This window comes from Somniosus microcephalus, chromosome 17 (assembly GCF_052327205.1).
Source record: "Somniosus microcephalus isolate GS21.2 chromosome 17, FLI_Smic_1.0, whole genome shotgun sequence".
NCBI lineage: Eukaryota > Metazoa > Chordata > Chondrichthyes > Squaliformes > Somniosidae > Somniosus > Somniosus microcephalus.
This window is the reverse complement of record NC_141003.1, coordinates 8,160,727-8,221,674: the sequence shown is the minus strand read 5'-3', so window position 1 is coordinate 8,221,674 and position 60,948 is coordinate 8,160,727. Positions and strand designations below refer to the sequence as shown.

The window sequence follows — 60,948 nt, the reverse complement described above, 5'->3', positions numbered from 1 at the left end:
AGGCCCCAGTGCGGCAGCGGGTGGAGGCGGAGCAGCGCAGCAGAGCGACTACAACAGGCCCCAGAGGCTCAGGTAGGCCTCACCAATCTCCAATCTCAGGGAAGGAGAGAGGTAAAAAGTATTCAAGGTGTGACATCCCCACAAAGCGGGTAAGTGATTGGTTGGTAAGTATTTCTCCCTTTTTAAGCTTAAATCTCCTTGGTTTATAGTTTCTAAGGTGTGATATTCACCATCTAGAATCGAGGCAGAGGGTATTTAAGAATAATATTAATAAATTTAATTAATTACATAGAATGGGAGATCAGGTGATGTGTTGCTGCTGCAATATGTGGGAGCTGGTGGACACCATTGATGCTCACGGTGATCACATTTGCAGTAAGTGTTGGCTGCTCGAGGAATTCCGGCTCTGTGTTGAAGAGCTGGAGTCCGAGCTTCAAACACTGAGACACATCAGGGAGGGGGAGAGTTACCTGGACTCTGTGTATCAGGAGGTAGTCACACCAATTAGATTAATTAATTCAGATGTAGTCCGTGGCCAGGGTCAGGATGGTGTGACTCGAAGTGAGGCAGGTACGGGGATCCAGGAGGTAGTGTTGGAGGAGCCGCAGCCCTTGCACTTGTCCAACAGGTTCGAGGCTCTTACTCCCTGTGAGGATGGGAACAGGGACTGCGGGGAGGATGAGCAACCTGGCCACAGCACCGTGGAGCGGGGGGCCATTCAAGTGGGGGGAGTTAAAAGAAATGTTGTAGTGGTAGGGGATAGTATCGTTAGGGGGATAGATAGAGTTCTCTGCAGCCGAGAGCGAGAGTCCCGAAGGCTGTGTTGCCTGCCCGGTGCCAGGGTTAAGGACATCTCCTCTGGACTGGAGAGAAACTTGGAGTGGGAGGGAGAGGATCCAGTTGTTGTGGTCCATGTTGGTACCAACGACATAGATAGGACAAGGAAGGAGGTTCTGCTGAGGGAGTTTGAGCAGCTAGGGGCCAAATTAAAAAGCAGAACCACAAGGGTAATAATCGGATTATTACCTGAGCCACGAGCGAATTTGGCTAGGATAAATAAAATTAGAGAGTTAAATGCGTGGCTCAAAGACTGGTGTGGGAGAAATGGGTTTTGCTTCCTGGGACACTGGCACCAGTACTGGGGCAGGAGGGAGCTGTTCCGTTGGGACGGGCTTCACTTGGCCAGTGCTGGGACTAGAGTCCTGGCGGATCATATAGCTAGGGCTGTAGAGAGGGCTTTAAACTAACTAGTGGGGGGGAGGTTCCTAGGGAGCAAATAATACAAATGACAACAGAGAAGGTCATAGACTTAAGTAGCAGTGGGGAAATTAAAAACCAGAGCATGTCAGGAAGGGGCAGAAGGTATGGAGTAAAAGGTAAAGTAATAAAAAGGGCAAAAGCAGGAACTAAGTGTCACAAAACATATTTGAAAGTTCTCTATCTGAATGCACGTAGCATTCGTAACAAAATAGATGAGTTAATGGCACAAATAACTACATATGGGTATGATCTTGTGGCCATTACAGAAACATGGCTGCAGGGTGACAATGCCTGGGAATTAAACATACCAGGTTATTTAACGATCAGGAAGGACAGGCAGGAAGGAAGGGGAGGTGGGGTGGCTATGTTAATAAAGGAAGGGATCACTGTAATACAGAGAAATGATATTGGGTCAAAAGATCAGGATAATGAAACAGTTTGGGTGGAGGTAAGGAATAATAAGGGGAAAAAAACACTAGTGGGCGTAGTCTATAGGCCTCCGAACTGTGGCAACTCTGTTGGACGGAGTATCAATCAGGAAATAGTTGAGGCTTGTAATAAGGGAACATCTATAATTATGGGGGATTTTAACTATCATATTAATTGGACAAATCAAATTGGGCAGGGCTGCCTTGAGGATGAGTTCATTGAGTGTATTAGGGATGGGTTTCTTGAGCAGTATGTAACTGAACCGACCAGGGGGCAGGCAACCTTAGATCTGGTCCTGTGTAACGAGACAGGATTAATTAAAAATGTCCTAGTAAAGGATCCCCTTGGAATGAGTGACCATAACATGGTTGAATTCCATATTCAATTAGAGGGTGAGAAGGTTGGATCTCAAACAAGCGTGCTAAGCTTGAATAAAGGAGACTATGAAGGTATGAGAGCAGAATTGAGTAGAGTGGATTGGGAAAATAGATTAAAGGGTAAGACGATACATGATCAGTGGTGTACATTTAAGGAGTTATTTTACAACTTCCAAAAAATATATATTCCACTGAGAAGAAAAGGGTGTAAAAGAAAAGACAGCCATCCGTGGCTAAGTAAAGAAATTAAGGATAGTATTCGACTAAAAACAAGGGCATATAAGGTAGCCAAATCTAGTGGGACGATAGAGGATTGGGAAAACTTTAAAAGACAGCAAAAAATAACAAAAAGATTGATTAAGAAAGGGAAGATAGATTATGAAAGTAAATTAGCAAAAAATATAAAAACAGATAGTAAGAGTTTTTATAGTTGTATAAAAAGAAAAAGGGTGGCTAAAGTAAATGTTGGTCCCTTAGAGGATGAGACCGGGAAATTAATGGTGGGAAATATGGAGATGGCAAAAACACTGAATGAATATTTTACATCAGTCTTTACAGTAGAAGACACTAAGAATATCCCAACACTGGACAAACAGGGGGCTAAAGGGGGGGAGGAGCTAAACACGATCAAAATCACTAAAGAAGTGGTACTCGGTAAAATAATGGGACTCAAGGCGGATAAATCACCTGGACCTGATGGCTTACATCCTAGGGTCTTGAGGGAAGTGGCGGTAGGGATTGTGGATGCATTGGTAATAATTTTCCAAAACTCCCTGGACTCGGCAATGGTCCCGGCAGACTGGAAAACTGCTAATGTAACACCCTTATTTAAAAAGGGCAGTAGACAGAAGGCTGGAAACTATAGACCGGTTAGCCTAACATCTGTGGTAGGTAAAATTTTGGAGTCCATTATTAAGGAGACAGTAACAGGACATTTGGATAGTCATAATTTAATAGGACAAAGTCAGCATGGTTTTATGAAGGGGAAGTCATGTTTGACAAATTTGCTGGAGTTCTTTGAGGAAGTAACATATAGGGTGGATAAAGGGGAACCAGTGGATGTAGTGTATTTAGACTTCCAAAAGGCATTTGACAAGGTGCCACACAAAAGATTATTGCTTAAGATAAAAAATCACGGGATTGGGGGTAATATTCTGGCATGGATAGAGGATTGGCTATCTAACAGAAGGCAGAGAGTTGGGATAAATGGTTCATTCTCAGACTGGCAATCAGTAACTAGTGGTGTTCCGCAGGGGTCAGTGCTGGGTCTCCAACTCTTTACAATCTATATTAACGATTTGGAGGAGGGGACCGAGTGTAACATATCAAAGTTTGCAGATGATACTAAGATGGGAGGGAAAGTAGTGAGTGAGGAGGACATAAAAAACCTTCAAGGGGACATAGACAGGCTAAGTAAGTGGGCAGAGATTTGGCAGATGGAATACAATACTGGAAAGTGTGAGGTTATGCACTTTGGCAGGAAAAATCGTAGAGCAAGTTATTATCTTAATGGCAAGAATCTGGAAAGTACTGAAGTACAAAGGGATCTGGGGGTCCTGGTGCACGAAACTCAAAAGGTTAGTATGCAGGTGCAGCAAGTGATTAAGAAGGCCAATGGAATGTTGGCTTTCATTGCTAGGGGGATAGAATATAAAAATAGGGAGGTATTGCTTCAGTTGTACAAGGTATTGGTGAGAACGCACCTGGAATACTGCGTACAGTTTTGGTGTCCATACTTAAGAACGGACATACTTGCTCTCGAGTCAGTACAAAGAAGTTTCACTCGGTTAATCCCGGGGATGAGGGGATGGACATATGAGGAGAGGTTGAGTAGATTGGGACTCTACTCATTGGAGTTCAGAAGAATGAGAGGCGATCTTATTGAAACATATAAGATTGTGAAGGGGTTGGATCGGGTGGATGCAGGGAAGATGTTCCCGATGATGGGTGAAACTAGAACTAGGGGGCATAGTCTTAGAATAAGGGGCTGCTCTTTCAAAACTGAGATGAGGAGGAACTACTTCACTCAGAGGGTGGTAGGTCCACGGAATATGCTGCCCCAAAAAACGGGGTTACGGGGAGCGGGCAGGAATTTGGACATGAGTCTAGGTTCGGATCGGTCATGGCCCTGTGGGTAGCGGAGCGGGCCCAGGGGCCGTGTAGCCTGATCCTGCTCCTATTTCGTGTGTCTAATTCTGTTAGATTCAGGAGATGGTTCTGTGATAGTGGATTGGCGGTTAGGATCAGATCAGCCATGATCTTGTTGAATGGCGGAGCAGGCTCGAGGGGCCGATTGGCCTACTCCTGCTCCTATTTCTTATGTTCTTATGTTAAGGGGAGGCTAGAGAAGCATATGAGGGAGAAGGGAATAGAGGGTTACACTGATAGATTTAGATGAGGAAAGATGGGAGGAGACTTGAGTGGAGCATAAACGCCGGTATGGACTGGTTGGGCCGAATGGCCTGTTTCTGTCCCGTATATCCTGTGTAATCCTATGTTTCTCCTGAGTCACAAACAACAGCGCTTGGGAGATCATTCACCCATTCCGGTAAACTCCCGCCCAAAGCAGGAGGGTTGGGAACCCTACTCCTGCTCGGAGCAACCCAGGAGATAAATAATAGGGGCAGTCAAAAATATCGTGTGTTTTTTTCATTTTCTTTAAACACTTCTTTATTGCTTATAATAATATTGTAGATGGGGGAAAAAGGCTGTTTGACCGTGGGGTGGGGTCGGGTGGTGGAGGTGGAAGGTAATGTGATAAAACCTCCAGGTGTACGTCCAACCAAAATTGGCAAATCTACCTGCTGAAATCCATTAGTCTGCTGGCTTCTAGGACTTAAAGTGACCTCCACCATTGCCACTGCTTTCTACAGAGTCCGCATTCTCTGCTGGGTCAGCTCGATCCTAGTACCTGGTCTGCTCCTGCATCCTCGGTTTTCTGCTCCGCTACCGTGAATCTTTCACTCTACGCTGAGCAAACTCTGATCTGATTCTGCCGGTTCCCAGCCTGCTCTAGATTCTGGTCCACTGCTGCCCAATGACCTTTGCTGTGCCACTTTCTAGTATCTAAACTCACTTTCGCGGGCTTTTTTTCCGAGGCTTACCAATCTCGCAGACCGGCGGCGGCGTTCCAGAGCCACGTCACGATTCAGAAAGTGATGCGGGCAAGAGAAAGCAGCTGATTGGGTGAGTACGGCCAGGTGAGTATTTATTTATACTACTCTATAGCTGGACAGTTAAGGTTAATAGTTTATAAAGTTTAGAAGGTCTTCATTCTTGTGGTTATAGTTTCTAAGGTCTCTGTTGTGCAGCGGGGAGTGCTAGTAAACAAGGGCCCTTGAGTATATCATTTAATTGTAGTGTAATTAGTGGTATTAATTTGATTTAATTTAATTTAAATTAATTAAAGGGTAGAAAATGCTAGAGTCCATTATAAAAGATGTAATAGCAGAGCACTTGGATAACAGTGACAATATCGGACAAAGTCAACATGGATTTACAAAAGCTAAATCATGCTTGACTAATCTACTGGAATTTTTTGAGGATGTAACTGGTAGAATAGATAAGGGAGAACCAGTGGATGTGGTGTATTTGGACTTTCAGAAGGCTTTCGATAAGGTCCCACATAAGAGATTAACGTATTAAAGTTAAAGCACATGGGATTGGGGGTATGGTACTGACTTGGACAGAGAACTGGTTGGCAGACAGAACCAGACAGGAAGCAAAGAGTTGGACTAAACGGGTCTTTTTCCGAATGTCAGGCAGTGACTAGTGGGGTACCGCAGGGATCGGTGCTAGGACCCCAGCTATTCACAATATATATTAATGATCTAGACGAGGGAACTAGATGTAATATCTCCAAGTTTGCAGATGACACAAAGCTGGGTGGGCGTGTGTGCTGTGAGGAGGATGCCGAGAAACTCCAGTATGATTTGGACAGGTTGGGTGATTGGGCAGATGCATGGCAGATGCAGTATAATGTGGATAAATGCGAGGTTATCCACTTTGGTGGCAAAAACAGGAAGGCAGATTATTATCTGAACGGCAATAGATTGGGAGAAGGGGAAGAGCAATGAGACCTGGGTGTCCTTGTGCACCAGTCGCTGAAGGTAAGCATGCAGGTGCAGCAGGCGGTTAAGAAGGCAAATGGTATGTTAGCCTATATAGCAAGAGGATTCGAGTACAGGAGCAAGGATGTCTTGCTGCAGTTGTACAGGGCCTTGGTGAGACCACACCTTGAGTATTGTGTGCAGTTTTGGTCGCCTTATCTGAGGAAGGATGTTCTTGCCATGGAGGGAGTGCAGCGAAGATTCACCAGACTGATACCTGGGATGGCAGGAATGACATATGAAGAGAGATTGGGTCGATTAGGCTTATATTTGCTAGAGTTTAGAAGAATGAGAGGGGATCTCATTGAAACTTATAAAATTCTAACAGGACTAGACAGACTAGATGCAGGAAGGATGTTCCCGATGGCGGGGGAGTCCAGAACCAGGGGTCACCGTCTAAGGATATGGGGTAAGCCATTTAGGACTGAGATGAGGAGGAATTTCTTCACCCAGAGAGTGGTGAACCTGTGGAATTCTCTACCACAGAAGGCAGTGGAGGCCAATTCATTAAATATATTCAAGAAGGAGTTAGATATATTTCTTAAGGCTAAAGGGATCAAGGGATATGGGGAGAAAGCAGGGACAGGGTACTGAATTTGGATGATCAGCCATGATCTCATTAAATGGCGGAACAGGCTCGAGGGGCCGAATGGCCCACTCCTGCTCCTATCTTCTATGTTTCTGCCTGCCTCTCTCTGCCGCTGGCTCCATTCATCCCTCCGCTGGCGTACTGGGTCCAAGCTGGCTCCACCTCATCTACAATTCAACTTCATCCCACCACGGGACCCCTGAGTTTAACTTTGGACTCTCTTATTGTCTCCTCACTATCCTCTGTTTAAACCAGGACATATCTCTCCTAATCATTTCCCTGCCCGTGTAACCTGAGTTTCCCTGTGTCCATTCACATGCCATTTTGGCTGCCACTCCATTACTTCTGTGGCCTTCTTTTCTCTTCTATCTGTCACCCTTGGGCCCTTCTCACCTGTCTTCTCCCCTTTCTTTCACCGAGTCATGCCACCTTTCATTTCTCCCCTCTAGGGTACTTTCCCCCACCCACACCCAAATCACTCCCCTGGCATCCTCTGAGGGATCCATTGAGGCACTCGTCACTGCCTCCTTACGAGCAGCAACCCCAACTGCCCCATCCTATTCTCTCGCCGACCGCCCCGCCCAGCACGCCATCTAGGGACTAATCGTGCCAGCCTTCTTCTTGTCCCGCTCCCCCTTACCGCTCAGCGGATTAACAATCACCGCGCACCTTAGGGGGAATATTGCTCCTGTTCCTTTGTTCCTAACAAGTGCAAGGAGCTCATGGACCACTTTGTCACTAAGATTGAGACCATCCATTCAGCTGCCTCTGCCTCATCCCTCCTTTTCCCTTGCCCAACAAGCCAAACTTCCTCATTGATTTAGCCCTGAACTCGCATCTTTCTCTAGTTTTTCTCCTATCTCCCCTCATGGGCCCTCCAAACTTATCCGTGAGACCCACCTCTTGCTCTCTCGACCCTATTCCCACTAAACTGCTGACCCCCATGCTTGCTGATATTGTTAGCAGCTCCCTCTCCTCGGGTACTGTCCCCCACCTCCTCCAAATCTGCCGTCATCACCCCTCTCAAAAAAAACACCCTTGACCCCTCCGTCCTTGCAAACTACCACCCCATCTCCAACCTCCCTTTCCTCTCCAATGTCCTTGAACGTGTTGTCACCTCCCAAATCCATGCCCATCTTTCCTGCAACTCCATGTTTAATCCCTTCAATCATGTTTCCAATTAGCAATTAGGAAGGCACTTGGCATGTTGGCCTTTATTGCAAGGGGGTTGGAGTATAAGAGTAAGGAAGTCTTGCTACAATTGTACAGGGCCTTGGTGAGACCACACCTGGAGTACTGGGCACAGTTTTGGTCTCCTTATCTGAGAAAGGACATACTTGCCTTAGAGGCGGTGCAACGAAGGTTCACTAGATTGATCCCTGGGATGAGAGGGTTGTCCTATGAGGAGAGATTGAGTAGACTGGGCCGATACTCTCTGGAGTTTAGAAGAATGAGAGGCGATCTCATTGAAACATAAGATTCTGAGAGGGATTGACAGGTGTAAGAAATAGTGGTTCTATAGAATCATAAGAAATAGGCTTCTCTAGTTAAGGGATATTCTTCAGCAGTCTGCCTGAGCTGTCACAGAACAATGTTAATCATGTTAGATAAGGGTTTTCACATTGGCTCATTATGAGGCCAAGGACATAACGTAGAAACAGGCCTTTGTGTAGGCATGACTGGGCCTGATAAGAGGTTGGGGATGGAGCCTCATGATCCACGTATCTAAAACAAACTGTCTGGGAGAAGGTAACAAGATGTCCATACAAGAGATAAGTGAAGGAATGATCCCATGGGACTGGAGCTTAGGTTAGGAGGGGTCTGCCTTGGGTATCTATTCCCCTGTAATTGAACAGTGGAATGGGTAAATATAATTAAATGAATGATTGACGTGAGGTATCTACCGGCCCCTGAAATCAGGTATATAAACGGGCAGTCAAGAAGGGAAAGAAGGACAGACGGAGGAGAGCTCCCCGCGGTGGATCCGTTCTAGCTTCCGCTTAACACCTCAGCCAGCCTCAGAGACGACTGAAGAAGAAGAGATCGTTACCGGAGGCTGCAAAGATCAAGTCGTCCTGCCTCATCCGTCCGATCCGGGCCTGGTAAACCATTCTCACTTGTTACGGGTCATATGTCTAACTGTGTCTATCCTGATTATGTGTTCACAGAATCACAGAAACCCCACAGTGCAGATAGAGGCCATTCGGCCCATCGAGCCTGCACCGACACATATCCCACCCGATCCCCGTAACCCCTACACCAACACATATCCCACTCTATCCCCGTAACCCCATGTATTTAATCACCCTAACACTAAAAGTCAATTTATCATAGCCAATCAACCTAACCCGCACATCTTTGGACTGTGGGAGGAAACCGGAGCACCCGGAGGAAACCCACGCAAACACGGGGAGAATGTGCAAACTCCACACAGACAGTCACCCGAGGCCGGATTCGAACCCGGGTCCCTGGCGCTGTGAGGCAACAGTGCTAACCACTATGCCACCGTGCTGTATTTGAACCATCACTCCTCAATAAACCACTTGTGACTCCTCCACCCTTTTGGGTAATCTGTGACCCTTGACCTAATCTTACACAAGGTAGACGCTGAGAGGTTGTTTCCCCTGGCTGGAGAGTCTAGAACTATGGGGCATAGTCTCAGGATAAGGGGTCGGCCATTTAAAACCGAGATGAGGAGGAATTTCTTAACTTAGAGTGCTGTGAATCTTTGGAATTCTGTGCCCCAGAGGGCTGTGAATGCTGAGTTATTGAGTATATTCAAGGCTGAGATCGATAGATTTTTGGACCCTAGGGGAATCAAGGGATATGGAGATCGGGTGGGAAAGTGGAGTTGAGGTCATTGAATGGCGGAGCAGGTTGGAGGGGCCGTATGGCCAACTCCTGCTCCTAATTCCTATGTTCTTATGTTTTCCGCCCCCGCCACAGTGCCGAAATGGGAACTCCTGTGTGGCTAGCTTTTTCTGGCTCAACTGCTGGGTGAATTCTAGTTCTTTCTGAATTAGATGCTGCTTACACTCTGCCTCTCTTTCAGACCATTGGAATTCTGTTTGTAAGACAGTTTCCTGAGCCTGAACTGCCTGGGCCAGCTGCTGTTTAAATTCTAGCTCTCTGAACATTGTTCGCTCGGTGCTTAACGCTTGAGTATGGCAATACATTGACACAACAAGAGAAGAGGTGACGGCTAACTTTGATCGGTTAGTCTGTCCAGTTTCAGACACCTGACACGTATCATTTTTACCAGCACCGTGCAATTGTTTTAAAATTTCAGGAGGCAACATTTCCATCTGCAGCAATTCATCAGACGTGATGACTACATCTGACTAGGCTCGTGTTGAGCATGAACACCGGGATAGACCAGTTGGGCTGAATGGCCTGTTTCTGTGCTGTAAATACTGCATAACTATGTAATATGTCTGATTAATCCAAGTTGAACACTGATTGAGAACTATATTTAAGTCAATTGCTTTCAGTCAATTCAGTGGACTGCCCCTTTAAATGTAGTCATGCACAGCAAGTGTTGTTTGGAATTGCTTGTTCTCGTGTGCTGTGACAAGCTCCGCCCCCTTTTCCACAGACAACTCTCGGGCTGCTCGCAGTATTAACCCTTCACTTAGGTGTCATCATTGGCTCAGTGGGTCGCACTCTCACCTCTGAGTCAGCAGGTCGTGGGTTCAAGTCCCACTCCAGAGACTTGAGCTCGCTCATAATCCAGGCTGACGCTCCAGTGCAGTGCTGAGGGAGTGCTGCACTGTTGGAGGTGCCGTCTTTCGGATGAGACGTTAAATCGTGGCCCCGTCTACTCTCTCAGGGATGTAAAAGATCCCATGGCACTATTCGAAGACGAGCAGGGGAGTTCTCCCCAGTGTCCTGGTCAATATTTATCCCTCAACCAACATCTCTAAAACAGATTATCCGGTCATTATCACATTGCTGTTTGTGGGAGCTTGCTGTGCACTAATTGGCTGCTATGTACATTACAACAGTGACTACATTCAAAAGTACTTCATTGGCTGTAAAGCACTTTGTGACGTCCTGAGGTTGTGACTGGTGCTGTAGAAATGCAAGTCTTTCTTTTTACTCATATGCAGCTCCTGGCTTGGCTAGCTCATCAATTATTCAGTAAAGACAACCCCAAATTGTACAAGTACTTCACCCTTTGAATTTTCGGTAAGGATTCAATTTGCTCAGTTATGCATACTTGGTTTATGAACTGGTTACAATGCATTAAATTAAATTATGGTTTTAAAAGAATAACATGAATATTGTCCCCCAAAAATCTTGGGAGATTCAAATCCCGGCCTCAGTAAATGTTAGATATCCAGACAAATACATGGCGAGGAACCAGAATCCTCAACCCCCCCCCCCCCCCCACCACCTTACCTTCTCACTAAGGAATTGTCTGGGGTTTATCACTCAGCTTATGTCTAGGAGGAGACTGATGCCTAACTCGGCTGTTTCACACCACCCCGTTCAGATTGAATTGAGCTCCTTACCAGCCTTCGATTGGGACATTCACAAGCTACTGAGTGAATGGTTAACCCTTTCTTGCTGAATCATTAAGGATGAAATCAGACAACTTCATGCACGAACAACGAATTATTGATTACAAATTCACAACTTACAGTAAAACAGTGAGTGTACGAGTAATTGATAGATATTAGTAGATGTTATAAGGGTCACCTGGCAGTTTGACTAGCAAACAATTCATAGACAGAGTTACTTAACAAAATGAGTAACAGAGGTTGTAAAGGCAATTCACTGTATTTCAGAATGAACAGAATCACTGATTATTAAATTATTGTTGAGATCAGTTTTGTTGAGACTACTGCAAATTGGTGAAGGCTAAATTAGGGCTAAATCTTAGACAGCTGACATGGGAATAGCATCAGATAACCAGTCTATTGGATAGGTGGACGTTGGTGGTTATCACTGTTTCTAGAGCTTGTATGACCTCGTACTTATGAGTGGTGTGGTTGAGTCGATTCTTTCTTCCCTGGGACGCAGCCAGTAGTGTAGTGGTTATATTACTGGACTAGTAATCCAGAGGCCTCGACTAATAGTCCAGTGAACGTGAGTTCAAATCCCACCATGGCACTTTATGAATTTGAATTCAGTAAAAAAAAATCTAGAATAAAAATCTGGTATCAGTAACAGTGACCATGAAACTATCGGATTGTCGTAAAGACCCATCTGGTTCACTAATGTCCTTTAGAGAAGGAAACCTGCCGTCCTTACCCAGTCTGGCCTGTATGTGACTCCAGTCCTACACCAATGTGGTTGAATCTAAACTGCCCTCTGAAATGGCCCAGCAAGCCACTTACTTGTAGCAAACCGCTACAGAAAAGGATAATCAGAATAAAACCGGACGGACCACTTGGCTTCAACCTAGGCATCAGATTCAGACATGACAAAGGCACACCCAGCCCAGTCCACCCTGCAAAGTCTTCCTCACCAACATCTGGGGACTTGTGCCAAAGTTGGGAGAGCTGTCCCACAGACTAGTCGAGCATCAGCCTGACATAGTCATGAGGTGCTGTGGGCCATCGGCAGCAGCAGAATTTTATTCCAACACAATCTGTAACCTCATGGCCCGGCATATCCCTCACTCTACCATTACCATCAAGCCAGATGACTAACTCTGGTTCAATAAGGAGTGTAGAAGAGCATGCTAGCAGCACCAGGTTTACCTAAAAATGAGGTACCATCCTGGTGAAACTACAACACAGGAGTACGTACATGCTAAACAGTGGAAGCAGCATGCTGCAGACAGAGCTACGTAATCCCACTCCAACCGATCAGATCAAAGCTCTACAATCCTGCCACATCCAATCATGAATGGTGGTGGACAATTAAGCAACTAACAGGAGGAGGCTCCAGTAGGCCCCCTTCCTCAATGATGGCAGAGTCCAGCATGTGAAACATCTTCTGCCAGAAGTGCCGAGTGGATGATCCTTCTCGGCCTCCTCCTGAGGTCCCCACCATCACAGAAGCCAGTCTTCAGCCAATTTGATTCACTCCACATGATATCAAGGAATGGCTGAGTGCACTGGACACAGCAAAGGCTATGAGTATCGACAACATCCCGGCTGTTGTGCTGAAAACCTGCGCTCCAGAACTAACCGCGCCTCTAGCCAAGCTGTTCCAGTACAGCTACAACACTGGCATCTACCTGATAATGTGGAAAATTGTCCAGTTATGTCCTGTCCGCAAAAAACAGGACCGATGCAATCCAGCCAATTACCGCCCCATCAGTGTGCTCTCAATCATCAGCAAAGTGATGGACGGTGTCATTGACAGTGCTATCAAGTTGTACTTACTCACCAATAAGTTTCTTACTGATGCTTAATTTGGGTTCCGTTAGGACCACTTGGCTCCAGACCTCATTACAGCCTTGGTCCAAACAAGGACAGAAGAACTGAATTTCAGAGGTGAGGTGAGAGTGACTGCCCTTGACATTAAGGCAGTATTTGACCGAGTGTGACATCAAGGAGCCCTAGTAAAATTGAAGTCAATGGGGATCAGGGAGAAAACTCTCCAGAGGCTGGAGTCATACAACAACAACAACAACTTGCATTTATATAGCACCTTTAACCTAGTATAACATCCCAAGGTGCTTCACAGGTGTGATTACCAGACAAAAGTACCTAGCACAAAGGATGATAGTTGTGGTTGTTGGAAGCTGATCATCACAGCCCCAGGACATCACTGCAGGAGTTCCTCAGGGCAATGTCCTAGGCCCAACCATCTTCAGTTGCTTCATCAATGACCTTCCCTCCATCATAAGGTCAGAAGTGGGGATGTTTGCTGATGATTGCACTGTGTTCAGTTCCATTCGCAACTCCTCAGATAATGAGTGAATCCGTGCCCGTATGTTGCAAGAAGTGAACAACATCCAGGCTTGGGCTGGTAAGTGGCAGGTAACATTCGCACTACGCAAGTGCCAGGCAATGACTATCTCCAAAAAGAGAGAGTCTAACCACCTCTCCTTGACATTCAATGGCATCACCATCGTCGAATCCCCCACCATCAACATCCTAGGGGAACAGATAGTTCCACTGCCGAAGGGGATCACCGGCTGGACATTCCAGATGCTAACGACTTTTTTTTAATTATTCGTTTTTGGGATGTGGGTGTTGCCGGCAAGGCTGGTATTTATTTCCCATCCTTAGTTGCCCCTTGAGAAGATGGTGGGCCACTGACCATTGACCAGAAACTCAACTGGACCAACCACATAAATACTGTGGCTACAAGAGCAGGTCAAAGGCTGGGTATTCTGCGGCGAGTGTCTCACCTCCTGACTCCCCAAAGCCTTTCCACCATCTACAGGGCACAAGTCAGGAGTGTGATGGAATAGTCTACACTTGCCTGGATGGGTGCAGCTCTAACAACACCCAAGAAGCTCGACACCACCCAGGACAAAGCAACCCGCTTGATTGGCAGTCTATCCACCACCTCAAACATCCATTCTCTCCACCATCGGCAGACCGTGGCTGCAGTGTGTACTATCTACAGGATGCACTGCAGCAACTCGCCAAGGCTTCTTCAACAGCACCTCTCAAACCTGTGACCTCCTCTACCTAGAATGACAAGGGAAGCAGGTGCATGGGAACACCACTACCTCCAAGATCCCCTCCAAGTCACAACCATCCTGAATTGGACATATATTGCCATTCCTTCCTCTTCCTGGAACTCACCACCTAACAGTACTGTGGGAGAACCTTCATCACACAGACTGCAGTGATTCAACAAGATGGGCGACCACTTTCTCAAGGACAACTAAGGATGGGCAATAAATGCCAGCCTTGCCAGTGACGCCCACATCTCGAGAATGAATAATTAAAAAAAAGTCATTAGCTTCTGGAGTGTTGAGTTGATAATCCCCTTTGGCAGTGGGACTATCTGTTCCACTTAGATCCTGTGTTCTTCCACGAGTGACGGTATCTGCTAGGTGGCTTTCTCTGACCTTCCTTGATCTCCATCACTTTGTACAGTTAAGTGACACTTATCTTTGCCTGTATCAGGGTGGTATAGCCATTCAATTTAAATTCTTTAACCTCTTACTCTCTAACTACTCTTAGTTTGGGGGGACTAACAAGGCAAAGGAATACACAATGAATGGAAAGACCCTAGGCAAGACGGAGGGTCAGAGGGATCTGGGTGTGCAAGTACACAGATCCCTGAAGGCGGCGGAACAGGTGGATAAGGTGGTAAAAAAGGCATATGGGATACTTGCCTTCATTAGCCGAGGCATTGAATATAAGAGCAAGGAGGTTATGATGGAGCTGTATAAAACACTGGTTAGGCCACAGCTGGAATATTGTGTGCAGTTCTGGTCGCCACACTACAGGAAGGATGTGATCGCGTTAGAGAGGGTGCAGAGGAGGTTCACCAGGATGTTACCAGGGCTGGAGCGCTTCAGCTATGAAGAGAGACTGGGCAGGTTGGGTTTGTTTTCCTTGGAGCTGAGGAGGCTGAGGGGGGACATGATTGAGGTGTACAAAATTATGAGGGGCATAGATAGGATGGATGCTGAGGAGCTTTTTCCCTTAGTAGAGGGGTCGATAACTAGGGGGCATAGATTCAAGGTAAAGGGTGGGAGGTTTAGAGGGGATTTGAGAAAGAACTTTTTCACCCAGAGGGTGGTTGGAGTCTGGAACTCACTGCCTGAAAGGGTTGTGGAGGCAGAAACCCTCACAACATTTAAGAAGCATTTGGATGTGCACTTGAAATGCCATAGCATACAAGGCTACGGGCCAAATGCTGGAATATGGGATTAGATTAGACAGGGCTTGATGGCCGGCGCGGACACGATGGGCCGAAGGGCCTCTATCCGTGCTGTATTACTCTATGACTCTATGACTCTATCCTGACTATACTTGCACTGATAAAGGTACCTTCCTACATCTGCTATGTAAAGGTTACTTACAAAAGAAGATTTAAGAAACAAGACAATCTTCTTCTAACAAACAAACAGAAGCTACATCTAGTGAAGACAACGAGAGTCTGAGTGACGAAGAGAGTCCATTTCCTCTACAACTCTATTACTACTGGAGATGTTCCAACCTCTCTTTGTTATGCTTTATCTTGAAAGAGAAGTTTCATACATTCAGTTGACCAATCTGATGTGTTAGAATGGTTTACCCCTTTTAATGTCAATCACTTCTAATAAACATGGATGTCCTGGGAATGCCTTTGAGTTACTGGAGTATGGACTACCTGAGGATGCGAGACTGCCTCCATTTCCAACTCGTCAATCTTCTTCCTATGAATGTGCCCCACATCCAATATGAGGGGATGTGACTTCACTGAGAACTCTACATTCCTTCAACTCTGGCCTCTTGTGCAACCCCCACTCCCTTTGCCCCCAAATTGGCGGCTGTGCCTTCAGCCGTGTGGGCCCAACGCTGGAATTCCATCCCTAAACTCCTCTGCCTCTCCATTTCACTTCCTTCCGAAGTAAGACCCTTCCTAAATCCTACCTCTTTGACTAAGCTTTTAGTAACTCCCTTCTAATATCTTCTTTGGCTTGGTGTCAATTCCTACCTCTGTGAAGTGCTTTGAGACATCTCCCTTTGTCAAAGGCGCTACACAAAGGCAAGCGGTTGTCGTTTTTCCAAATGATTTCCCGAACAGTGTGCAGCCCTTCCCCACTTGCACACCCCAGCATTCCAGCCCCTCAGCGACTAACCGCTGACCAAAAGCCGCCATGGGACATCTGCTTGCTTCATCTTCACTGTGTCAGCTGTCTCCTTGTCAATTATACACCCCAAATAAAATGAACCAGGCGCAAAACTAACTCAAAACAAATTAAAACCAAACCAGTTCCTTCACTGATTCTTGTCAACAGTTGTTGGCAGATCAATGGGAATGAATGTTGGACGTGAATTAGTAAATCTTTTACAGCAAACTCTGGTAATTTTTAATGGACTATAATTACTAATTGACAGCAGTCCTTATAAATTCTATTTGCAGAAGGAGTATGTTTCGAGATGTTTTCTACCGACTCTGACTATCGATCCCCTTTTTAGAAATGCTTTGTTTCATTGTGCGTGTGAGGGAGGAATGGCTGGCCGTTCCCTGTCAAGACCCTTCTTACAATATCCAGTGGCTGGGACAAGAAGCTCTGAGACGGTACGCGAAAAATAAAGTGGACGGCGGTGGCCTGGGCTGTGTGGATGACATCAAGTTCTCGGCGAAACGCCGTCGGGGTCTGAGGCTGTTGCATGCTGACGATACCGTCAGGGATGTCCTGGAGGATAATGATTTTATCCAGATTGGTAGGTAACTGCATGTCACGGTAGAAGTCGATGTTCTGCCCTGTGGGTAGTGGAGCGGGCCCAGGGGCCGTGTAGCCTGGTTCTGCTCCTACTTCTTGTGTTCTAATTCTGTGTTAGATTTCAGGAGATGATTCTATTCCTGTTCCTGGCTGGGGTGGAGATTGTCTTTACAGAAGGTAAGTACTGTAGAAAATACAGGGACAGAGTGATCTCCTGGACGAGTTTCGATCGCCTAGATGGGTCGGAGAGGAATTTCCCAGATTTTTTTCTCCCAAATTGGCCATTGTTTTTTTTATCTGGTTTTTTGCCTCTCCCGGGAGATCACATGGGTTCGGGTGGGATGGAGAGTGATAGTAGATTTGAGGTTAGGATCAGATCAGCCATGATCTTATTGAATGGCGGAGCAGGCTCGAGGGGCCGATTGGCCTACTCCTGCTCTTATTTCTTATGTTCTTATGTTCTTATCAATCGCCAGCTCAGAATAATGATGAGTTTTGATACTTGCAAATGATGTTTACTCTCAGAGAAAAAGCAGCATAAAAACCAATTGCAGCTTTTCTCACAATCAAACCTGTTTAGCGTCATTAATTGTGGTGTTCCGAACCCCTCAAACCTTTCGGTTTTCTCCATCAGTTATCCAAGAACAAGAAGCTGAACTCGAGCCACTGAACCCTGGCAAGGCCGCTCTGTATCCTTTCCATTGGGGTTATCGCCAACAGTCCGGGAGCTCCAGGTGTTTAACAGATGTGTCCGCATTACTTTACTTCTCTCTTGTTTTTCAAAAGTCGCATTTCATATTGATCCGAAATTCTGCTTTGCTCAGTGTGTTTATTTTTAAGGAGTTCATTTTTCTGACGTTATTGCAATTCTCACCATTGTATAAATCACAAGATCACAAGATAATTATAATGAGGAAGGCCATTTGGCCCATATTAATTTGCCTATCCATAAAGTCCCTCCAATCCTCCCATTTTAACATCCCATTGTTTCTTTAAAATATCCAGAATGTGACTTGGAGGGGAACTTGGAGGTGGTGGTGTTCCCCGTGCGCCTGCTGCCCTTGTCCTTCTAGGTGGAAGAGGTCGCGGGTTTGGGAGGTGCTGCCGAAGAAGCCTTGGCGAGTTGCTGCAGTGCATCTTGTAGATGGTCCACACTGCAGCCACGGTGCGCCGGTGGTGGAGGGACTAGATCTCTTTAAGCTACAGTTTCCTCATTTATAGGAATGCAAACCTATGTAGCAGGAGATTACAGAGATAGGGAGGGGTGAGGCCACGGAGGGATTTGAAACAAGAACGAGAATTGCCGGACTGGGAGCCCAATGCAGGTCAGCAAGCACGGGGGTAATGGGTGAGTGGGACTTGGTGCGAGTTAGGATACGGGCAGCAGAATTTTTGATGAGCTGAAGTTTATGGAGGGTGGAAGATGGAAGGCCGGCCAGGAGAGTGTTGGGATAGTCGAGTCTGGAGCTAACGAAGGCATGGACGAAGGTTTCAGCAGCAGATGAGCTGAGGCAGGGGCGGAGATGGATGATATTATGAAGCTGGAAGCAGGCAGTCTTTGTGATGGAGTTGATATGGAGTCGGAAGCTCAGCGCAGGGTTCAATAGATTCCAAACTGTCTGGTTCAGCCTGAGACAGTGGCCTGGAGGGGAGGGGGGGTGGATGGAATCAGTGGCAGGTGTCTGTGTCTGTAGCAGGGTCTGAAGATAATGGTTTCAGTCTTCCCCATGTTTAGCTGGAGGAAATTGCAGCTCATCAAAGGACTGGATGTTGGTAAGCAGCCTGACAACACAAAGGCAGTGGAGGGGTCTGGAGAGGTGGTGGCGAGTTAGAGCTGGGTGTCGTTAGAGTACCTGTGGAAGCTGAGCCCTTGTCTGTGGATGATGTCGAAGAGGGGCATCATGTAGATGGGAAATAGGAGGGGACCCAGGATCGATCCTTGGGGACTCCAGAGGTAACGGTGCAAGAATGGGGACGGGAAGAGAAACCATTGCAGGAGATTCTCTGGCTATGACTGGATAGGTTTGAGTGGAACAGAACAGAAGCAGTCCCACCCAGCTGGACAACGGAGGAGAGGTGTTGGAGGAGGAAGGAGTGGTCAACCATGTCAAAGGCTGCAGACAGGTCGAGAAGGACGAGGAGGGATAGTTTACCACAGTCTTTTGTGACTTTGATAAAGACCGTTTCATTGCTGTGACCAGAGTGGAAACCTGATTGGAGATTCAAATATGGAGTTGCAGTAAAGATGGGCACAGATTTGGGAGGTGACAACATGTTGAAGGACTTTGGAGAGGAACGGGAGATTAGAGATGGGGCGCTAGTTTGCAAGGACAGAGGGGTCAAGGGTGGGTTTTTTTGAATGGAGTGTGATGATGGCAGGTTTGAAAATGAGGGGGACTGAAATCTACGATTGGTCTCACCTGGGATTGAGTTACCTACCTGCCCCCCACCCTGCCAGCCATTTATTTTAAATGATGTGTGATTGCTCTCTCAAAGCTCTTCACAAGTTTTGTTTAAGGTGCAGCCCTCCCTCTTGATCCAGTCCTTTTTATTCTGAAAGTGTTCCTAGTTATTTATGAAACTATCATTGTTGCTTATGCACAATGTTGCCAGTCAGTCAGTTACCTCCACATTTTTCTTGGTGAAACCCTCTCTCAAGCACAAGGAGTATACCAGAGAACATTACTTTCCATCCCCTATCTTTGAGTTTAGAGGCAAATGAATGAATATTACAGTAATTTTCATCCACATATCAGATCATAGAATGATACAGCACAGAAGGAGGCCATTTGGCCCATCGAGTCTGGGCCAGCTCTTTGAGAGAGTTATGCAATTAGTCCCACTCCCCTGCTCTTTTCTCTTGGCCCTGCAAATTTTTCCTTTTCAAGTATTTATCCAATTCCCCTTTTGAAAGTTACTTTTGAATCTGCTTCCACCACCCTTTCAGGCAATGCATTCCAGATCACAACAACTCGCTGCATAAAAGAAATTCTCCTCATCTCCCCTCTGGTTCTTTTGCCAATGACCTTAAATCTGTGTCCTCTGGTTACCGACCTTCCTGCCAGTGGAAACAGTTTCTCCTTATTTACTCAAAACCCTTCATAATTTTGAACACTATTAATCTCCCCTTAACCTTCTCTGCTCTAAGGAGAACAATCCCAGCTTCTCTAGTCTCACGTCGTAACTGAAGTCCCTCATCCCTGGAATCATTCTAGTAAATCTCCTCTGCACCCTCTCCAAGGCCTTGACATCCTTCCTAAAGTGCGGTGCCCAGAATTGAACACAATACTCCAGCTGAGGCCTAACCAGTGTTTTATAAAGGTTTAGCATAACTTCCTTGCTTTTGTACTCTAGTCCTCTATTTATAAAGCCCAGGATCCCGTAAACTTTTTTAACAGCCTTCTCAACTTGTCTTGCCACCTTCAAAGATATTTCTGTACCTATGTAACATCGGTTATCATGCTCATTGAGGTGAAAGATCACACTTTTCACCCTAGATCTTCTAGATCAGGCAGAGCAGTCTTTGCTGCAGCAATGTGCCTTAACACCAACCTCACAAGATGACCCCTGACCTCCACCAGTCTGACCTTTGAACCATTCCCATAGCAGCCATTTTTGTAATGTTCCTAAGTGTGATTATCATGTAGTTCCAAATGATACAATATATTGATTTCTGCGCTGTTTCACACATTGATCAACTTTTATCAACCTCACAATTGATGGACTGTGCTGTAAAACTATTGATTTGATCTTACAAGTTCTTAATAACTAAATACAGAAACCATCAGGAGGCTCAGCAGGTGAGTGAGGGCAGGTTTGGAATATGAATTCTCCCTTTAGATATGAGCCTGTATGAGATTGTGCACTGATATAAACAGTTACAGATATATAAAATAAATTACTCCGCTAATTTAGATGAAGTAGTTCTGAATGGATAATTCTGATGAAAACAAATCTGGGAGATAATAAATTGTCGACAACAACAGACTCTAGTTCATCCTTTGAGTTATTTTTCCCCTCTATTTAGTACATGTACTTGGATGGAAATAGCTTAACGACAGAACAACTTACCCAGCTCGGTAAAGGGGCCTACAAAATCAAGGTGAGATGTCCACTCCCACTTCAAGTGATGTTTAAATGTGCAAAAGCATACGGCTGTGTGTCATTACACAAGTGACTATTCTTTTATTAGCTTACCCCAGATGTTGAAAGGAAGGTTAACAGATCAAGGGACCTGGTGGAAAAAATCATCAATGAAGATCAAGGTCGCATTTTATTTCATCTCAAAACCTGTGTGAAATAAATCCAGAAACTTTATTTTAATTTTAATTCATAGTCAGCAATCCAGTGTGTAAAATTGTGTTGTAATTAACGGAAACTTTGTGAACCAACTTTAAAACCAAAGTGTCAGTCTCATCGATGACAATACCATGGGGTAAATGTCTTGTTTTACAGTTGTGTACGGAATAAACACAGGTTTCGGGAGATTTGCCAGGACACTTATCCCCCGTGATAAGCTTGTGTGAGTATATTCTAATACGATACTGCTTTACGTTACCTTCCATTACTCTTCATTACTCAGCCCTTTGTTTTCACAGGGAGCTGCAGGAGAACGTTATACACTCCGCCGCAGTCGGTAAGCAAAGGAATCCCTTTTGCTATTTTCATTGTTGAGTACTTTGCTAAGACACTACACTTGAGAACAGCCCTTTCTGTGAGTAGTGATTTTGCTTGCCCCTCACTGCTTGCACACACGACCTTATTATTAACAAATTATAAATGAAAGTTATCAGATGATATGGTAAACGTTTAGTTAAAATAATATCGTTGAAAGCCTAATCTGTCCACATTGTTTAAATGGAGGGTTAAAAGCAAAGAATGACCACTAAGTTCATACATAGGAAACAAAGGAATTTCTAGGTGAGAAAGACCACGGTCCATGTGGCTCACCTTCTACCATCCTGGGAGTCACATGACATAATGATGGCGTTGTTGACTAATCACAGCAACCAATCACTATCAGTGAGTCTACAACAGATCCAGACATGAGGTGAGGAAACCACCAGTGTTGGAGAGCTTTGGGAACCAGAGGTCCACAGTCACCTGTTCCTCCCGAGCCTGCTGCACTCACCACACGCCATGTCTCCAATTACTCATATACTGGATCCCCAAATGTTATTTTCTGAATGAAATCTTTCTAATTTACATTTGAATGAATCAATACTATTTGCTTCCACCTTCTCGGGGGGCACGGTGGCATAGTGGTTAGCACTGTTGCCTCACAGCGCCAGGGACCCGGGTTCAAATCTGGCCTCGGGCAACTGTCTGTGTGGAGTTTGCACATTCTCCCTGTGTCTGCGTGGGTTTCCTCCGGGTGCTCCGGTTTCCTCCCACAGTCCAAAGATGTGCAGGTTAGGTTGATTTGGCTATGATAAATTGACCCTTAGTGTTAGGGGATTAAATACGTGGGGATAGGGTGGGATATGTGGCTCGATGGGCCGAAATGGCCTCTACCTGCACTGTAGATTCTGTGATTCTCCCTAGGGAGCCCGTTCCATAGATTGACCACTCTCTCACTGAAATACTGTTTCCCCAGGTTAGATTTGAATTTACCCCCTTCAAGTGCAGGCCATGTCCTCTGGGTCTACTGTTCAGGACAAGGTGAAACAGCTCATCATGGTCGACATTATCAGGTCCCTTTAAAATCCTAAAAACAACAATCATATCCCCTCTCAACCATCTCTTCTCCAGTGAGAAGGTGCCCAGTTTACATAATCCAATCCCTCCATCCCCCTCATTCATTCTGGTCGCTCTTTCCTGTAACCTTTCAATAGCTGCAATATCCTTTACATACTTCTGTGACCAGACCTGTACACAGTATTCAAAGTGCGGTTGCACCAATGATTTATAAAGTGGCAGGATCACCTCACTATTTCAACTCAATATTGACCTTTTAACAGATCCCAACATCTGATTTGCTTTACTCACTGATGTAAGAAAACTACTTGGCACTTGGTCTAAGCGTTAAACAAAGCTTTAATCAACTGTTTTACAACATGGAGGTCTAGTTGTGTCCTTCACTAGTTCCTGTTAAGAATGTCCTGCGCAAGCTGGGCCCGTGCCCGAGTATTTATACTCACCCTGGACAGCGCCACCCGCAGTTGATTCATGTCACTCACTGTCACTGAACATTGTTGTGACAGCTTAAATTTATGGTCAATCAAGAGTCCAGATTCTTTTATTCCTCCTGCATATTACAAGGAGCCACTTAGGTTGTTTGGGAATCTGTAGATGAATCTGTGTTTTCTGCCTGGTGCTTCTCCTCCAGGTGTTGGTGATCCCTTGACACCAGAGAGGTCCCGTATGCTGCTGGCTCTCAGGATCAATGTTCTTGCCAAGGGTTACAGTGGAATCTCCTTCGAGACCCTCAGTCAAATGATCCAGGCATTTAATGGTAATGTCCCATTTTGTACCTACTGTCTTCTATGCCCATGATGTATTTCATATATTGTTGATTTAGCTAAAGACTATGGGGGAGAAATTCGGTTGTTAGCGCCACCGATTAACGCCTAAAGAGGCCGAGAAGTGGGGCGCTAGCCAATTTCCGGGCGGGCGCAGGGCGCCTAGCGCCTCGCCCCATATTGAGCATGCATTTAGCGCCGGCGCTAAATCTTAGCGCCCGCTCATGGGCGCAGGCTGATTATGACATCATTTGAGTGTGCAACGCCTTTTGGGCACCCCGGACCGGAAATTCAGTGGCACCCCCCTCCGTAGCACCTGGCGCTAATAGTGACAGCTTACCTGGAACCTTACCAAGTCGCTCTCGGGCTGGAGGAGCGTTATTTAAAGGGGACTGGTGTGGTTTGAAAGCGGCAGCCATTTTTGGAGCACAACTTCCTCGAGAGTTACAAAGAGTTGCTGAGCTGCACACTGAGAGCCATTTGACCATTGAGCCAGCGCAGGCAGACGATCTTCAGCCTTCTGACCATCACCTTGCTGTTGGTGAGCCTTGACAACGGGGAACCTTCCTGTGGGCACTTATTATGGGGGCTGCATTGGAGGGGAACGTCCTGCTGCTGAATCATCTGGAAAGGGCACTGAGACGCTGGGAGAGGGGGGCGGGCATGGCCAGACGGAGGAGGGCCAACAGACATCGCCACAGCAGACCTTACGCTGGCAGGGTTTTCCGACAGCAGTTTTCCTACATGAACATGCCGGAGGAGCAGTGTGTCAGAAGGCTGCGATTTAGAAAGGAGGTGGTGACTGAGCTGTGCCAGCTGCTTCAGCCAGATCTGCAGCCTCAGATAAGGTGCAGGACATCTCTGTCGGTGGCTGAGAAGATGCCTGCTGGCCTGAACTTCTACGCGAGCGGCTCCTCTCAGGCTGCGCGTCAGAGGCTGATCAGAAGTAGCTTCTAGGCCCCTCTCATGGAATGCTTGCTGCCATTCCAAGAACAGGAATGGAACCGGTCTGATACCCCCAAGCCTGTGAAGGGCAAGATGCATGTAAATAGCAGGCATGGCCATTGTAAATGAAGAAAGTGTTTCATTACACAAAATGTGGTTCCTTCAAACATGCGAAAGCTATGGCAGCAGAAAGCAAAATGAATACACTGACACATAACTGGCTCTCGCACCCGGGAGACTGTCCAAAACATAAATCACATTCTGACCATCTTCCTCAGCCTTGATTCCACTGCGCCAACCAAAGCATCCAATGCCCCATCAGTGAGGCGTTCCGCCCTCTGCCTCACCCTTTCCATGTCTTGCTAGGCTGGTGCGCCACAGGTAGGCTCCCACCGCTTTGAAGGCCTACAAGGCAGTGAGTGTGTCTGGTGATGCCAATTGACCTGCCCCTTTAAGAGCTGGCCGGCGCCAGTGTGTCTCAGGGAAAGTGATTATTGACAGCACCTTCGCTGCGCCCCGCCGCCGCGAAATTGGGTTGCGCCGCCGGGTTAGCGCCTTAAGAGTAGCGTGCATCGCCTGATTTAGCGCCGCAATCAACTTTAGGGATGCTGCAACCCAATATCGCACTAGGTGGCGCTAAATTGCGCCTGGCGCTAAACTTTGCGCATCGCCAGGACTAGCGCCCCAAACGCGGCTATACCGAATTTCTAGGCCTATGTTTTGTCAAGCTGTGATCCTGCTCCATTCTCTCTCTCTCTCTCTCGGCCTCCTGTAGCTTCCTGTCTCTCCTACGTCCCAGAGAAGGGAACTGTTGGGGCCAGTGGGGATCTCGCTCCCCTTGCTCACCTTACCCTGGGACTGATGGGTGAAGGCAAAATGTGGTCGCCAAAAAGTGGCTGGGCTGATGCTAAATATGTGAGTCTGTAATTCCTGCTCCTTGTTTCTTATCTGGATTTCAACCGATTAAAAACTGTGTTTTACGGCACAGACACAATGGGCTGGATGGCTGCCTTCTGTGCTGTATGATTCTATGATTCCATAATTCTGTATGATTCCATAATTCCGTATGATTCTGTATGATTCCATAATTCCATGATTCTGTATGATTCCATAATTTTGTATGATTCCATGATTCTATAATTCTGTATGATTCCATGATTCCATAATTCTGTATGATTCTGTATGATTCCATGATTCCATAATTCTGTATGATTCCATAATTCTGTATGATTCCATAATTCTGTATGATTGTATGATTCCATGATTCTATAATTCTGTATGATTCCATGATTCTGTATGATTGTATGATTCAATGATTCCATAATTCTGTATGATTCCATGATTCCATATGATTGTATGATTCAATGATTCCATAATTCTGTATGATTCCATGATTCCATATGATTGTATGATTCAATGATTCCATAATTCTGTATGATTCCATGATTCCATAATTCTGTATGATTCCATGATTCCATAATTTTGTATGATTCCATGATTCTATAATTCTGTATGATTCTGTATGATTCCATGATTCCATAATTTTGTATGATTCCATAATTCTGTATGATTCCATAATTCTGTATGATTCCATAATTCTGTATGATTGTATGATTCCATGATTCTATAATTCTGTATGATTCCATGATTCCATATGATTGTATGATTCAATGATTCCATAATTCTGTATGATTCCATAATTATGTATGATTGTATGATTCCATGATTCTGTATGATTCCATAAATATGTATGATTCAATGGTTCCATAACTCTGTATGATTCCATAATTCTGTATGATTCCATAACTCTGTATGATTCCACAATTCTGTATGATTGTATGATTTCATGATTCTGTATGATTCTATGATTTCATAATTCTGTATGATTCTATGATTCCATGATACTGTATGATTCCATGATTCTGTATGATTCTATGATTCCATGACTCCATAATTCTGTATGATTGCATGATTCCATGATTCTGTATGATTATATGATTCCATGATTTCATAATTCTGTATGATTCTATGATTCCATGATACTGTATGATTCCATGATTCTGTATGATTCTATGATTCCATGACTCCATAATTCTGTATGATTGCATGATTCCATGATTCTGTATGATTATATGATTCCATGATTTCATAATTCTGTATGATTCAATGATTCCATGGTTTCATGATTCTGTATTATTGCATGATTCCATGATTCTGTATGATTCTGTATTATTGCATGACTCCATAATTCTGTCTGATTCAATGATTCCATGGTTCCATGATTATGTATGATTCCATGATTCCCTAATTCTGTATGATTGTATGATTCTGTATGATTCCATGATTCTATATGATTCCATGATTCTCTATGATTCTATGATTCCATGATTCTGTATGATTCTATGATTCTGTATGATTCGATGATAAAACAGAAGTTCAGAAAAGTAACTCTAACTCACTCCATCAGGTTTTGCAAGCTCATGGTCTCCAGCCGATTTCACTCAAAGCTAAAGAGGTAATAGAACAGTAAAATGCTTTAACCAGTAAAACATGATTTAAACATGATTTTAACAAGTATTAATTATTACCAACTCATATCTCATCAAGCAACAGAATATCTAGTTGCGGTACCTGTAAGAGTTCTTTACTTTCATTGATTGTTTTTTGAATGCTGGTTATTCACTGACCTATGATTTGGGGAAGGACTGTATAAGGGACACTGTATACTACATGTGATAATAATAATAACTTCTGGGAAGTTATGTGCACATCACTTCCTGTGAACTGTGAACTCTGTGCATACATCACTTCCTGTGCATACGTCACTTCCTGTGTTTGGACTAGTATAAATACTGAACTGCTCAGTATGGTAAAAGGGCTTCACCTAGAGGCATGGTGAAGACCGCTCTTGGATATAGTTTAATTATAAGTTGTTTAAAGCTTACTTTAAAGTTCCTTGATGTGTGAGACTCTTTTGTTACATCAATTTAAACAACTTAGTATTTACACTCACAAATACTAGACCTTCGGACAAACTCGGAGTTAAGGATCCAGGGAACCACCCATCATGGAAAACATCCTTAAACCTACTCATCTGGACTTGGACCCAAACGCACCAGCAGCTGGCAGGGTATGGAAGCATTGGTACCGTACTTTTGAGAATTTTCTTGATGAATGTAAAGCGAATGCTTCTACTAAACTGAGGATACTTATCAACTATGTGACCCCAACAGTGTTTGAATATGTTGATGAATGGGATAATTACGATGAGGTGATCCGGGCACTTAAAAAACTATATGCCAAGACCGCAAATGAGGTCTATGCTAGACATCTACTGGCCACAGCCCGACAAGGGCCAGGGGAATCGATTAACGAATTCCTTCAAGAACTTCGCAGGCTCAGCGTAGATTGTAACTTTCAGGCAGCCTCGGCTGAGCTGTACCGCGAAGAAATGATTCGTGATGCTTTCATCTGCGGGATTGCCTCTCCATTTATACGCCAGCGTCTACTAGAAAGTAAAACGCTTGAGCTACAAAAGGCTTTTGACCTGGCTTGTTCTCTGGATTTAGCAAAGAAAAATGCAGACCTCTATCAGCTGCCCAGATCTCGATCTGCTGCTGTAACTGCAACCAGACGATTCAAGTGGCCTCAGGTGAACCCTATCATGGAGGAATCTAATCCTGATGATAATTCTGATGAAGAAGAGGAGTATGACCCCACTTTAGCAGCCTCTTGGCAATCTAGGAAGGAATGCTTCTTTTGTGGAGATTCTTTTCACCCTAGGAAATTCTGCCCTGCTCGCAATGCGATCTGCAGTCATTGCGATAAAAAGGGACACTTTGCAAAAGCTTGCCAATCAAGAGCCTCTACGAGGGCCTACCCAGCTAAGGCCTACCGAACTGCCCCAATTAGGGCCTATCAAGATGCTCCGGCTAGGACCTATCAAGCTTCCTCTCGGGCTCTCTCCCGAAGAAGCACACCTAGAGTTTCAGCCACTCTCTGTGCAACCACACCAATTACAGCTGCTTGCCCACAGAACCTGTTTCATGCAGCTACAAAAGTTTCAATTAATGGGCATACCTTAGATGCCTTAATTGACTCAGGAAGTACTGATAGTTTCATTAGAGAACAGATTGTTGCGAAATTGAAACTACATATCTTCCCATCGGACCAGGCAATTGCGATGGCTCAGTCATCACTTAATACCAGAATCTCCGGCTTTTGTATTATTGATATGACACTTAATGGTCGCATGTATCCCTCCACCCGACTTTCGGTGCTCAAGGACTTATGTAGTGATCTCATCTTAGGGCTGGATTTTCAAAAACAGCATAAGAAACTCACCATTGAGTTCGGCGGATCCAAACCTGGACTTACTATTTCTAATATACTGTCTAAATTACCATTTTGTGCATTATCAGCAGCTTCACTTGATGAACCCTCATTATTTGCCAGTATTCCTCCTCGATGCAAACCAATAATAACGAAATCGCGGCGCTTTAGTTAGGAAGACCAATCTTTTATTGAGGCTGAAATCTCTCGACTTTTAGCAGAGGATATCATCGAACCATGTTCGTCGCCCTGGCGGGCTCAAATCGTCATCGTCAAGAACCCTCTAAAACCTCACAAACAACGACTATGCATTGATTATTCGCAAACCATCAATCAATATACTGACTTGGACGCCTACCCATTGCCATGCATTGATGATATGGTTAATAAACTGGCCGAATACAAAGTGTTCTCAACTTACGATTTAAAAAGTGCCTATCATCAGGTACCCTTGAAGGTCTCAGATAAGCAGTACACGGCCTTTGAGGCTAATGGACGGCTGTACCAATTTCGTCGCCTCCCATTCGGGGTTACTAATGGAGTGGCTGTCTTCCAACGGGCAATGGATGGCCTGGTTAAGCAGGAAAACTTAAGGGACACTTTTCCCTATCTTGATAACATTACTATTGCAGGTCACGATCAACAGGAACACGACGCCAACCTCCAAAAATTTCGGGATGCCCTCCATCACCGTAACTTAACTTTGAATGAATCTAAATCTGTTGAGTCGCAACCGACCATCAACATCCTTGGCTACTGCGTAGGCAATGGTATCATTAAGCCAGACCCAGAAAGACTTCGCCCGCTCCAAGAGCTCCCGTCACCTAAGAATCCGGCTTCTTTACGTCGGGCTCTCGGTCTGTTTGCATACTACTCTAAATGGATTCCTCATTTTTCAGACAAAATCCAACCCTTGCTGCATGCTAGATCATTTCCATTGGAAACAGCGGCTGTTGCAGCCTTTAACCTTCTCAAAAAACAGTTGGAGAAAGCGGCTCTTCACTCCATCGATGAGAATCTCCCTTTCATAGTCGAATGTGATGCCTCGGAGGTGGTGATCTCGGCTACTCTAAATCAGGAAGGTCGTCCTGTAGCATTTATGTCCAGGACCTTGCAAGGTGCCGAGCTACATTATCCTCCGGTTGAGAAGGAAGCCACAGCCATCATAGAGGCGGTACGGAAGTGGAACCATTTCCTAGCTCGCCAGCACTTTACATTAATCACGGACCAGCGATCAGTCGCCTTCATGCTCGATAATCGAAAACGAACCAAAATTAAGAATAATAAAATACAGCTTTGGAGGATGGAACTGGCCTCTTTTGGTTATACCATTCACTATCGACCTGGCAAGGAGAATGTGGCCCCGGATACCCTCACACGAGCATTCTGCTCCACTATGTCGTCCTCTACTCTCATAGATGTCCATAATGGATTGTGTCATCCTGGCGTTACGCGCATGCTACATTTCGTACGATCACGGAATCTCCCTTTTTCTACTGGAGATGTAAAGAAAATGTGCTCAGAATGCCGGCTTTGTGCAGAATTAAAACCTCAGTTCTTCCGCCCCTCAGATGGTATGCTCATACACGCAACCCAACCGATGCAACGACTTAGCATCGATTTTAAGGGCCCAGTACCCTCTTCAACTCGGAACACATATTTGCTCACCATGATTGATGAATATTCACATTTTCCGTTTGCCTTCCCCTGCTCCAATATGCTGGCGTCCACAATAATCTGCTGCCTTGAGCAGGTATTTTCTCTGTGGCATGGCGGCTTACATTCACTCGGATCGGGGTCCATCCTTTATGTCAAGGGAACTCAAGGACTACCTCTCAGAACGGGGAATTGCTACAAGCAAAACGACGCCATATCATCCCATCGGAAATGGACAGGTAGAGAGGTATAACGGTATCATCTGGAATTCCGTACATCTTGCTTTAAGATCTCGGGGCCTACCAAACTAGCAATGGGAAACAGTGCTTCCGGATGCATTGCACTCTATACGGTCCCTTCTTTCTACAGCCACAAATACTACACCTCATGAGCGGTTCTTTGGATTCCAGCGTCGCTCATCTTATGGGACATCCCTCCCATCATGGCTAACTACTCCTGGACCTGTACTACTCCGAAGATACGTTCGGACGTCTAAAAATGACCCTCTCGTAGACGAGGTCGAACTAACCGATGCCAACCCCACCTATGCATACATACGATATCCCGACGGCCGAGAATCTACCGTATCATTACGGGATCTGGCTCCCTGCCCACCAGGACCTAGTGGGACATCGAGTGATGGTATTTTACCAGGAGCCTCTTGGAACCAACCGGGTACCCCTCTCCAGGATCCTGATCTGACACCAACTAGCTTGGTGCCGGTAGAACGCTGTACTCAAAGTTGTGACCCTCCCAGTACCGCGCACCAAAGTACTGATCCGCCACAGACCAGCTCTGCACCTCCCTCTGAACAGAGACAGACCGACTCTGCACCTATTGGGACTCGTACACGAAGCCATGATCTCCCCGACCCTTCACAGGGTAATCCAGGCCACACAGACCCTGACCAATGGCCAACAGCATGTAAGCGGACCAGCAACCCTCTACGACGGGAACCCAAATGGGTGCGACTCTTCCTCGTTCGGCGGCTGCGGAATAAAAGGAAGACCACAGCCTTCTAATCTCGCAGGAGGGAAGAATGTGATAATAATAACTTCCGGGAAGTTATGTGCACATCACTTCCTGTGAACTGTGAACTCTGTGCATACATCACTTCCTGTGCATACGTCACTTCCTGTGTTTGGACTAGTATAAATACTGAACTGCTCAGTATGGTAAAAGGGCTTCACCTAGAGGCATGGTTATAGTTTAATTATAAGTTGTTTAAAGCTTACTTTAAAGTTCCTTGATGTGTGAGACTCTTTTGTTACATCACTACACATCTGGAAGAGTTCTCTTTGTTTGGAGTACCACCTAGTCTTGCCAAATTATTTGATGTTTGTTTGAAACAACTTGAAAATGCAAATATATTTTATTACAGTACCATTGTTTTCTATTACAGGATCAGCCATATTACAGATGACCACAGTTATCATTCACTTTTACTTAATGATTGAATAATTACTCATTGATCATTACTAGCATTTATTGGTTTAATCATTTGTTTAGATGCAGAACCTAGTCAACAAGATTTCCACATTGCGCCCTGATGTACTAACACTGCTCTCTCCATAAATGATATTTAGGGAACATTTACAGATATCTCAGGAGCAAGCATTCATTCCTACAAATTTGTATTTTAAGTGTTAAGTTATGACTCAGTTGTTATCTGTTTAGTGTTTATTGAAATCATTTTATATCCAACTCAACTGGTTATTCGTACCTAGGGACTGGGCCTGATCAACGGGACCCAGATGATCACGTCACTGGGCGCTGAGGCAGTGGAGAGAGCGATGGCGATCGCCCGACAGGCGGACATTATAGCGGCGCTTACACTGGAGGTTCTGAAAGGCACCACCAGAGCCTTCGACAGCGGTGAGTGATGTTACACAGAGCGTGCCCCCGAAGTGAGGGGCTCCTTGCTCCAACCGGTGTGAGATCCTCATATAACAGTCTGCACACTGTGATCCGGGACTCCAAGCGTTTATCGAGCAGGGTTAGTTGCTTTCATTGCTGTGTTTGAACCTGATGAAATAAAAAAAATGCCCCTCAATGCACTGATTGGTATTAAATAAGGTCTCAACACATGGTGACTGGACGGTTCAGGTAAATTCACCATGTTGTGATTTATGAATTGCTGATCAGCTAAAATTAACTTAATTCCCCAATCACATTAATCCGGGAGAAAATTAACAGCCTCTTGGACAAGCACGGACTAATAAAGGAGAGCCAGCACGGATTTGTTAAGGGCAAATCGTGTTTGACCAACTTGATTGAGTTTTTTGATGCGGTAACAGAGGATGAGGGCAGGGCAGTTGATGTGTATATGGACTATCAAAAGGCGTTTGATAAAGTACCACATACTAGGCTTGTTAGCAAAATTGGAACCATGGATGAAAGGGGCAGCAGCAGCATGGATACAAAATTGGCTAAGGGACAGAAAACAGGTGAATGGCTGCTTTTCGGACTTTGGGGAGATATACATTGGTGTTCCCCAGGGTTCAGTACTAGGACCACTGCAGTTTTTGGTACACATTAATGACTTGGACTTGGGGACACGGGACAATTTCAAAATTTGCAGATGACATGGAACTTGGAAGTGTAGTAAACAGTGAGGAAGAAATAATAGACTTCAAGAGGATATAGACAGGCTGGTGGAATGGGCGGACATGTGGCTGATAAAATTCAACACAGAAAAGTGTGAGCTGATACATTTTGGTCGGAAGAATGAGGAGAGACATTCCAAGCTAAATGGTACAATTTTAAAGGGGGTGCAAGAACAGAGAGACCTGGGGGTGTTTGTGCACAAATCTTTGAAGGTGGCAGCACAGGTTAACAAAGCAGTTAGTAAAATATATGGGATTCTGGGCTTTATCAATAGAGGTGTAGAGTACAAACGCCAGGAAGTTATACTGAACCTATATAAAACACTACTGCTGCCCCAACTGGAATATTGTGTTCAATTCTGGGCACAACACTTTAGGAAGGACCTTTTGGAGAGGGTACAGAAGAGATTTACTAGAATGGTTCCAGGGATGAGGGATTATAATTACGTGGATAGACTGGAGAAGCTGGGGTTGTTATCCTTAGAGCAGGGAAGGCTAAGAGGAGATTTAAGAGGGGTTAAAATCATGAAGGATTTAGATAGAGTAAATAAAGAGAAATTGTTTCCAATGGCTGAAGGGTCAATAACCAGAGGGCACAGGTTCAAGGTGATTGGCAAAAGAACCAGAGGCGACATGAGGAAAAACTTTTTAACGCAATGAGTGGTTAGGATTTGGAATGCGCTGCCTGATAGGGTGGGTGGATACAGATTCAATAGTAGCCTTTACATGACGAAAGGTCATCGACCTGAAACATTAACTCTGTTTCTCTTTCCACAGATGTTGCCTGACCTGCTGAGTATTTCCAGCATTTTCTGTTTTTACTTCAGATTTCCAGTATCTGCAGTATTTTGCTTTTGTATAATTACTTGAAGAAGAAACAATTGCAGGGATGTGGGGAAAGAGCGGGGGAGTGGGACTAACTGGATTGCACTTTGAAAGAGCCGGCGCAGACTCAATGGGCCGAATGGCCTCCCCCTGTGCCGTACTGTTCTATGATTCTGTGATTAATTGAATTCCACAATCGCATTAATTGCCTTAAATGCTGTTGAGCCAGAATCTTTAAAATGTTACCATCCAGTTTAACCCATGTGTGAAAATGTGAATCAGCATCTCAAGGGGCTCAAAGATGATATGCATGGCTTTTAAAAAAAAATACATTAACTAGGGGTTAACTTGATGCTATTGCCTTGTACATTAAACAGATATCCATAACCTACGACCTCACCGGGGCCAGGTAGAAGTAGCCGCTCGATTGCGTTCACTCTTGGATTCTGACGTACATCCATCTGAAATCACAGGTAAAGTGTTTGCCTCGCTGTAACAATGACTTCACCGCTGTTTGAAAGGTCTGTGGGACTGTTCTTGTAACCTTGTGAAACTTTCACAGGCAGCCACCGGTTCTGTGGCCGTGTTCAGGATGCCTACACCCTACGATGCTGCCCGCAGGTAGGCATTATAAAGCTCAGCTGTGCGACAGGCTTTTATTTATTTACTATTATTATAATAATCTAATCACTGTAAATAAAGTGGCCATGTGAGTTCTGGTTTTAAATATTGTGTATTTCCCCCGATCTGGGCATTCTCTCTTCCAGGTCCATGGTATAGTCAACGACACAATTGCTTTTGTGAAAGATATTCTGATGACTGAAATGAACAGCGTTACTGATAACCCAGTATCCTTTAGTGGGGTTGGCTTCACTGCAGTACGGGCCTGATACTATATCAGTATATTCAGATAATAAGTAATAGAATAGCAACATAAAGGCAACAAGTGTACCATTCACTTTTGGCTTTAATGTTTATTTAGGTGTCGGCTGTGGCTCAGTGGTAGCACTCTCGCCTCTGAGTTAGATAGCTCGTGGGTTCAAGCCCCACTTCTGGAGACTTGAGCACAAAATCCGGGCTGGCACTCCAGTGCAGTACTGAGGGAGTGCTGCACTGTCGGAGGTGCCGTCTTTTGGATGAGACGATTAACTGTCCGCTAAGTTAAAAAATCCCATCTCACTATTCGAGAGCAGGGGAGTTCTCCCCGAGGTCCTGGCCAATACTTATCCCTCAACCAACGCTTAAAACAGATCATGTGGTCCTTTATCACATTACTGTTAGTGGGACCTTGCTGTGCGCAAATTTGTTGCATGTTTCCTACATTACAACAGTGACTGCACTTAAAATACTTCATTGGCTGTAAAGCACTTTGTGAACATCCTGAGTTCATGAAAGGTGCTATATAAATGCAAGTCTTTCTTTCTAATATTTATTCGGATTGCATCTGCAACATACTAGTTGAGTGAGATCGTACAAACTGAGCACTGAGTAGAATCTTAGACCCACTCGCACCTCACGGGTTGATTTGTAAATTATGCAGTGCTCAAATAAATGATTGGGTGTCTGAAAGGACAGTAGTTCAAATATTTTCTGATTTGAAGTTCTAACAAGTTGAGTCTTCAGTGAAGAAGACATTTGCCATGCCTTTGATGGGGTTCCAAAGGCTGGGTTTAATCAGACTGCGATACCCCATGATGGGCAATTGAATCACCTTGGTGTGACAGTGAATACAAATGGTGAAAGTGTCTTTATTTTCAAATTATAATCATTACACAAAACTTGACAATGCATTTAAATTCTTCTTTCCCCAAAGTTTCATTTGGAAAGTATTCAGTTTCACAGGGAGGAAAATGATCTCTAACCTCTCACACCTGACCTAATCATCAGTCAACCCATCAGTTGGAGAAAGCTTCTAAATATCGGTGTGCTCGCCCAGCTTTATTTCAACGAGAACTTGCTTGCATCCTTTAAAATCTGAACAATTTTTGCCCTTAATCAGTTTCCAGATTGTGATTGCGGAGCGGGGGGATATCATTTCAGGTGGGAATTTCCATGGAGAATATCCTGCTAAAGTAAGTGTTCAGTCTGCCAGAAGTATCCTGCTTTAATGACATTCTAAGTAAACAAAAACATCAGTACCTGAAAAGACACAAGTTACAGAGTCACTAAAATATCCAGCTGGGTAAATTGAATTGATTTCTCTTCACTCCTTTATAAACTTTTATATCTCTGTCTCTTTGTAATAGTCACTCCCTGAGTGCACGCTAAGAAGGAAAATGCAACTCGTCTCTTGGCCCAAAGAATATTACCGTGCAAGCTTTTAAGATTTAGGAAATGAGAATCTAGAAATTATTGTGGTAATATTAGTCAATAAACACTTAACTCGTTCACATGACATTCCGTAGTCCATTGTTATCACAGAGATATCAACCTGCATTAAAATAGCCGAGAGAGCGGAGTTGTACAAACGCATTAAAGCGGCAATTTTAACCCCCTCCGCCCTACGAAAACCAGGCAGACTGGGAGTTGAAATCGAGCAGGTCTATTTGCCCCTCCATTCCTGGGGCGGTGGCTTTAACCCGACTATTTGTTGCCAGACTGACTCAGGCGGGAGCCTCATTAACATATGCTAATCAGGGTTCAGTGATGCGCATAGGACTGGCACTGTAAAGGCAGGTACATAAGAACGTAAGAAATAGGAGCAGGAGTCGGCCATTTGGCCCCTCGAGCCTGCTCTGGCATTCAATAAGATCACGGCTGATCTGATCATGGCCTCAACTCCACTTCCCTGCCCGCTCCCCATAACCCTTGACTCCCTGATAATGAGCGGGGGGGCCCGCAGCAGGTTCCCTGCTCAGTAATACCCGTTGGGGATGAAGTGGAGACCCTGAAAGGGGAGCTCCACCATGCCCCACAGGGGAAGTTTATGTCTCGCTGCCCCCAGCTCTTCCCCTTTCTCACCCGGGCGACCCTGCTGAACCCCCCCACCCCCCAACTCACCTGAGTGCCGACAGGAGCCCAATTTTCGCCTGGAAGCAGTTTCAGGCGGTCAGCTGGCCGACGGGATGTGAGTGAGGTCCAGGAGTTAGCATCGGCCTGGCCTCACATGGAGAGTCCTGGGTAGGTGGACTGTGCGTCCTGCCAACTTCCCACTCGGGAGCTAAAACTCCCCCTTAAACACCCACTAATGTCGCCAACAGTCATTTGTAGGCTAATGTTTTGGGGGAGATCTAATCAGCAGAAGAGGTAACCTCTGATATTCTAGGAGGGTTGGTAATCTAATTGTGGTCACATCTACAATGGACGTACTGACACTTGTGCCTTGTCTCCTTGTAACGCCCGCAGGCCCTTGACTATCTGGCGATTGCTGTCCACGAACTCGCTTCAATCAGCGAGAGGAGAATTGAAAGACTGTGTAATCCATCCTTGAGTGACCTGCCTGGCTTCCTGGTCAATGAAGGGGGTGTGAACTGTGGTTTTATGATGGCTCACTGTACAGCAGCTGCATTAGGTACAAACACTTATTTACCGTAGAATTTGACAGGCGCTAACTCAAAAACATCTAATCAATCCACTCATATAGAACAATCATGGATTATGAAAGCATGGGAATGATTTATTTCATTTTCTTTAACTAAATGTAAAAAATAGGTAACATTTTCTCTGAAACGCATCAGTCTGAATTAAAAACAGAAAGTGCTGGAAACTCTCAGCAGGTCAGGCAGCATGTCTGGGGAGAGGAAGGTAGGGTTAACATTTCAGGTCGATGACCTTTCATCAGAAACACTAACCCTACCTTCCTCGCTCTACGGATGCTGCCCGACCTGCCGAGTGTTTCCAAAATCTGCAGTATTTTGCATTCATCTGTGTACAGTGTTTTGCTTATTCCCAGTAAACACAGACTTAATCTAATAACAAACTACTGCGGATGCTGGAAATCCAAAATAACAACAGAAAACGCTGGACAAACTCAGCGGGCCAGGCAGCATCGGTGGAGTGAGAAACAGAGTCAACTTTTCAGGTCAAAGACCTTTTGTCAGACTTAAACTAGGCTGACACTCCAGTGCAGTGCTGAGGGAGTGCTGCACTGTCGGAGGTGATGTCTTTCGGATGAGACATTAAACCGAGGCCCCGTCTGCTCTCTCAGGTGGACGTAAAAGATCCCGTGGCCACTATTTTGAAGAAGAGCAGGAGAGTTCTCCCCGGTGTCCTGGTCGATATTTATCCCTCAACCAACATCACTAAAACAGATGATCTGGTCATTATCACATTGCTGTTTGTGGGAGCTTGCTGTCTGCAAATTGGTAGCTGTGTTTCCTACATTACAGCAGTGACTACACTCCAAAAGTACTTCATTGACTGTAAAGCACTTTGGGACGTCCTGAGGTCATAAAAGGCGCTATATAAATGCAAGATTTTTCTTTTCTATTTATAATATATTTAGGACTTTTTCTTTATAATTGTTGTAGTGATGAGCTGTTTAGCAATTACACATAAAACACAGTAAAATAAAACAATGAGAACATCCAGCCACCAGGTGCTAACCTAACACCTCTCTAGTCTCTGAGAACAAGGTGCTGTGTCACCCGTCGTCGGTTGACTCCCTGTCCACCAGCGCTGCCACTGAGGACCACGTCTCCATGGGTGGATGGGCTGCCAGGAAGGCGTTGAGGGTCATTGAGCATGTCGAACAAGGTAAGACCAATGGGCGGGAGTAATATTAGACCATGTGGTGTGGGGAGGAAAGCTCCTCTGGCCCATCCAGCCAGTTCTTGTCATTTTCACACTCCATTCCATTCCATTAATCTGTTGTGATTCTATTGGGACCCCAATCCAAAATGAACCTTAACCCACTGTATCAGGTGCACATATCTGGTTATTTTGCCAGTTACAGGAAACTCTCGATTTACCGGCACCTAAATAACCGGAAATCTCGGCTAACCGGCAAAATTCAGGAGTAGGTTCAGGTAAGTTTTACTTCATATTGTACTTGCCTTCCTCGATCTGTTGCTGTGCAAGGGTGTGGCTGCAACTGTTGCTAAGCTACAGAGACGCTTGGAACTTGTGGCCATTGTTCTGCACCTGTTGCTAAGCAACAGGGTTTGTTGCTTTATACGGAGCTCTCAGCTCTCCGTATCTTTTACTATAGCTCTCGGTTATCCGGAATTTTTGATGAACCGGCACCACGTCGGTCCCGTCGGTGCTGGATAAAAAAAAGTTTCCTGTATTTTAAATCTGTGTCCTCTGGTTACCGACCCTCCTGCCACGGGAGAGAGTTTCTCCTTATTTGTTCCATCAAAACCTCTCAGAATTTTCAACACCTCTATCAAATCTCCTCTTTACCTTATGTGCTCCTCTAGTCTCTGCAGATAACTGACCTACATTGAGGTACAGTAGTGTAGTGGTTACGTTACTGGACTAGTAATCCAGAGGCCTGGACTATTAAGCCACAGAACATGAGTTTAAATCCCATTGTGGCAGTTTGAGAATTTGAATTCAGTTTTTTTAAAAATCAGGAAATAATAATTTTAGAAAGCTGGTATCAGTAAAAGTGACCATGGAGCTGTCGCATTGTTGTAAAAACCCAACTGGTTCACTAATGTTCCTTATTGAAGGAAACTTACCGTCCTTGCCTGGTCTGGTCTATATGTGATTCCAGTCCTGCACCAACATGGTTGAATCTTAACAGCACTCCGAAGTGGCCTAGCAAAGCCCTCAGAAATACCACCACCCTCTCAGGGCATCTAGGGATGGACAATAAATGCGACATCCACGTCCTGAGAATGAATAAAACACTGACCTTCGGTCCAACAATGCCTCATCCTTGTGTTCAAATCCCTCTATGCCCTTCCCCCTCACCCTCTATCTCTGAAACCTTCTCTGGCCCTACAACCCTCCGAAATCTCTATGTTCCTCCAATTATGGCATGCTGTGCATCCCCTACTTTGTCCCATCATTTTTGGCAATGTCTTCAGCCATCTAGGACTTAAGCTCTGCCTAAACCTCTCCACCTCTGCTCCTCTCTTTCTTCCTTTAAGACACTCCTTAAAACCTACCTCTTTGACCAAGCGTTTGGTCACCTGTCTCCTTTTTTGGCTCGGTGTCAGTTTTTGTCTGATAACACTCCTGTGAAACACCTTGGGACATTTTACTACATTAAATGCACTATATAAATGCAAGTTGTTGTTATTAATGAGTTTAGTCACTTGGCATCAGACTAGGTTAGTTAACATTTAGATTGACAGTTTAAAAAGTTAACTCCTGTGTGGGAACCGGTTTCTTCCAGTGCTTTCTATCGAACTTCTTGCAGCGTGTCAGGGTCTTGAGTTTGTGCGGCCGCTGCACACAACGGAACCTCTGGAAAGGGTCTACGAGCTCGTCCGCTCAGTGGTGAAGTAAGTGAAAAGTTCCGCTCAAACTAAAACGTTTAGAGTAATGAGGCATCAGTGCTGGTTGGGCGGCAAAAATGAAGCTGGTCACAATAGACGTTCAGAGTAAAAGTGGAAAAGAAGATGGGGCTCGGTATAAAACAGGCGGGCGATTCGCTGTCGCCAGTTTCACCCCCCTAGAGCTAACAACCCAGGCTCACAAAGAAAATGGACAGCCCATTCGATACACTCCAACTCCCAATCCAAAAAACCATGCTGTGTGGATATGTTTTGGAGGGTACATTTGATTGGTAGCTGTATTTGTGTGCACAGGCGCCATTTTGAATTCAGTGAAATCCTGATCGCTAGTTAATTTTTAATGTCCTTTGTTTCGGTATATCTTCGAAGGATTTTGAACAGTGTATCAGAAGCTGACTTTCTCCCCAATCAGCAACCTGTCAGATGCTGTCAGAGACTCTTTAACAAACTGCCACTGTATTTTGAGGTTCAGTTTTACGTTGAGTATTGATGCAGAAACACCATTGTTGGTTTCAATATGCCAAGGGGAACAGGAAAGTCTGTGTAATTCTGTAAATCTATTATTTGTATTTAATGCTGCTTATTTATCGGGTTGCTGTTTAATAAATCAGTCTATTAGTTTGTAGCCTAAGACACAGTTTTGTGTGCCCTGTATGTTTAGTACCAAGGACAAGGAATGGCCTTCAGCCTCATACACGCTCACCCCACCTTTTGTTGATCTCATGCCCAAGAAGCTGCCCGTCCTCCCCCACCTCCTGCGAGGGGCAAAGACAAACACCACGAGCCAATTCAGGAATCATCCATCAAAAATTCCTCTCCAGCCTCTCACGGGTGATCGGGCAGACCCCAGACCTTTTCATTTTGTTCTGGAATATTAAGTCTTGCCATCCATACTCCACACTCACCTCGTTCTCCATGAAGGAGTGCTGCTTCAGTCCTCACTCCGCACCCCCAAAATCCTCTCCCTCCAAGAAAACTGCACTCCTGGCTTCCTCCATATACGAGTGCCCCCCCCCCCCCCAGTTCTATCTGACCCCATCATCTCAAACAATCTATCTACTTACCTGCTGACGATGCCGTTAATTTTACATTCCTGAATCAGATCCCCTTTAAGTCTCTGCTTCCATAGTGAACCCAACGTGAAGGCATGAAGTCCATCTCCGTGCTCGACCATTGTTGTCCTTCTCTGTACCCTCTCTAGGGGTATAATATCCTTCCTGAGGTGGGGACACCAAAATTCTACACAGTGCTCCAAGTGTGGCCTTATATAACCATGTTATTGTGGCCCTAGTTTTGTACTGAACAATCTAGACCCTGCCAATTCCTGACACTGGATTTGAACTATTAGCTATCAATGATCACTGCCAGGACTCCTTCCTTGTTATCATTAACCTACACCTGCTCACGCCAGGCTCTATATCTGTTTCCAGTGCACCTCCAATGATGACCCACAGATGTAAACTCAGTGGCCTGATGCAGTGTTTATTCTTCTGCCTTTCCATAGTCAAGGAAGTCATGTGATAGATCCAGTAAGCCTAAATGCAGTAATGTGGGTTCTCTGTTTGACCCCTGGGTTCCCTACATTTATGTAGATATTGGGCAAGGAAAGGCACCTTTGGGTTTGTAGGGAGTGAGGGTTCGCGGAAATTGTCCGTGTTACTGAACGCCAGGAAAATATCCAGTATAAAAAAAGGCAACAGTTTGTAGTAAGGAATGTTTGTGTTTTCACTGGTGTTGCTTCTCCTCTACAGGCCCTTAGTTAAAGATCGATTTATGGCCCCAGACTTTGAAATCGTTCAGCGGCTGCTGACTGAAGAAAAGGCAAGTTATCACAGTTTCAGACGCCTCGAGGGTGTGCTGACGCCTCAGTCATACTGGTTAGACATGGAGGGGTAGATTTCCACCCTGACCGAGTGGGTCGGCCCCCTGTTGTAGAAAGAGGATGAATTTCATTTCCAAATGTATGCGATCCCCAACATCACGGTGGCATAGTGGTTAGCACTGTTGCCTCACAGCGCCAGGGACCCGGGTTCGAATCTGGCCTCGGATGACTGTCTGTGTGGAGTTTGCACATTCTCCCCGTGTTTGCGTGGGTTTCCTCCGGGTGCTCCGGTTTCCTCCCACAGTCCAAAGATCTGCGGGTTAGGTTGATTGGCTATGATAAATTGACCCTTAGTGTTAGGGGGATTAAATACGTGGGGTTACGGGGATAGGGTGGGATATGTGTTGGTGTAGGGGTTACGGGGATTGGGAGGGATATGTGTCGGTGCAGGCTCGATGGGCCGAAATGGCCTCTATCTGTACTGTGAGGTTTCTGTGATTTCTGTGATTTCTGTGATTTCTGTGATCACTTAGGCATCTGGGCGGCAAGTTGGAAACCTACACCTGATTGTCTCAGCCTGCCTTGTGTCTTAAAGCATCAGACCGGCCTGTTGGTTCACAACATCAGTGACTTGCTCCATGCCTCAGACCTGAATTCCTATCCCGACTTTGCCTGACCTTTTCATGTGAGCTTCCACAGATGGTGTGTTGGCAATTTTTGGCCAGGTTGTCCGATGGATACCCACTAACGGGGGAGGTGCCTCGCCCATGGGAGACACTGCGGCTTAGCAGGGATTATTTTCCAAGTGCGTGACGTCGGCAGGAATCCTGCCCACTGGCCAGCCTTATCGGGAAAACGCAGGCAGGCGGAATGGAAAATCAGTTCGCCGCTGTGATTGTCCAGTCGATCGGTCGGTGAAATTGCCCATTGGCAGCGCGCAGGTGCAAAATGACCTTCATGCTACAGGTTGTAGCCGTGGCTCAGAGGTAGCACACTCGCCTCTGCGACAGAAGGTTGTGGGTTCAAGCCCCACTTGAGAGGCTTGAGTCCATAATCCAGTCCGACACTCCCAGTGCAGTACTGAGGGAGCGCTGCACTGCCGGAGGGGCAGTACTGAGGGAGTGCTGCACTGTTGGAGGGGCAGTACTGAGGGAGCGCTGCACTGTCGGAGTGGCAGTACTGAGGGAGTGCTGCACTGCCGGAGGGGCAGTACTGAGGGAGTGCTGCACTGCCGGAGGGGCAGTACTGAGGGAGTGCTGCACTGTTGGAGGGACAGTACTGAGGGAGCGCTGCACTGTTGGAGGGGCAGTACTGAGGGAGCGCTGCACTGTTGGAGTGGCAGTACTGAGGGAGCGCTGCACTGTTGGAGTGGCAGTACTGAGGGAGTGCTGCACTGTTGGAGGGGCAGTACTGAGGGAGTGCTGCACTGCCGGAGGGGCAGTACTGAGGGAGTGCTGCACTGTCGGAGTGGCAGTACTGAGGGAGTGCTGCACTGTGGGAGGGGCAGTACTGAGGGAGCGCTGCACTGTTGGAGGGGCAGTACTGAGGGAGCGCTGCACTGTTGGAGGGACAGTACTGAGGGAGCACTGCACTGTTGGAGTGGCAGTACTGAGGGAGCGCTGCACTGTTGGAGTGGCAGTACTGAGGGAGTGCTGCACTGTTGGAGGGACAGTACTGAGGGAGCGCTGCACTGTCGGAGTGGCAGTACTGAGGGAGCGCTGCACTGCCGGAGGGGCAGTACTGAGGGAGCACTGCACTGTTGGAGTGGCAGTACTGAGGGAGTGCTGCACTGCCGGAGGGGCAGTACTGAGGGAGCGCTGCACTGTCGGAGTGGCAGTACTGAGGGAGCGCTGCACTGTCGGAGTGGCAGTACTGAGGGAGTGCTGCACTGTTGGAGGGGCAGTACTGAGGGAGCGCTGCACTGTTGGAGTGGCAGTACTGAGGGAGTGCTGCACTGTTGGAGTGGCAGTACTGAGGGAGTGCTGCACTGTCGGAGTGGCAGTACTGAGGGAGTGCTGCACTGCCGGAGGGGCAGTACTGAGGGAGCGCTGCACTGTCGGAGTGGCAGTACTGAGGGAGCGCTGCACTGTCGGAGTGGCAGTACTGAGGGAGTGCTGCACTGTTGGAGGTGCCATCTTTTGGATGAGACGTTAAACCGAGCTCAGGTGGATGTGAAAGATCCCGCGGCACTATTGAAAGAAGAACAGGGGAGTTATTCCCGGTGTCCCGGCCAATATTTGTCCCTCAAGCAACATCCCAGAAACCGATTCTCTGGTCATTGTCACACTGCTGTTTGTGGAACCTTGTTGTGCAAAGATCGGATGCTGCATTTCCCACATTACAACAGTGACAACACTTCAAAAGTACTTTATTGACTGTAAAGTGCTTTGGGACGTTCTGTAGAAATGCAAGTCTTCTTTCTTTTCTGCCGGGCTGACGAGCAGGATAATCCTATCATTCAGTGTGTGCATGTGTGTGTGTGATTCTCACAGTCTGCAGTTAATGCCATTACTGTGTTAATTTTGCTTTCTTTCATTATGAAAGCAAGGCTTATCCAGAATCCATAACACTGATGAACATCCTCTATTAAATCACTGGGGAATTTATAATGGGGAACAAAGAAATGGCTGACCAATTAAATACATACTTTGGTTCTGTCTTCACAAAGGAGGACACAAATAACCTCCCAGAGATGTCGGGGAACATAGGGTCTGATGAGAGGGAGGAACTGAATGAAATCAGTATTTGTAGGGAAATGGTGTTAGAGAAATTGCCGGGATTGAAGGCTGATAAATCCCCAGGGCCTGATAATCTACATCCTAGGGCACTTAAGGAAGTGGCCCTAGAAATAGTAGATGCATTGCTGGTCATCTTCCAAAATTCTATAGACTCTGGAACAGTTCCCATGGACTGGAGGGTAGCTAATGTAACCCCACTCTTCAAGAAAGGTAGTAGAGAGAAAGCGGGGAATTATAGACCGGTAAGCCTGACATTGGTAGTGGGGAAAATGCTAGAGTCCATTATAAAAGTTGTAATAGCAGAGCACTTGGAAAACAGTGACAGGATCGGACAAAGTCAACATGGATTTACAAAAGGTAAATCGTGCTTGACTAATCTACTGGAATTTTTTGAGGATGTAACTGGTAGAATAGATAAGGGAGAACCAGTGGATGTGGTGTATTTGGACTTTCAGAAGGCTTTCGATAAGGTCCCGCATAAGAGATTAGCGTGTAAAGTTAAAGCACATGGGATTGGGGGTAAGGTACTGACTTGGATAGAGAACTGGTTGGCAGACAGGAAGCAAAGAGTTGGAATAAACGGATCTTTTTCCGAGTGGCAGGCAGTGACTCGTGGGGTACCACAGGGATCGGTGCCAGGACCCCAGCTATTCACAATATATATTAATGATCTAGACGAAGGAACTAGATGTAATATCACCAAGTTTGCAGACGACACAAAGCTGGGTGGGCGTGTGCGCTGTGAGGAGGATGCCGAGAAACTCCAGTATGATTTGGACAAGTTGGGTGATTGGGCAGATGCATGGCAGATGCAGTATAATGTGGATAAATGTGAGGTTATCCACTTCGGTGGCAAAAACAGGAAGGCAGATTATTATCTGAACAGCAATAGATTGGGAGAAGGGGAAGTGCAACGAGACCTGGGTGTCCTTGTGCACCAGTCGCTGAAGGTAAGCATGCAGGTGCAGCAGGCGGTTAAGAAGGCAAATGGTATGTTGGCCTTCATTGCGAGAGGATTCGAGTACAGGAGCAAGGATGTCTTGCTGCAGTTGTACAGGGCCTTGGTGAGACCACATCTTGAGTATTGTGTGCAGTTTTGGTCGCCTTATCTGAGGAAGGATGTTCTTGCCATGGAAAGAGTTCAGCGAAGATTCACCAGGCTGATACCTGGGATGGCAGGAATGACGTATGAGGAGAGATTGGGTCGATTGGGCTTGTACTCGCTGGAGTTTAGAAGAATGAGAGGGGATCTCATTGAAACTGATAAAATTCTGACAGGACTGGACAGACTAGATGCAGGAAGGATGTTCCCGATGGTCGGGAGTCCAGAACCAGGGGTCACAGTCTAAGGATAAGGGGTAGGACATTTAGGACAGAAATGAGGAGGAATTTCTTCACCCAGAGAGTGGTGAACCTGTGGAATTCTCTACCACAGAAGGCAGTAGAGGCCAATACATTAAATATATTCAAGAAGGAGTTGGATATATTTCTTAAGGCTAAAGGGATCAAGGGGTATGGGGAGAAAGCAGGGACAGGGTACTGAATTTGGATGATCAGCCATGATCGCATTGAATGGCGGAGCAGGCTCGAGGGGCCGAATGGCCTACTCCTGCTCCTATCTTCTATGTTTCTATGTTTCACTCTGTAGCTGGGAGATTCTAATCTACAATGAGAGAATTGGTAGGTTGATGTGTCAGATCTCATCCTTTGAGAATCACTTAAAGTGCCCATAACAGCTCCATATTGAGGAACCTTGGACTCGATAGTTTGACGGCACACTACATTATCTCCTGAATATGCAGCAGTGGGGGTCTGATTGAGCAGTGTACCAACACATTGCTGTGGGGTTTGGGTTATCCCAGAGACGTGTGGTGAGAAAAGTGATTCTTAATTAATTCATCAATGTTGGTCTAACTGTGTATCCATAATGGTTTCTGTTCACAGGTTTGGCGAGCCGCAGGACCCTACATGGAACACTACAGATTTGTTCAAACACCAGAATAGACATCTGCTTCACTGACCACAGAATCCAAAGACTCCATCAATAATTGTGCGCTTGTAAGATAAACCACAATGTGATCAGAAATAAAAACAAAAAGTGACAGAGATGTGCAGCAACTCCCTCAGCACCTGGGAAAAAGAAGAGAGGGGGGCTATTTGTCACATTTAGTTCCTCTTACCGTAGAAACAGTTAGCCTCCCATCACACCAACTGCCTTTGGAATGATTCCAGAGTTTTTGCCTCCAATACCAGACCCCGTTCCAGGAATCCACCTTTTAAAAAATTCATTCTCGGGATGTGGGCATCGCTGGCAAGGCTGGCATTTATTGCCCATCCCTAGTTGTCCCTGAGGAGGTGGTGGTGAGCAGCCTTCTTGAACCGCTGCAGTCCGTGTGGTGAAGGTACTTGCATGAAGTCATTATTCCTGACATCAGTCCTGAACTTGTCTTTTCCCCTTGCCCTGTAGTCACAGTTTAACTCGAATAATGCTTCAGGTTAACCTCGTTCGTTTCCACTTGAGTATCTCATATAAATTTCTATAAGGCTCTTCTCCTTCACTTACTTTTCAAGGCTGAAGACTCTTGAGTTTTTCTGACCTTTCCTCATACTCTGACCTCTGACACTAGGGACCAGCCTCATGGTCCTTTTCTGCATCAGTGTTTCCCTTGTGTCTCACAGTACTCAAGTTGTGACCTGACCAGAGCAGTGTACTGCCTCAGACTTGCACTATTCATCCAGAAGTTTGGCTCCCCATCTTGTTTGCATTTGGTGATTGCAATGATTGGATGTGGTAAGAGTTGAGTCTACTATAACCTCATGCAATGTCAACACCATTCATTGAGTGAGCGCCATTTTTCCACCTTGCACTGTTAACTCTCAACTTCCATAATCCACTCACATGCAAATTTTGCTTAGGTCCTTCTATAGCTCATCATCCAACTCAATGACCTACTCACCTCCCCACCAGGTTTAGTATAAGAACATAAGAAATAGGAGCAGGAGTAGGACATCTGGCCCGTCGAGCCTGCTCCGCCATTCAATAAGATCATGGCTGATCTTCTACCTCATCTCTACTTTCCTGCACTATCCCCATATCCCTCGATTCCCTTAATATTCAAAAATCTATCAATCTCTGTCTTGAATATACTCAATGACTGAGCCTCCACAGCCCTCTGGGGTAGAGAATTACAAAGATTCACCACCCTCTGAGTGAAGAAATTTCTCATCTCAGTCCTAAATGGCCGACCCCTTATTCTGAGACTGTGACTCCTGATTCTAGACTCCCCAGCCAGGGGAAACATCCTCCCTGCATCTACCCTGTCAAGCCCTCTAAGAATTTTGGGTGTTTCAATGAGATCACCTTTCATTCTTCTAAACTCTGGAGAATATAGGCCTACTTTACTCAGTATCATCTTTGATTTTGACCAACGTGCATTGCATTTCTCACTCCAGGCCATTTATATAGATGGAGCAGCAGAGCCCTGACACCAATGCCTAAACATTTAACTCAGTACATTGTCCCAGTCCAGCATTAGCGCACGGTGCTTCCTCCCTTTCAGCCAATTCCTTCCATAACTCCAATTGAATTGGGATACCCACAGCCCTACACTTGTTTAGCAGCCTTTCGTGTGGAACTTTCTCGAGGGCTTTCTGGAAGCCCAGGCACACTACAACATGGTGCTCTCAATGCCCACTTGCATTCTCACTCCCTCAAAAAAGTCTGAGAAGGTTGGTCAGAACTTTCAGTCCTTTGAAGAAAGGTCTACACCTGAAACATGAAGCCAGCCGTCTGGTTGTCATACGTATCTGCTCTGTATTTTTTGTTTGATTTCAGGTTCTCAGCATTTTCTTTTATTCTCTACAATAAGATAAGAGAATTGCCTCTGTTTATTCATGCGTTGATATCAGCGTATGACATGATCGTAAATAAAAAATACAAACCTTTGTCCATTTGGGCCTGTGTCACACTGGGGGAATGTACTGTTTAATCACCATGTCAATGCATATATGTCTCTTTTAATGCGATTGGAATATAAATAAATATAGATAACAACAGGCTAAAATTCCATTATTTTTCCATAAACTCTTAGATTTCGCACTTTATTTGAATCCATTCGAAGAGTATTAGCGCTGTTTTAAGGAGCGAGCAGCAATCACACAGTCCTGAGAGAGCCAAGTGTTAGTTTGTCGTTCGGTGTGAGCAAACTGCAGTATCGCATTGACAATGGTACATCACAGCCCACATTTATAATCCAAGGTCAAAAGCTTCCCCAATAATTTCACTGGGGTGATGATCCCTGACCCTTTCAATAACATTTGGGGGCGTGGCGTAAATTGTAGCCTGTCACAGTCATCACCCTGAACCTTTATACTTCCAACTCCTCCCAGACTGTTATTGGGGAAACACTTGCAGTGCCAGCCAACTTGCTGTGTGCCGAAGTACCGAACAGGTGCTCTGTTTAGCAACAGCAGCGACACAGGGCTGGTCAATCTCACCACCTGGCTGGCAGTCCAGGGCAGGCCGTCATTTAGGACAGTTGCCCATCCAAGCCCTGAGCTGTAATGTACTGGTCTACATCAACAGAAAGAGCTTCCACTGAATCACTGGCCATAGTCTCAGGTTAAGGGGTCGGCCAATTAGGACTGAGAGGAGGAGAAACTTCTTCACTGTACTTTTTGTATGTTTGCTGTACTCCTAAGTGGAGATCTTTCATGACAGCTGAAAGGAAAGTGATAACTTCTTTGTAATATCCAGGAATTTATCCCAATAGAAACATTGAAGCAGTCAGAAAGGGAAGCTCAATTTTATCCCCAGTATCTTGTTTAGTGGCTGTTTCTTTGTGAAAAGCCTGACATCAGTAGTTGGGACTGATTTCTGGGTTGGGAGGATTGTTCTGTGGGGAGAGATTGAGGAGACTAGGCCTATATTCCCTAGAATTTAGAATGAGAGGTGATCTCATTGAAATATATAAAATCCTTACAGGGCTTGACCGGGTAGATGTTGGGAGGATGTTTCCCCTGGCTGGGGAACTAGGGGTCATAGTCTCAGGATAAGGGGTCGGCCATTTAGGATTGAGATGAGAAATTTCTTCACTGAACGTTGTGAATCTTTGGGGGGAGAAATTTGGTATCGCTCCATTTGGGGCGCAATAATCGACCGGGCGCAAAGTTTAACGCCTGGCGCTAATTATCGCCTCCAACTGCAAACTTGGCTTCTATCGCCCCTGGAGGTGATTGGAGCGTTAAATCAGGCGCTACACACCTCTCTTAAGGCACTAACGCCGAGGAGCGAGGCGTTACCTCAGAGCGCTGGCGAAGCTCATATGATGTCAGTCAGCAATGGAACACAGACACACTGGTGTCGGCCAGTTCTTAAAGGGGAGGGTCGATCTTGCTCTCCATCCACATCCTGCTCATTGTAACCTTGAATCTCTGCCTGGAGAGACCTGTACATCAAATCTGCTAGAAAGATCAATGGAAAGGCCCAGGGTGTAAAGGAAAAGCCATATTTCAGAAAGATACACCATCCTATGAAAAGAATTCTGACCTTATTAAAACATGACATACTGGGTTTAAAAATCTAAAAAGCCTCAATGACACAAGCTGTGAATACAGGCTTCTGAGATAAGATGCAGTGTTAACACAAAAGTTATAAACACCACACAAGCTTTTGAAATGGGAATTGATTGTTAATACTGAGACAAAGGCCCTATTGAAGAAGCAAAGGCTTGCTTCCAAGGAGTCTGCAGTTTGGAACCAACACAATGGCTATACCCAGTTTAAAGTTAAAAACTAACACTTCGAACAGAAACACAGAACATTAAAGAACCATGTGCCTTTGATAAATAAGGCATCAAATGAAAGACAGGAAACATAAGTTTGTAATACAACCAATTGAAGTAGCTAAGAAATGCATGGAACACCCTGGTTGAAGTGTTTTTTGATTTACATATTGTAAAAGTTACCTACAGAACACATTGTAAATATTACATCAATAGATGACACCAAGCAATCACATTGTGTTTGTATTGAAAATGGAACAGTTAGTAGACACAACATCTGCTTATAACTAGTTAAGCCAATATTAAGAATTGAATTGAAGTCCTTTGTAAGAATGGCATCAAAGAGATAAATCTGTAATAACCATTTTATATGATAATTTGAAACACCTATACAGCAGACAGGATTCTGAAAGTTAACAGCTGAATTGACAATAGAGTAGAAAGAAGTCAGCAGAGAATGACCAGAGATAATTAACTTACATCAGTAGAAAACTTCAAAGGATAAACCACAAAAAAAGGATATAAAATATGAAGCTTTTAGATAGAAAGTCAGAAGTCACTGGAAGGGGCAAACGATTCTCAACTTCAGAGGCAGGCTCTGTAAGTTTTTAACTCTTTGAGTCTCGGGGATCAAGAGGTACACTGATTTTGGTGGATATCCTGGATTATAAAAATAAGAAATGTATAAATGTAACAAAGTTAAGATTTGAGAATAAGGATCTCTGAGAATAAGAAATGTAAGCTATTTGTATTTTGAACTGTTAAAGTCATGATTGACTCACCAGTTGTTAACTGCAAGTCGGTTCTTTAATAAATCTATATATTTTTAGAATTGTCTCAAATAGTATTTCTGTATCAAACTCACGAACTCAATTTCTGTACACTCTTTTGTGAGGAGTTGCAGAATTCTGGGGTGGTTTTCCAGACCCTCGTAATATCCAGAAGGTTACAGACTAGTTAAACTTGTTAAAAGTGTTATCTGGAAGACAGTAACATCTTCAAGTCATTCCTTTCCTTTAGAGAGAGATAGCCTGGACCTTTAGACCCAATTAAGCGTCTTATAAAATTCGGGTATCTCTAACTTTAGTTGAAGGTGAACGCCTGGGGAATATGCCTGATCTGGGGTAGCCCGAAAAGGGCTAGGACTAGTAATTATCCCTTCAAGGGAAAGAGCTCAGAGTGTAGCCTCCATAGTCTCTTCTAAATCGATGCAAGGAAGATCAAATCAAAATGAACCTGCAAAGTGCTGCTCAGTACCCAAAACTCCTTCACAGAGCGTTGAATCTCTCCAGAAGTCTATCTCTCTCTCAGAATGCGTGGTGCAAAAATGTTGCCGACAAAAAAAGGTAGGAAGCGGCTGCCTTCAAATAGCGCTCCCCCAGTCCCTTTCTGACTGTAAAATGTTCCCCTCAACCTGTCATTGTTAACGGCAGGCGGTAAGGCAGGGGGCAGCACTCAGGGGGTTGGACGCTCAACTGATCTGCGGGCGTAGGAGATCGTGGTGGTAGTGTTTAGCGCCGCCGCAAAATGTCTGGTCAATTTCGCGAGCAGTGCAAACATCGCCACGCCTGGGCGGTAGTTGCTTTGCGCCCCATTAGTGCCCTCTTATGGCGCTAACAAGAGGCACAAAGCAACCAAATTTTCCCCCTTGGAATTCTCTACGCCAGAGGGCTGTGGATGCTCAGTCAATGAGTATATTCAAGACAGAGATCGATAGATTTTTGGGCACTAAGGGTATCAAGGAATATGGAGAGAGGGCGAGAAGGTGGAGTTAAGGTCGAAGATCAGCCATGATGTCATTGAATGGCGGAGCAGGCTCGAAGGGCCGAATGACCGACTTCTGCTCCTAATTCTTATGTTCTTATCAGTGTAGCGATGGTCCATGTGAAGATGGTCAGTGTGGAGATGGTCAGTGTGGAGATGGTCCTTGTGGAAATGGTCAGTGTGGAGATGGTCAGTGTGGAGATGGTCAGTGTGGAGATGGTCAGTGTGGAGATGGTCAGTGTGAAGATGGCCCGTGTGGAGATGGTCAGTGTGGAGATGGTCAGTATGGAGATGGTCAGTGTGGAGCTGGTCAGTGTGGAGATGGCCCGTGTGGAGATGGTCGGTGTGGAGATGGTCAGTGTGGAGATGGTCAGGGTGGAGATGGTCAGTGTGGAGATGGTCAGGGTGGCGATGGTCAGTGTGGAGATGGTCAGCATGGAGATGGTCAGCGTGGAGATGGTCAGCGTGGAGATGGTCAGGGTGGAGATGGTCAGTGTAGAGATGGTCAGTGTGGAGATGGTCAGTGTGGAGATGGTCAGTGTGGAGATTGCCCATGTGGAGATGGTCAGTGTGGAGATGGTCAGTGTGGAGATGGTCAGTGTGGAGGTGGTCAGTGTGGAGATGGTCAGTGTGGAGGTGGCCAGTGTAGAGATGGCCAATGTGGAAGTGGTCAATGTGGAGATGGCCATGTGGAGATGGTCAGTGTGGAGATGGTCAGTGTGGAGATGGTCAGTGCAGAGATGGTCAGTGTGGAGATGGTCAGTGTGGAGATGGTCAGTGTGGAGATGGTCAGTGCAGAGATGGTCAGTGTGGAGATGGCCCGTGTGGAGATGGTCAGTGTGGAGATGGTCAGTGTGGAGATGGTCAGTGTGGAGATGGTCAGTGTAGAGATGGCCAGTGTGGAAGTGGTCAATGTGGAGATGGCCCATGTGGAGATGGTCAGTGTGGAGATGATCACTGTGGAGATGGTCAGTGTGGAGATGGTCAGTGCAGAGATGGTCAGTGTGGAGATGGTCAGTGTGGAGATGGTCATTGTGGAGATGGTCAGTGCGGAGATGGTCAGTGTGGAGATGGCCCGTGTGGAGATGGTCAGTGTGGAGATGGTCAGTGTGGAGATGGTCAGTGTGGAGGTGGTCAGTGTGGAGATGGTCAGTGTGGAGATGGTCAGTGTAGAGATGGTCAGTGTGGAAGTGGTCAATGTGGAGATGGCCCGTGTGGAGATGGTCAGTGTGGAGATGGTCAGTGTGGAGATGGTCAGTGTGGAGATGGTCAATGCAGAGATGGTCAGTGTGGAGATGGTCAGTGTGGAGATGGTCAGTGTGGAGATGGTCAGTGCGGAGATGGTCAATGTGAAGATGGCCCATGTGGAGACGGTCAGTGTGGCGATGGTCCGTGTGGAGATGGTCAGTGTGGAGATGGTCAGTGTGGAGATGGCCCATGTGGAGATGGTCAGTGTGGAGATGGTCAGTGTGGAGATGGTCAATGTGGAGATGGTCAGTGTGGAGATGGTCAGTGTGGTGATGGCCCATGTGGAGATGGTCAGTGTGGAGATGGTCAGTGTGGAGATGGTCAGTGTGGAGATGGTCAGTGTGAAGATGGCCCGTGTGGAGATGGCCCGTGTGGAGATGGTCAGTGTGAAGATGGTCAGTGTGGAGATGGTCAGTGTGGAGATGGCCTGTGTGGAGATGGTCAGTGTAGAGATGGTCAGTGTGGGGATGGTCAGTGTGGAGATGGTCAGTGTGGAGATGGTCAGTGTGGAGATGGTCAGTGTGGAGATGGTCAGTGTGAAGATGGTCAGTGTGGAGATGGTCAGTGTGGAGATGGTCAGTGTGGAGATGGTCAGTGTGGAGATGGTCAGTGTGAAGATGGTCAGTGTGGAGATGGTCAGTGTGGAGATGGTCAGTGTGGAGATGGTCTGTGTGGAGATGGTCCTTGTGGAGATGGTCAGTGTGGAGGTGGTCAGTGTGGAGGTGGTCAGTGTGGAGATGGTCAGTGCGGAGATGGTCCTTGTGGAGATGGTCAGTGTGGAGGTGGTAAGTTTGGAGATGGTCAGTGTGGAGATGGTCAGTGTGGAGATGGTCAGTGCGGAGATGGTCAGTGCGGAGATGGCCAGTGCGGAGATGGTCAGTGCGGAGATGGTCAGTGCGGAGATGGTCCATGCGGAGATGGTCAATGTGGAGATGGTCAGTGTGGAGATGGTCACTGTGGAGATGGTCACAGTGGAGATGGTCAGTGTGGAGATGGTCACTGTGGAGATGGTCACTGTGGAGATGGTCAGTGTGGAGATGGTCAGTGTGGAGATGGTCAGTGTGGAGATGGTCAGTGTGTTGTATGTGCCTTTAAGAGCAATTATGGTGTATGTGCCTTTAAGAGCCCCAGGTGTGCGTAATGCCGGTAATTGCCACTTGGGCTATATAAGCCTGTGTATTGTGTATATCCTTTAGAAACCCCCCCCCCCGCCCCCCCAGACTTGCTTAGTAAATACCTATGAACCAACTCCTGTCTTCAGTGTCTTTATCTACACACGGACACGACAGTGGCGACGAAGTGGAAACGGACTTACCTGCAATTCGGCAGCACCTCAAGGACATCGATTCCTCCAGCGTCCAGAAGACTCAAGGAAGTAAGAGAAACTGTGGTTTCACCAGCTGGCCAAGCTGGTGACAGGTACTGCGCTAATCCTTCCTGGGCGTCAGGCTGGAGCTCCAGCGACGGGCTCTACAGCTGAGACAGGCAGCGAAATCGGAGGCAAGCAATAACGGACTGGAAGGGTGCACTCGAGAGACGGCCGGCGCGGCAAGCAGGTCAGCGTTTAGACCTCCGTCGGGAACGAGTCTCCAACAGTGAATAAACGGAAACCACAGTAAAACAGCGTTGTTATCGATAGCAGCGGCGGAAAAGCGCGGGAAGCGCCATATCTTTGCTACAGAGAAAAAAAAAAGCGCGGGAAGCGCCATATCTTTTCTGAAATGCCTAAATCTGGTAATATTGAGGCTTTTGATGGCGAAATAGAAGATTGGACCACATACGTGGAAAGAGTAGAGGTTTATTGCACTGCAAATGGAATAACAGATGAAAAAAAAGCTTCAGTACTTCTGAACTTAATGGGCGCGAAGACATACGGGCTGTTACAAAATTTAATCACTCCAGCCAAACCAAAGGACAAAACTTTTAAAGAAATTGTTGATACCCTGCAGGAGCATTTAAACCCAACACCGCTGCTGATAGCGGAACGATTCAAGTTCTTCAAGAGAAATCAACACAAGAATGAAAGTAACGCTGATTACCTAACCGAATTAAGAAAGCTATCAAAGTACTGCCAATTCGGAGCAGGACTATCGGATTATCTTCGAGACAAATTTGTTTGCGGTCTCTTAAGTGAAGGAACACAAAAAAGACTGCTTTCTGAAAAAGATTTAACATTGGACAAAGCTTTCAGTATGGCTGTATCATACGAAGCAGCAGCAAAAGGAGCTGCAGAGATACAACAAGAGACACAAGACTTCGGCACCCATAAAATGACACAGGAGTTCGGAAGATGTTAGCGCTGCTGCAGATCCACCCATAACCAGAGGGACTGCTGGTTCAAGAGCAAAGCATGCAGGCAATGTGGTAAGATTGGACACATTGCACGGGTATGCCAATCTGGACAAAATAAATCCACTGACAGAAAACAAAAAATCAATAAAGAAAAGTACAGGAAGGTACAAATGATGACGGACAATAGCTCCGAAGACCAGAATAGCGATAGCGACTCCGGAAACAAGGGACTAAGCTGTCTCAAATTACATAATGTACTTGCCAAAGAGGATTACCAAACCATTTGGGTTACCCTCACAATAGCAGGGTCCCCAGTTAAAATGGAGCTAGATACAGGATCAGCTCTAACCGTAATAAATCGACGAGATTACGAGAGACTATTTTCGCATATACCTCTAAAAGACACATCCATTATCTTAAAAACATATACGGGGCAGAAAGTCTACCCCAAAGGAAAAATAAGGGTGCCTGTGGTATACAACGGCAAAGAAATACAAAGGTTGTATTTATACATTCTACAAGATGGTGGTCCACCGTTGTTGGGACGTGAATGGATAAGGAAGATACGTTTAGACTGGCACTCCATTCAGGCACTGACGGTGACCAGTAAGGAAAAAAACAATGATGACATCATACCTGAACGATTAAAAGACATCTTGGCCAATGCCAAAGAAGTGTTTCAAGAGAAACTAGGAACCTTGAAAGGCATCACCGCCTCAATAAAAGTGGAAGATACAGCAATTACAAAATTTTTTAAGGCAAGACCGGTGCCATACGCAATACGTCCAGCAGTCGAGGCAGAGCTGAAGAATTTGGAAAAGGCAGGCGTATTATCCAAAATAGATTGGAGCGAATGGGCAACACCCATCGTTCCAGTCATGAAAAAAACATTGAAAAATAACTCTGAGGAACAGAAAAAAATTCGCATCTGTGGGGACTTTAAGGTGACTGTAACCCAGTCCTTCACATGGTACAGTATCCTCTTCCGAGGATAGAAGATATTTTCGCCTCACTATCCGGAGGGAAACGTTTCACAAAAATTGACTTGGCACAGGCATATCTACAGATGGAGGTTGAGGAGACCTCTAAAAAGTATCTCACAATAAACACACACAAAGGCCTGTACCAGTACAATCGACTGGTTTTTGGAATAGCATCAGCTCCAGCTATCTGGCAAAGAGCTATGGAGCAAGTCCTGCAAGGGATTCCGGGGACTCAATGCTACCTAGACGACATCCTTATAACAGGAGAAAACGACAACGAGCACCTTGCCAATTTGGAGCAGGTGCTCACTAGGCTGAAAGAACGGGGCCTACGAGCAAATCGCCCCAAGTGCGAATTTTTCCAAAATCAGATATCATATTGTGGCCACATAATTAATAAGGAAGGGTTGCATAAGTCACCTGAAAAAAATTGAAGCAGTTATAAAAGCCCCAGCACCTGGGATTAATAAATTACTATCATAAATTTTTACCGAACTTATCAACTATTCTACACCCTCTTAATGATCTTCTACACACAGGAGTGATTTGGAAATGGAACGAAGACTGTAAACGTGCCTTCCATAAATGTAAAGACTTAATCACATCCGAGAAAATTTTGGCTCATTACAACCCATCACTACCAATCAGACTGGCGTGCGATGCATCCCCTTACGGCATAGGAGCGGTATTGTCCCATAGATTCCCTGATGGCTCGGAACGGCCGATAGCTTTTGCGTCACGCTCATTGAACTCAGCTGAGCGTAACTATGCCCAGATAGACAGGGAAGCACTCAGCCTGGTATGGGGAGTGAAGAAATTCAACCATTACCTACACGGACAAAAATTTACCTTGCTGACTGACCATCAACCCCTCATCTCCATATTCAACCCTAAAAAAGGTGTCCCCATTATGACGGCACAAAGACTACAGAGGTGGTCCCTTTTTCTAGGGGCACACCAATACAACATTGAATACAAAGGGTCAAAACAGCATGGGAATGCTGACGGTTTATCACGCCTACCGTTGCCAACGATAGAAGAAGCACCTACAGTAGACCCAGTAGAGATATTTCACTCTACCATAGTGGAATGTCTACCGGTGACAAATTCTGCCATTGAAAGGGAGACAAGAAATGACCCGACTCTCTCACGGGTCTACGATTTAACAGTAAAGGGATGGCCAGCACATGGCGAACCACTGTTGCCAGCATTCTCGCAAAGAAGAGAACAGCTGTCAGTGTGCCGAGGAACCTTGCTGTGTGGATCCAGAGTGGCGATTCCACCCAAACTCCAGGATAAAGTGCTAAAGGAGCTTCACGAGGGGCATCTGGGTGGAGTGAAAATGAAGAACCTAGCTAGGGCGTTTGTATGGTGGCCAGGTATCGATGGAGACATCGAAGACATGACCAAGAGCTGCCTAGGATGCCAGAAGGTCCAAAATGCTCCGCCACAGGCCCCTCTACATCCATGGGAGTGGCCCTCATCTCCCTGGCAAAGGGTGCACATCGACTTTGCTGGTCCATTTATGGACTCAATGTTCTTAATCGCAGTTGATGCACACTCCAAGTGGCCGGAGGTAATAAAGATGTCCTCCACCACCACGGAAAAAACCATCACAGTATTAAGAACCATATTTGCCAGGAATGGGCTGCCGGAGCAGATATGTTCTGATAATGGACCGCAATTTGTGTCCGAAGAATTCAGAAAGTTCTTAAAGAACAATGGGGTAAAGCACTACACGTCCGCCCCATACCATCCCGCCACCAATGGATTGGCTGAAAGGTTTGTCCAGACCTTCAAGAAGGCCATCAAGGCCATGGGTAATGAAGACATAAAACTTCAGCACAAGGTGGATAACTTCTTATTTGCATATAGGAATGCAACGCATATGGTTACTAACCAAACTCCCGCCATGATGTTCTACAATAGAAACCTAAGATGCCGGCTGGATTTGGTCAAGCCCAACATCCGAAGGGACGTGGAGAACCGGCAGTTTCAGGGCATGAATGAAAGGCCAACTAGGGCCTTCCAGATAGGCCAACCGGTTTTGGCCCGGGACTACCGTACCGAGAAATGGCAGCCTGGAACTATCTGCACACGATTAGGACCACTGATGTATACCGTGGACATCGGAGACAGCATAATAAGGCGCCATGCTGACCAAATCATCAAGTCATCCGAAAAGGGACAACCTACACCACCACTCTATACATCTAACGATGAAGTAGAGATACCCATATCTACCTCCGATCCGGTGATACTGGAGCCCGATGAACCCGACACTGGCCTTCAAGCCGAATCAGCCTTGCCAGAAGAACCTACTACACCACCAGAAACTACTACACCCCCGAGGCGTTATCCGGACCGAGTCAGGAAGCCTCCTGAGAGACTAACTTATAATTAATTAATACAGCAATGTATATTATTTTGCATATAACATGTAATTAATAATTATTTAAAATATGATGTACTAGTTAGCTAGAAGGGGAGGAATTGTGGTGTATGTGCCTTTAAGAGCAATTATGGTGTATGTGCCTTTAAGAGCCCCAGGTGTGCGTAATGCCGGTAATTGCCACTTGGGCTATATAAGCCGGTGTATTGTGTATATCCTTTAGAACCCCCCCCAAGACTTGCTTAGTAAATACCTATGAACCAACTCCTGTCTTCAGTGTCTTTATCTACACACGGACACGACAGTCACTGTGGAGATGGCCCGTGTGGAGATGGCCCGTGTGGAGATGGTCAGTGTGGAGATGGTCAGTGTGGAGATGGTCAGTGTGGAGATGGTCAGTGTGGAGATGGTCAGTGCGGAGATGGTCAGCGCGGAGATGGTCAGCGCGGAGATGGTCAGCGTGGAGATAGTCAGCGTGGAGATGGTCAGCGTGGAGATGGTCCTTGTGGAGATGGTCAGTGTGGAGTTGGTCAGTGTGGAGATGGTCAGTGTGGAGATGGTCAGTGTGGAGATGGTCCTTGTGGAGATGGTCAGTGTGGAGAAGGTCAGTGTGGAGAAGGTCAGTGTGGAGAAGGTCAGTGTGGAGAAGGTCAGTGTGGAGATGGTCAGTGTGGAGATGGTCAGTGTGGAGATGGTCAGTGTGGAGATGGTCAGTGTGGAGATGGTCAGTGTGGAGATGGTCCGTGTGGAGATGGTCAGTGCGGAGATGGTCCGTGTGGAGATGGCCCGTGTGGAGATGGTCAGTGTGGAGATGGTCAGTGTGGAGATGGTCAGTGTGAAGATGGTCAGTGTGGAGATGGTCAGTGTGGAGATGGTCAGTGTGGAGATGGTCAGTGTGGAGATGGTCAGTGTGGAGATGGCCCGTGTGGAGATGGTCAGTGTGGAGATGGTCAGTGCGGAGAAGATCAGTGTGGAGATGGTCAGTGCGGAGAAGATCAGTGTGGAGATGGTCAGTGCGGAGAAGATCAGTGTGGAGATGGTCAGTGTGGAGATGGTCAGTGTGGAGATGGTCAGTGTGGAGATGGTCAGTGTGGAGATGGTCAGTGTGGAGATGGCCCGTGTGGAGATGGTCAGTGTGGAGATGGCCCGTGTGGAGATGGTCAGTGTGGAGATGGTCAGTGTGGAGATGGCCAGTGTGGAGGTGGTCAGTGTGGAGGTGGTAAGTTTGGAGATGGTCAGTGTGGAGATGGTCAGTGTGGAGATGGTCCTTGTGGAGATGGTCCTTGTGGAGATGGTCCTTGTGGAGATGGTCCTTGTGGAGATGGTCAGTGTGGAGATGGTCAGTGTGGAGATGGTCAGTGTGGAGATGGTCAGTGTGGAGATGGTCAGTGTGGAGATGGTCAGTGTGGAGATGGCCCGTGTGGAGATGGCCCGTGTGGAGATGGCCCGTGTGGAGATGGCCCGTGTGGAGATGGCCCGTGTGGAGATGGCCAGTGTGGAGATGGTCAGTGCGGAGAAGATCAGTGCGGAGATGGTCAGTGCGGAGATGGTCAGTGTGGAGATGGTCAGTGCGGAGATGGCCAGTGTGGAGATGGTCAGTGCGGAGAAGATCAGTGTGGAGATGGCCCGTGTG

At 46.0% G+C, this 60,948-nt stretch overlaps 1 protein-coding gene across 4 annotated transcripts; it reads left to right on the top strand.

The window, feature by feature from the left end:
* The first annotated feature begins 16,753 nt into the window (after nt 1-16,753).
* Nucleotides 16,754-48,909, top strand: LOC147105485 (histidine ammonia-lyase-like). Of its 4 annotated transcripts, XM_086009888.1 has the most exons (20): nt 16,755-17,062; nt 17,696-17,750; nt 20,840-20,861; nt 21,089-21,163; nt 21,254-21,326; nt 21,517-21,583; nt 21,660-21,697; nt 23,390-23,515; nt 25,243-25,382; nt 26,935-26,982; nt 32,183-32,330; nt 34,264-34,359; nt 34,449-34,507; nt 34,654-34,734; nt 35,893-35,958; nt 37,232-37,397; nt 38,447-38,581; nt 40,173-40,281; nt 42,045-42,114; nt 46,798-48,909. In XM_086009888.1, the coding sequence occupies exons 1-20, from the start codon at nt 16,816-16,818 to the stop codon at nt 46,855-46,857; spliced, it is 1,881 nt and encodes a 626-aa protein (XP_085866014.1). In that variant the 5' UTR covers nt 16,755-16,815; the 3' UTR covers nt 46,858-48,909. The 4 variants fall into 4 exon arrangements, with proteins under 4 accessions (XP_085866017.1, XP_085866014.1, XP_085866015.1 ...); XM_086009889.1 differs by lacking the exon at nt 38,447-38,581; XM_086009890.1 differs by lacking the exons at nt 16,755-17,062; nt 20,840-20,861 and having other exon boundaries at nt 17,730-17,795.
* The last annotated feature ends 12,039 nt before the right edge of the window (nt 48,910-60,948 follow it).

Excerpts from the sequence above, each read along its gene's own strand:
- LOC147105485 (XM_086009888.1), top strand. The coding sequence starts at position 16,816 with ATGCTTTGTTTCATTGTGCGTGTGAGGGAGGAATGGCTGGCCGTTCCC. Across the intron at positions 25,383-26,934 it reads GCTGGGCTGATGCTAAATAT|GTTTTGCAAGCTCATGGTCT; the intron begins GTGAGTCTGTAA and ends TCACTCCATCAG. Across the intron at positions 38,582-40,172 it reads CATTGAGCATGTCGAACAAG|TGCTTTCTATCGAACTTCTT; the intron begins GTAAGACCAATG and ends GGTTTCTTCCAG.